Raw genomic sequence first — 72,089 nt, 5'->3', positions numbered from 1 at the left:
ACACATCAGGTCCGGCATATTTGATGAAGCGATGATCTTTTCGGTCGATCATATAATATTTGGAGGACGACGTGGACGCGCGTGTGTTGTACTTGTGCGGTTTTGATTTCGAGGTAAAAGTGAGTGAAATATTCGGGGCAACATAGACCTTGTGTGTCCACTAACTCCAAATAAGTATAAATAAACTAACCTGAGAAAAGACAAAAATGATCAATGCAGTCTTATGTTTATATTGTTATGAATATGACAATAGAAACCTCCAACATCACTGATTGTGAATGGATAGAATCCCCGTCATGCTTGGCTGATATTAGTAAATCATTGTCCGAACACTATTTATTTTAGTCACTCGCGACGGTGAAGAAATTAACTTTTCTCAATGATAGGATAGGGCTTTCGCTTCAATCGAAGCGGTTCGTTATTGTCATGGCTGACGTGGTGAAGGTTTGCTGGAGTATATTGTGGTTCATACTGTTCTTATTGGTATGGCCAATTAGTTTTTTCGCTGCAATGATGTTTGTGCTTATTGCTCCATGTGCGGCATGCGTGGAATCGTGTGGTGAAATAAGCGAATTTCTTCAAAAAGGAATCGGACTCGCATCCATGTGCGCTCGTAACTGCGTAAAAGGAGAAGGATTTTAATAATGTATCTGGGGACACATTACAAAGACGGACTGGTCATGAGATATATGCATACTGGGATCGTTTTAATTTGAATTGGAAAATGATTATACTGGTCTTGCGTTGATCCTCCAGTTCCATCCAGGCCAATATAATGTAACAAAACAAATACATGGCTGGTTTCATTTACGAATGTGGAATTCGAGTCCGTAATTTCAAATCAATCGTAAATCAATACTGGCCTATTTATGCGGTTTTGATATCCTGTTAGAATTTCTCATCACATTTAACATCATTTGTATACTGCTTGTCAACGATGATAATAGACATTTACTGCAAAAAGATTTGTCTTCTGTAATAAATGCTGGTTATTCATATTATTCTTTTCTCTCAACATGCAGGTCAGGTCTACGCTATGCAGTGGTCCATCTTATCAAATCAAGATATAGCCTTTTCCTAACTCGAATAATAATTGTGAATAAATTCAAATTTTGAATCTGCAGCTCGCGATATCTTTACAGTTATTGACTGGATTCTATTAGCATAACATATAGATTTCACCCTGCGCATGCTATAAATCTATTTCTTTATTTTCACCTGATCGCCCATATATGTTTGATCTATCGTGCATGCAGTCTCTTATTCATGTGTTCAACCGCGTGACTTTCCTATGAATAAACTTTGATTATATGCTATAATGATATTGTATGTTTGCAGGGGTATGAGTTCTGTCAATGTACGATTGAATTAGAGCAGTATATATACCTCGATCGTCGTTTTGATGCAACATATTGCAGGATTGCCAGATTGGCCCGTTTAATGCCAAATTTCACAAATTTGATCTGTTTTAGAGGCAGTTGGCGCAAAATTATGTTTGGTCCCTTGGCTCTTATCATTTGATGTCTGACTCTTGTTCGAAGCAGTCGACATGTACCATTAAAAAAAGCTATTTAAATAAATGTATTTCGGAAATAGAGACTGAAATGTGTTATTAGGATATTAGACAGTGCTTGGCGTATTTTATCAAACATTATCTGGCAACCCTTATCTCTCCAACACAGGATTCGTTCAATTCAGTTTTTTGTAGTATTTGTACCATAAGCTAGCTAGTACGGCCTACCTAGTGCACCATGAGCTAAATCAATTTATGATTGGCATCTGCAAAGTGGAAGGGCAGTTATGATAACGGCCGTAAGTACAACAGTACTGGGAAAGTTGTAGTGGATTTGGTGTCCTTCATCAGTACCAACAATATTCCCGATGATTGACAAAATTTCTATGGGTAATGTTGCAATGTTTTTGACGTTGTTAAAATTATCATGTATTCTTCACAACGTTATTAAACAATTTGGCTGTTTTTTACCCAGCTTGGCCCTTTTTCGACACTGTTTGGTTGCTTACTCAAAAGCTGTCAACGAGTCTGACAAACCCGACGTGTTATTGCTCAATATCAGAAATAACACTGACAATAACTTCAGCTGATAACTTTCTTACACCATTACTGTTGCTTTACCCATATACTCTCTCTGATGGTTAGGGAGAGAATAGTTGTTGTTGTTTTTAGTATTCACCTATATGCGTATGGCATCACGATACGGAACCACGAAAAACTCCAACACTTGGGAGGGATTCCGCAGTCGACCCCGTTCGAACTCGCAACAGCAACTCACTATTGTTGCAGCGGTGGAACGTATAGCATAACACCGCACTCGCCCCTTCCTGAGCAAAATTGATTACACTCACGTAGCACTAGGGTTGCATTTAAAGCAAAAATCAATTTAAAACAAACATGTTTAAAACAAATCCAGTATTTAAAACATGTTTTTTATTGTTTTTTTTGTTTTGTTTTTTGAAGCCATGACGTCACGAATATTCAATTGTGACGTCATAGTCTATTGACATTGACAATTGAAAATATAGGGTCAATATAGCTCCTTTGACGAAATATCTGTACTTTCAATGTTGAACCGACTATTTTGAGGGTTCCAAATCATCCCATATTTACAACTTAAAAGAAATACACAATTTTTTTTGAAATGTTTTTTTTTAAAGCACTGTTTAAAACATGTTTGATATACGGGTGGGATTATACACCCATGGCACACGAAATCAGAACCTCTCAGACTTATGCACATTTTAATCCAAATTATACACACACATAGGATGGGGTTGCCATATTTTTGTGGATCAAATTCTTGACACTCTTGAGCGTCCACTAGCGGATTTTACAATGAGGTGTGAACACATTGTCAGTCCAGCATTACGTCACACTAGCACACTATTGAATTGGGCCATCTCTAATGTTAGATCTGGTTATTGCTTGGATCTGCAACAGATTTCTTCACGGGCCGGATGAAACCATCTGCATGGTGGCCGTTATCCGGTCCGCCGGTTGTGTGTTTGACATCCCTCCTATACTGTTAGGTCGGTGCGGTTTTCTGGTTGTGTGTTGTAAAACCAGGTCGGAAACAACGTTTTTTCAGCCCCCTTCCGCCCTAGAAAGCACTAATCTTGGGCCCACCACATGGTAATCGATGCAGCTTCTTCCGGGCTTACTATCTATATCAGTGGTTCCCAAACGATGGGGGAATTCCCTACTGGTGGGGAATTTCGGGATTTCTGGTGGGGAATAGACTCACTTTTGAAAAAATCTTCAGTAATATTCTCCTTTATTAAATGTCGTTTTAAAATGCCGACCGAATATTTCATAGCTCATTTGCAATTCTGCGATTCATATTATCAGTGCCTCCAATTAGCGAGAATCGCCTGGATAGCAACACACGATCTCCAGAAATGTTTATATTCATTTGTACACCATCATCGGTCACGAAACGTAGTGATAGAAAAATTGTGATTCGTTGTAATAAGAGCTCGTATTGCTGAACAATGAACATGTATTCAAGGGAGATCGTGGACTCGCTAATTGATAGCACATCCGGACTCGTTACAAATGAAATTGCATATTTATGTTATTTCAAGTTCTTTTAGTATTGTGCGAAAGTATAGTTTACGGCGGCTTATATATGTATCGCACGCATGAGTTCGTCAACATCAGGAAGTTTATCTGACCAATGTATTATTCGGCATTTACGTATGTAAATTGATGCTACCCCGAAACATTTGGAAAATTTTCAAACCCCTCCTATTTTTCTGTTGCCTCCGCACCGGGGTAGATACATATATTTACGGAGGTGCGTTTACGGTTACCAGTTCACCAATGCGTTAATTATGTTGTATGCTGATTAGGCTTACCATATTTTGGAAACCTAAAAAGAGGACACTTTTTCAGAAATTTGAGTCTTGCAAAACCAGAGAAGAATTCTCAAAAACCGGTGAATTTTTCCCACTTTGTGATCGGCTAACTAAATAAAAAAAAAAAAGTTCTTTTTTCCGCCCAGAGCTAAAATCACCGTTTTTCATTCCGAAATACCCACCGGAGCGTCACTTCTGTCCTAATTTACGGCATATCACTCGCAATTTGCTCTAAATCTGACCTAAATTTTCAAAAAAGAGGACAAAATCTCAAAAAAGAGGACGAAAGGGCGTCCTCCGAGGACACTTTCAAAAAAGTCAAAAAAGAGGACAAATCCTCTTAAAAGAGGACGTATGGTAACCCTAATGCTGATCAATTCGGGGGATCTTAATAATCACCAAATGGCACGTACTATTTACTAAGCAAAATTTTATTGGAGATGGCACTTTAACGGGTAGATATGGATATAGGGATTTTAGGTGGGGAATGCAGGCTCAGAATAAATCGGATGTGGGGAATTGGGATAGAAAGGTTGGGAACCACTGATCTATATGCATCTGCTTATCAAAATTTGTGAACGAATTCTGTCAATAATATTGGTGCTTCCAAATATTACAATAAAATACACAAGTAGGTTGCACATCTGGGGGTTTCCAACCTTTTATGGCCGCGAGCTCATTTCCAATTTGAAAATGTTCCGTGGTCCAGCTCAAAAAATGATTGGCTGATTAATAAAAAAGTCAGCTTGCCCAGACTTACTCACGGCCTATTTTGGAAGGTGATGACGTCCAACATCTTCGTGATCCACAGAATGAAGGCAAACGACCTCCAGGTTTAGAACAACTGTCTTTGAATAAACTAAAGCATCCAAACGGTCTTAACCAACTCTAGGAATATACCGTTATCTTATAATTGCGATTACAATTAGACTTATTTTAGTAAATGATGGTTATTTTTATTTATTTTAATTGTATTTTTTGCTAGGGTGGTGGGTGGTCCGCATACTATAATCAATATACGTTTTATTAAATCGCGCGCAGCGTGGAGAAAAAATTCAAATAGCGTAAATCTGCTTAAAAATAATATTATTTATGTTGATTTACGAATTTTTTTTAGCCTTTAAAGCCTTCAAAATTCCGGTCATTTGGGCATATTTTAGAATTTTCTACCGGAAGCCGTTTTTACAGCGCAATTCCAGACATGTCCGGGAATTTCCGGGCGTATGGCACTTATAGGCACTTAGGATTTATGACCGCGACATCATTCTGACTTAGATTCTGTTTTTCGTGTGCTTCTTTTTCGGCTCTTTGGGTGTGAATACACACTCTCTTCGCTAAGAGTGCACACACTTCAATTTATTGAAGCTTGAAATCCAAAAATGTGGGACACGCAAACACAATCCACTACATCCCTATGAGATACATCCCCATAAGTTTTGGTGTGTTGAATTCATTTTCATCGATTGGAAAGGGTTGTGAAAGCACAATATTTGATACCTGGATATAACCTGATTTACATGGTGGAAATCTGATAAATACACATATTATTCCCACCCATGGATTCACAGTGCAGCATGAGCACACAGGACTACACCACCAAGACATGACACACCAAGACTTGTGAGGGTTTGGCCAACATGCGACTCCGCTATGTGTGGTGCCAAAATGAGCAGTGGTGGCAAAACCAGTGGTGGCTCATCCTACAGGACAACTTGGGCATTGCCTCACCTAAAATTATGTTCTATAACAATGATTCACTCTTTATAGACGCACAGCAATCAATATATACCGAAATCACGACGAAAATCGCATTTTTCTTATGCTTTTAATTGTAAATGCCAAAATAGCGAAGTCTCTGCGGAAATCGAATTATATTCTGTGGTTTCGCTATATGTAAATGCCTAGCCGGGGCATGCCCCGGTAGCGCTCATAACAAGCTTTCGTTGTCTGTTCTCTCAATGCCGCTCACAACAAAGAAACGGTGATTTACTCGCTCCCCATTCAACAAATTACCCAGCGAGTTGCCCCACCAGTGTGATGTAACAATGGTATCTATATCTGAACTCTGTGACCGTCCTATGCGTTGAGTCGACCTTTGCTGGTATATAGGTCGAGTTCGAAGGCGTTTCGCACCATGATGATTCTTGAAATTTGGATGTTATGTCGTGATGGTGGCATGTAACACTGCTCCAAGTTTCGGGGTTGCTACCAGAGGTGGTCAAAGTAATCAAGAAAGCTACTCAAGTAGAAGTAGAGGTACTTCCTGCAGAAGCAACCTAAAACTACTTGAAGTAGAAGTAGAATTGACTGACTTTAAATCTACTCAAGTAATAAGTAGTTGTGAAAACGATCGTAATTCGTTCGCATGGACTGTCGAAAGCGGCAAATCGAGCTATGCGGAAGGTGTGTAGAGAGCTTGATTCATATTGATGCATACCAGGAGGTGCCAATTTTTGACAGAATAAGCAGTCGTCCACATCATGGGATACAAATGATAGTATTGATATGGAAACTAATCCTTTGATATGGAAACTAATCCTTTGTTTACTCGAACACCCCGTTTTAGAGAATATCACGGCATGGCGCGCTGCCCCATATTATAAGGCCCCTAGTTCAGTCGAAGAGCAATACGGAGAAGTTGTGTCGGATACGGCTTTAACACTTTGCGCGATTAGTATACGTTAATTAAAAATATGGCAGATCGTAAAAATCCCATATAGTGTATTATAGCTTTATTTTCGGAAAATATAAGGCATTACTACACTTGCTTTTATTTTTCAACATGTATGTTCTCCTGACAAAAGAACTGAAACTATAATTAGAACTGAACGTGTAATACTCGTAATTGAAAGAAAAATACAAATACTACTTCTAAAAATCTGAAATATATATTTCATGTCTTTTGTCCAGAAAGTTTCAACGGCGGTCTGCTAAAACAGGTCTAACGTTGAAAAAAGTCAAATTCCACTTTTTCAGATTAGGACACTTCATGGGCTGCTAGGTATAATAGGTAATTGCTAGATTGCGAAGCGGTAGTTTCAAACGTTAGGGGGGGGGGGCATACTTACTGTGATGAAATATTTGATATAGGCGACAATTAATGCGGTGTGAACGGAATCACGCAACCCCGTATCTAAATTATATTCAGCGATACTTTCGTTAAAACATATTTGTCACTCCATATCTACTGTGCGAGAAGCGCAACGAAAATTCTGGGTATTACATGACTTTTATGAAAATTAAATGTTGGTACTACTTGAAAACAGCCCCGAAATTCCTTAGGCTATCTTTCTTATTGGGGGTTAAACTACTTCTATTTGACAAACTGAAAATAGCGAAAAGTATGTAAGTAGTTCACAAAATATTACCAAGTAGAAGTAGCGAAAAAAAGATATACTTGAATGAGTACCAGAAGTAGAGGAAAACTATTTGAGTACTTCAAAAGAGTAGAAGTGCTTCGTTATTGACCACCTCTGGTTGCTACTCAAGGATTAAGGTAGTAAATTTTTTTCCGAAGTCGAGTGTGTGCCGATCCGTGATGTATCGCAAACAGATTTTACTCCAAAGCCGGTATTGGTCACTATTGATTTTGAGGATATTCCATACCGAGATCGTCATGAAATTTGGCACGGTATGTCTTAATGTTAGTATCGAACGCTGTACCAAGTTTTAAATTTGTCACTGAACTATATGTGGGTGGCAATTTCGTTTCCTAAGTCGAGTGAGAGCTGACTCGGCATTTATCGCTAACAGATTTTACGCAAAAACCGGAATTGGTATAGGGATGCTCCATACTTAGACCTGTCATGAGCTTTTGCACGGTATATCTTGATTTTAGTATCGATGTGCGTCGATCTGACACTTAACTATCGCATTGCGAATTTCACGCCGGTGTTTGTCTGTGCTATTTTTAGCTGTGTTTCTCACCGAGATAGGTGATGATATTTCGATAGCTATTCCGTTTCCGATCTCGACTAACAGCTAATCACTTGATCAGCCAATACCTCAATATATTTTACGCAGAATTCGCTGTGGGTCTGTATTGATTTTGACGGTGTATATATACCGAAATGGGAGATGAGATTGCGTATTCTACATCTCGATGATGTCATAGTGTACAGTACTAAGTTTACGGCTTTCATTCTCGTAAGATATTTTCCAATATCGATCTCGCGCCAGTATAAGCCGTATATGTTGTGTCACAGTCTCCATTGCTAAGTGCGCGTGTATTGGGCACACATGGGGTGATTACTTCATGAATGTTTACCGATTGCGATTACGACTACTTCTGAATCTCGCGATTACGATTACAGCAAAATCTGAAAGTAGTCGATCACGATTACGATTACATTGTAAAAGTAATCACGATTACTCGCGATTACATTTATTTTCCTTCTTAGAATTTATCTTTGAACTGAACACATATTGTAAGACAATATCACGATTGCGATGAAGGGTCTCATGAGAGAACAACTTTCTTTTTAAATGAGACATCATGACGTCATTTGCTGTTTACGTTTACGTTAATACACCCATTGCTCAACTATATATAAGCTGACGATTTCACGCACCCAACGATTTCCATTCTACTCAGGGCAGAGGGCTCCAAGAGCACACAAAGTTATTTCGTAAATCAACATACATAATTACGGTAATAGAGTGTTCTAGAGAGATTTAATTACCTAACTTGAAAATTCTCTTCGCGCTTCGTGATTTATTGTCGCTGAATATTTTGATTTTGAAATGCATACTTCTCGGCCCCAAGAACAAATATTCATAATTGATAGAAATAGGCATTTCGGTGCCGGCCATTACCGTGCCACGACACACCCAAGACATATGCAGTTTCGGTCAACATGTGACTTCACGAAGTGTGCTATCAAAAAATAACCTTGGCCGAAACTTTGTGTATGTATTCATTGTCCATAACCGCGCTGGATGGGCGTGACAATGATCTTGTCTTGTTCCTAATCAGATTCCCACAATTTAAATGCCACCTGGGCCACCCACAGAGCAAAATGATGCGCCCCGTGAAGAAATGACAATTTGTGTGTGCGACTCAAAAACGATTTCTTTTAGTTTTCTTATAGTTTTCTTATAGTTTGCTATTGGGTGACTCCAATATATTTTGACTATGTAGCAGACAGAAAGTGCACGAATTGGGCCCGCCCGAAGATGCTATAAATATGAATAAAGTGTAAATTTTCGAAGACACCATGCACCTTCTCCAGCTCGACCGGTATATTCTGACCACGGGACTGAGAGAATATCAAAAAAAGGGATAGTAATATATACAATTACCAATATTATAGATTAAATTCAGTCATGAACTTGAAATATTTTTCGCACTTGGCGCGATTTAAAAACGAATACACAGCGAATCCACATCGTCTCAAAACGTGTCTTCCAGTTGTGGCAAAAAGCCAGATCGTAAAGGGGGGTCTGGGGAACTTCACTCTGTAGGAGCCCGAGACCAATTTTTCTGGTACGAAGTGCTGTCTCGGTCCTGATTCTAGCTGCAACCCAAGCTAGCATGATGTAGAAGCGGATGGCTATTGTGTCAGGTCGAGATGTTGTGTAAAGAAATGCGAAATAACAATTGGTGCCCGTTTGAAGTAGCGCCATATGATAGGGTTACCATACGTCCTCCTTTATGAGGATTTGTCCTCTTAAATGTATAGTGCCAACTTGTACTGAGATACCGTAAATCAGCACTGAAGTAACGCGCCGGCGGCTACTTCGGGAGCTGAGCCGGAAAGTTGACCTTCTTTTTAGTCAACCGACCACGAAGTGGGTAAAATTTACCATTTTTTCAAGATTTTCCTTCGGTATTATGAGAATAAGAAAGTTAACATAAAATTCTGCCTACAATGGAGATATTGCGGTAAATGACGACTCGGCTATTAGCAGCCGTTAATTTGTAGTGCTTCGATGTGGAAATCGTCAAGTTCAATTTTGACGCGTACAATATCTATTTCATATCTTTGTCCGCTGTACTTAAATAGGCCTAATATTCGTCAAGCAGCAACGGTCAAACTGCATTTAACTAAGCATAACCAAACATCAATACATACGGTACTATTTGAAACTAGGGCCAAGTTGTGTTTATTGTCCTGCTGCGAGGCATTAGCTTCTTAAAAGGCATGACGGGTGTTCTTATAATCACACAAATGCATGTACAATTCTACATCGAATATTATCTATTTACTACGTTTCGATAATTCGTTACGCAATGACGAGTAAAGCCAATACTTGAGACATAATGGGCAGTGGCATTTGAAAACCCGACGTTTCTGCCTTCAATAACCCGGTAATAATTGAAACATAACATGGTTGAGATATACTTTTGATCTGAACAAGTCACACCTCCGACGGGAATCGAACCCAGTTCGTCTGCGTGCTGGGCGCTTATCGTAACCACTACACCAGTGGTTCTCAACCTTTTTGTCTTCGCGGACCCCTTTCGGACCGTCACTGACCCCGCGGATCCCCACGAAGTTTTAGTTCAAATTTATCTCAATTATCGCGCAATCGTCATCTGTCTTGTCCAAATGATAACTTTATAGGATTAGTGATAAACAGCAACAAAATGACTTTACTTGAAAATAAGATCATACTATGTAGTAATTTGGTTGACTTCTATAACTTCAAAGCGAATTCTGCAACTGCATTTCTTGAAATACTTGGTTGTGTCTTGAAAATCCGCGCCTCACTTTGATATGAACAAGTGCCGAAAACCCATTTCCCAAACTAGGTGTCGACGAATGTGTTAATACCGCGTAACGCTTCCGACGACACATTTGGGTATGATCGCAACAAATATGGCACCAAAATTGACAAACAAATTTTTAAATGAACATATTATACGTCAAGCCTGGTCATTTCTATTTAGCACAGGGGCGGCCAACCCGTGGCCCGCGGGCCAATTATCGAAACTAGTTATATTATCAAAAATAAATTACCCAGGTAATTTATTGTGAACTTGCAAGGCCAACCAAAATTAGATTAGCCTGACCTCAAAATTTGGGATGTTGATAACTACCGACGTATCGGCGTATCCCGAGGCCAGACATTTTCGTAGATCCTGGTGTATGACTATAAAGTAGAATATTCCGCGTATTAGCTGATATTTTCTATATTGAAAAGTCCAAGTGCCGAATAATCGTTGAATTGCCAAATTAGTCCAACGGTAGGCAGAGGCGAGCCACAATTTATGCAAGTAACATTATTGTTGACCGAATTCATTCATTGACATTGACAAATTTTCGCGCTCCACGTGTCTAGGTCATGGATGCGCACTGAGTCTTCATGTTATAATTTTTATTGATTCTAATGCGTATTATTATAACTATCGTTTTCACCAGAACCCAATCGGGTAAATGTCATCGACATTCAAGTGGCCCACACAATGGTTCGTAAATCTCATGTGACCCTTTGAGCGAAAAGTTTAGCCACCCCTGGCTAGCAGCTTATCTTGAAGTTATTATGGAAAAATCAATATGTAGGCTTGTATCATAGGAGAATATGGATTTTTGTAAACATTTCGAAGTCACCATGATTGACCTTACGCATCCAACTTTTTCCCCGCAATCCCTAGCTAAAGCATCTCTAAACAGAAAACCGTTTGTATCAGTAGGATATTGGCAATTTAGCAATTAATATGAGTCTGCACAGTAGGATATTTCATCTCAGATGGTCATTCTGTTGATGCGAGCTCTGGAGTTTTACTGGTAATGAAGCGACACTGCCTCGTTATTTTCCGAATTAAAAAAAAATAAAAATTAGGTTATCAACTTTTTAGAGGCTTCGCAGACCCCCTGAAAATGCTTCGCGGACCCCCAGGAGTCCGCGGACCCCCGGTTGAGAACCACTGCACTACACTATCTCGTAACCACTACACTACCGTATTGTTCAAGAATGTTCACTGCATGTTCCGTTCATGTCATAGTCCTCGTACAAATAAGAAGTAATCGTTCTTTCACAAAGAAATCGATTAGATATGTGAAATAGTCGATTACGATTGCGATTACTTTAGATTTTTTTCAATGTAATCGATTGCGATTACGATTACTTGAAAATGCTGTAATCGTCGTAATCAATTACGATTACTAATCGCGATCACCCCATCCATGTCTGGTATTGACCGCGATCTGAAGCATCTGATCTGTGACCACTACGAAGTCATATTATCACGTCGGAATACACCATTATGACGTAATCTGGACTACAAACATCGCGTGCGTCCCTTGCCCCACCACCCGTTATTGTCAGGAGCCGCCACTGAATAAAACCATAGGGCGGGCCCCGCATAGCGGTACCCCAACATGATCACCACATGGAAAATCCCCTCCTCGCGTTGAAATGTATCAGTTCCACTGCGGCCACTGCCCCGATAACTAACTTCCTTACCTCCATCGGTATCAAAAGTGCACGCGCGTTCACGTCATCCAACTACTGGTAGACAAAAAAGTTCATCGCTCTATCAAATATGCGGGACCTGATTTGTGGAACAGTTTCTCGCCGGGTATCCGACAGTGATTGACCATGTCCAGATTGTCCACATTCAAGTCGAAATATTAACAATGTCTACTGAAAAATACTGTAGTTAATCCTCTAGTTTTGCGGACGACGACCTGACATACAGGGCCGTAACAGCACCTTGTCAGCCTCCCCCCAAAACGTTGGTCTTGGGCCCCCCATAGGGTGGTAAACCTAACTTACAGGGGCTTCGCCCCTCAGACCCCCCTCTGACTATATGCTGATTACATGGGGTAGACGTTGTTTCTTCATTGGGTGTCCGTTTCGTTAATCTGCCTTGCTTGCCTAATCGCGCGAAGCGCGAGAAATTTGTATAATTCACGACTGAATCGGTCAATATGACGCTGTTTATACATTTGATGTCCGTTTAGTGAGTCAGCTTTGCTTGCTTAATCGCGCGAAGCGCGAGAAATTTCTATAATTCATGACCGAATCGGTCAATATGATCGGTATTGCTTATATATTGCTATCAATTTCTATCCTCTCTCTGCTCCCGTAATTTGATTTACCGGTAGAGCTGAGTAAGGTGTGATTGAAAAGGTAGGACCCCTCAATATAATTGAACATCTCCGGGTGTATAGTGTATACCCGTTGGCAGGAACGAAACAGCACTTCGTCAGGCTCCCCAAAAAACTTGAGTCTTGGGCTCCCATATGGTGATAAACCGACTCCCCCCCAATCACGTTGTTCGCTTTTGCCACGAAATTACAGTTGTATTGTTGAGTTAGCCAGCGCTAAGCGCGAAAATTTTTGATAATTCATCATAAAATCAGTCAATAAGATCGGGAATTGCATATATATTGCTGTCAATTTATTGTCCTCTCTACTCACGTAATCAGATTTACCGGTAGAGCTGAGTGAGGTGTCTCTAAAACTGTAGAGCCCGTAAATAATAATTAAACATCTTCTGACGGGCGGACTCGTTGGTATGACTTCGTTACATGATGTTATTTCGTGACCTCCTGTCTGCTATATCAAAAAATATAGAATCGCCCAAACGTACTAAACCAGGGCCGGCCAACCCGTGGCCCGCGGGCCACATGTGGCCCGCAAGAAGGTTTTGAGTGGCCCGCGAGGTAATTTACGAAATTTCTAATATTCTAAAAAAATGGATTGCATATAGATTGTTAACTTGCAAGGCCAACCAAAAATTTGATCAGTCTGGCCGCAACACTTGAGATCTGATGACTAAAATATCAGTTCCGAAGCATTGGCAGATCCATGAGCCAGTCACATATTGGTAGATCTTCGTACACTCCAATAAAGCAGAATAATTTGCCATAGATTTTTTCAAAAGTAAATTTTTTTACACGCTTCGCGCATCATGTTGTCACACGATCTCTTGCTTTCAATATTGTTGCCCCTTTGTCAAAATGAAAGAACTCCTAATATATCAGATTGAGTCTAACTATATTCGCGATTACGAGACAAAGTGTCGTTCAACATATGCGACCTTGCGTTTGCGCTCGCAGAAAGACCGCCGACTATGAAACCTAGGCACAAAATGATTGACGCATGTTGGTCGAAGCTTTCGATATCGATATGTCCAGGCGCCGAATAGCCCAGTCCTCGCCAACTGAGCCCGCAATATGGTCAAGTGACAATGTTATTGACCTATGAACTCTAAAAAATTTTCGCGCTTCGCGCGGCTAGTGGCCCGCGCAGTAGTTCGTCATTGGAATGTGTCCCTTTGGCTGAAAAGGTTGGCCACCCCTGTACTAAACTAAAAGATCACACGATTTCAAATTGGTATTTCTTCACTGGTATCTAATTTTTCCCTGCGGGATAGTATTTGCCTTGTGAGGTTCAGATTTCCAAGACAGGAACATTCGGCGCCATAGTCATTTAGGCGCCCATGGACAAATAAACCTATATGTATTTCGTATATAGGCCTATAACGAAGTTTTCGGTCACCATAAGGGCAGTCCTTTTCGGCCAAGGTTTCTCGCTGCCGATCGTTCTGGCACACTTCTTGGAGTCCCATGTTACATCCCAGCAAACACAGAACCGTAAAAAAACCTTTCGGGATGGTTTCGAATGGTTATTTTAGGGTTTCGATTTTTATGTTTCAGAGGTATGTTTAAAATACGTAGGAAAAATGATCTTGAGGATCAAATTATTCTGTATGAATTCCAATTTGGTGGTAAGTATTCTGATGTGGGAAGCTATTTGGAACCTGTAGATACCGTTGCGTTTTGATAGAGTGCTGCCATCAGTATAAATTCGTGTTACTTGGTCGAAAACCCTATTTTCTGATTTACCGTCATCATTATATACAGTCTATATTCATTGTCTCGTGAGTCTCGTCTGTTTCGCTAGCTGAGCATGAATTCCAGTTTTATTCCGAGTAAATATAACTAAATAAGTCGAATGGGTGCACTTAACTGTACGTGGTTATCCGAGCGTGACTTCTAGATTATTCTGGAAATTTGAACCGCGCTTCGCGCTTCGTTCGCGGGATGACTGTTTCAGTGTTTCGGAATGTGGTTGTAGTTGTGTATGTTAAATTCTGGAAGCTGGAATTGCGACTGGTACCGGATGTGGGTAAAAACTAGCTGTACGGTACATAGTTGAGCGAGTAATATGCTATTTTGAAGGAATACCCTGTAGTTTATGACTCCGAGAGCTGTTTGACTTGCTGCAAACAGTTCGAAAATTACGTCTATTTCGGTGGCAGTAATAATAATAATACAAGCATTTTCAGCTATTTATAACATTATAATGTAGCATGTTATCAGGGACAATCACCGTACCGGACTGCATACTATATGGGTTGCTCAATGGCTTGGTCGTCTGCAGTTATCCACGTAAGTTTCCAAAATTATGCTTATATGAGTCATTTTCGTATCATATTATGATAACATACCGTAACATGTAGGAGATTATATGACACGGCCTACTGGGTATAATCTTAGCGCTGGCGACCAGCTGTACCAACTACTTTTTCACTGATTCCTAAAATACTAATTAAAATCTCGTCCGGGCACTGAAACCCCCTAAAATCTCCCACAAAGTTGGAAATTTTCATTTTACTGAACAATACGGGCGCCCGAGCTGAATGCCGATTAACATTTGGTACGCACGGTACCGATTGTGACGCCATGCCATTGAGCGTCTCGGCGAAGTCAAGCCGTGCTCCCGGTGAGGCCGTGACCCTCTGAGTATGTTGCTAGAGATTGATGTGATGCCAATATACGTCCTATTCGAGTAGTTTTAGTATTTCGCGTCGTAGCGCATTTACAAATTTGAGAATACAAATGATAGCACTGAAGCCAACGCATATTGTAGAATTTACTATCAACATCAACGTGTACTTATTTGAAGCTAGCTGACCAATTTACAAAACAATTATATAGTTCCATTCGGGTCTTGATGGTTCCTAAATTTTATTTGAATTGGCAATATTGGAACGTAGTTTTAGGTGTTGCAACCAATGTTCCCTGTAAGCTGCTCAAGTGTGCAATTGCGACATGCTGACACCGTATCTGGGCACAGAAAATTTAAGCTGCGCACAAAACATCAAAGTGATGACCTTTTTTTAGTCGCTACGCACTGTTGTCCAAGTTGAGTGCGTGCAGACTCTTGAAAAATTGGAGGGAACATTGGTTGCAGCTACTTTGAGTTGGTTGCATCGCATCAATCACTGTAAACGCGAATACGTCCTAAAATGCAAGTAGCCTACTTTCATATTTTTTGTCGCGCATATAAAAATTTGGACAAATAGAAATGAGAACACACCAGTTATTCTCTGCGATTAACCGACTGATTAACAAAACGGCTCATTCTCATAATTCATTCAGCTAAGTCCTAAACGGCATCCCAACCAAACCAAAAATGGCATAAACAGTGGTGTGTGATCTAAGTGGTTTTTGGCCGCCATGTTTTGATCGGCGTCGCAGATATCGCAAATGTATGATTAAAAACTGCCGAACATCCCAATTATAGGTACAATTTATCTATCTATGATGCACTATAAACACTGTTTCGTTAATTAGCCTGTTATGCGCAGAGAACAGCTAGTGTGTTATCGCACTGGTGTCTCATTCACATTAGAACTATGTTATAATATTGTCAGTTCCGATGAAATTTATGACCCACAAAGAGCCGAATGGATTCATCTGCTACGTGCAAGGAAGTACGCATCTATATCGAATTCCGCAGTGATATGCGTAGGTAGGCTGCATTTGTATAATCAAAATTCGTGGATGCGCGATGATGCGAAATGCAAAAACTACTCGACGTATTCAGGTCACATTGAATTATATGTCGCAAAATACTCTGACAATCATGGGGAACACAGCTCGACTTTGCCGAGACGCTTGTTGGCGTCACAGTCGAAAAGAGACTTTATTCAACTATTGTCTACGGGCGATACAATTGTTAGAAACAATGTAGATTCGGACATTGAGGGTTATTTTCGGGGGCTTCCAGTGGCCGGACCAAATTTTAATTTATATTTTTGAAATCAATGTGACAGTAGTCTTCGATTGAGACCGGTTAAGCAAAATTTTGAGCTCGAGTTGCCAGCGCTAAGATTACCACCTACTGCTTTCGATTTCAGAAACAGCAGCACTGATTTTTTTCGGAAGAGCAAGCAGATGTGTAAGAGCTGGCAAAATTGGTAAACTTCTTGACCGGAAAGTGAATTAAACTGTTCTACAAAAAGATTGTACCGCAGGTATGAGGCTGAATATTTCTAATACTTCTGAGACTTATGGCTAGCAAAACATGATATACAATTGCAGTTTAAAGTTCATCCAACGCAGAAGCAACTTCCCACTTGGCAGACCGGACTGTCACAATATCACACTGAGACGATCGCAAAAGTGGATTATTCCCTCGGTATGTCTAGAATTTTTAACCGGACTGACTTTGATAATTATAATGATATCAAAAACTCAATCTCAAACCAAGTATCAATGTTTGATTCGTGGATGTGAAGCAATAACTGCAACTGCTGTACCCAGAATCCCTCAATAGGGTTCTTTAGAGTAATGAGGTATCTTCAGTAACTTGAGACTATATTTTTATGCTTTGCGGGGATAGTTATGTGCACTAGATTCATTTTAATATTCTGAAAACAATGTGGGGGTCGAATATCCGCATTTTAGTTTCATGACCAAAAGTATTTAAGAACCCCTGTAGATACGATACCGCCATATTGTATATTTTGACTCGCGTCAAGTCAGGTTAATCGATTTTTGAAGGTGACTCTAGTCAAATCACTCGATTTTTGTATGTGACTCGAGTTGAGTCAAAATTCAAGTCAAGGTGCCTTTTCGTCGTATGAGGCATGATTATGTCATTGCATTTTGCTAGATGTCTGAAACAGATTGAGCGGTAATTGACTCTGAGCCAATGAACGAATATAGAGTTAAATATACGCGTAAGAAGACGCTGTATCGCTCACATATACGCAGAACTGTTAAACTGCGTAAGTTATTGCACAGCCTCAGTTTATAGAACTTCTAGAACTGGTAACTTTACCAGCCAAAATAGAGAATAGAGAAATAAATTGATAAGATGCAATACATTACCCTTTTACAAACAGATATGATACACCATGCGTTAGTACAACGACGAAGCCGTTTCTGCTAGTGCGGAATAGTGTTGTTGCACACAGGCGAATAGCTTATTTTGAAAAAAGCAATAATTTGAAACTGACATCAATTTCAGCATTCAACCGTCAGCCACGTGTTGCACATCTATCCGTAGGTTAGTTATCAATACCTATATCTATAGCTACTGTTCGGTCAACTCGAAAGTTACACAGCACATTGCATTGAAATAGCAGTGACGTAACGTTAGCAGTCTTCTCACAACTTTTCTGCAATCCTAGTTAAAACTCCAGACTCAAAGCAAGAGGCTTGGATGCATGATTATTAGGGCTGTTCAAAAATAACTTTTTTTCCTGAATCTTGCTGGTTACTTGATTAAATCGTTAGGTTGCCTTAAAAAACGACGCACACCAAATTTGAATTCATTCCGACAAATATTCGCGGGTTACGTAGAGTTTGAAAATTTTGGATTTGCCCAAAAACGCAAAAAAAAATTTTCTCAAATTTTTTTGCCAACCCCATGAAATTGTTGGGCTGTCTTCAAAAACTATGCAAAACAAATTTGACTCAATTCCAAGCCGTAGAAGCGGAGTTATTCCAGTTTTTCGGTGATAATTCTTGGATTATCCACCAATCAAGGATAATCCCAGAATTATCGAATAAAAACTGAAATAACTCCGCTTCTACGGCTTGGAATTGAGTCAAATTTGTTTTGCATAGTTTTTGAAGACAGCCCAACAATTTCATGGGGTTGGCAGAAAAATTTGAAAAAAAAAATTTTTTGCGTTTTTGGGCAAATCCAAAATTTTCATACTCTACGTAACCCGCGAATATTTGTCGGAATGAATTCAAATTTGGTATGCGTCGTTTTTTAAGGCAACCTAACGATTTAATCAAGTAACCAGCAAGATTCAGGAAAAAAAGTTATTTTTGAACAGCCCTAATGATTATGCATTTTTGTTTTACTTCTAATCCAATTCCTGGTTTTCCTTTAAAGGCGACTGTAGGCCTATTGTGTGAAACAAGCCAAGCTTGCTGTACGGTACAGACATTTGCTATTCTCATGTCCTTAATAAGAATGGACCATGATTTGGAACTTGATGCGATGTCCGAGTTTTCTCGAATTTAGTCATTTTAATCTAATTTGTATACAAACTGTAGCTATAATTCTAATTTAAATCTAATTTGCAGACAACTGCTGTGTAGCTATAATCCTTATTCTACTCCGATTCGGAAATATATCTAACTGTAATTCCAATCTAATCAGGAAAAGCTAAAATATTTCTAATTGTCCAAGTCTTTTTGTGAAGTCCTTGTCGGGTATGATCGTTGCACTTGAATAATTCTGTTTGTATATTATGATTTCAGATAGCTGGATTCAGCTCAGTTGGATGCGACACAATTGGCCAATCTGTCAGATCCATCATGAAAAAGGTCGCTACTACCCGTGTGTGGAGCAGTTACAGCCGTGTCGGAAAATCTGGGAAGGAGGCTTTTAACAAGCTCGCGTTGTACAAGATCATATATAGTGAGCAACATTTATGTTTACCTTCGAACCTATCTATATGTGTTCAGTAGCCTACCTTACACCCCATGTAAATGTTGAGCTAGCTCAGTGGTTCTCGAACTTTTTTGACAAGCTACCTTGACAATAGCTAAAATTTTCGCCACCACCCCTTTATCGTCATATCAAAAATATTAAAACGAGCAGCCAGAATATTAGCGACCCCAACACATTGTTTGGCGGCATGCAGGGTATTCTGGCTACACTATGTTACCAGCCTGAACTATCGCGTCTCCAGCAGGACTGTCGTGTGTGCGCAGCGTGTGCGAATGTTAGCCTGACCGCGGACTTTAGGCTGTTGATGACTAAAATATCAGTTCCGACATGTTGGCGTAGCCAGGAGCCATCTTTGTATATGACCATAAAGTAGAATATCTCGTAAAGGATTTATTTGTCTTGATATTTTTTTAGCGCTGCGCTCGATTTATTGCCAATCGATTTCTTGCTTTTAGTATTGGTGTCTCCTCCTGAAACGTCTTATTTACGGAATTGATATTAGCTATATTGGCAATTATGCGAGAACGTGTCGTCCGACATACGACTTCGCGTCTGCACTCGCGAAAAGATCGTCGGCGATGAAACCTTTGCACAAAGTGATAGACGCACTTTCACTGAACTCTTCAATATTGATACGTCCAAGCGTTGATTAATCATGTCCTGGCCAAATGAGCCCAGCAGTTTACAGCGTCGACCCACAATATATGCAACTAACAATGTTTTATTGACCTAATTCTTTCATTAACTTTAATAATATTTTCGCGCTTTGCGCGACTAGGACATGTTTTCATGACATAATTGTTAACGATTTTGATGTGTGGTAATATGAGTCCTTTTTTACCGTCACCTATAATCCGGTTCGTTCCTATCGAACGACTAAAAAAGCACATCAACATTCAAGTGGCCCACGCAATGGTTTGGAAATCTCATGTGGCCCGTTGGCCGAAAAGGTTGGCCACCCCTGATGTACGGTATCAATAAATTTTTGTCAATCATTATTCAATCGATTAACCAATTCAGTGTCATGGTTCAGTTATTCAAATGTAATACGATGTAATGTTATTCAACAGAATGTTATGTAATTTAACATTGCAAGTCTATTATGGTTAGTGCAGGGGTGGCCAATCGTTTTCAAAAGTCTATTATGGTTTGTGCAGGGGTGGCCAACCTTTTCAAATTTTTTCAAAGTTCACGAAACAATTAGGTCAATGAAATAATGTTAGTTACATATATTGTGGGCCGTCGCTGTATACCGCTGGGCTTATTTGACCAGGACATGATTAATCAACGCTTGGACATATCAATATCGAAGAGTTCAGTGAAAGCGCGTCTATCACTTTGTGCAAAGGTTTCATCGCCGACGATCTCTTCGCGAGTGCAGGCGCGAAGTCGGATGTCGGACGACACGTTCTCGCATTCCATTTTGCTGGGTACAAGACGGATTAATCGGTCATTTATCTTCAATCAAATAATATAAAGTTAAATATAAATGCAAAAGGCGTTTTATCACTCACACGTAGAACTGCTAATAGCATATGTGAGTAACTTTATAGCTACACGCTACGTTCTATTATCAGCCAAAATAATAGCTACACGCTACGTTCTATTATCAGCCGAAATAGAGGATCGAATACGAAGCCTCGAGAAGTTGCAATAAATTGATAAGGGACAATATACTACCCTTCCGTGAGAATAGGGACGCATAGACAATATTCGTTCGATTTAAATTATACAGGAGAGTTGGTAAAAGATAGCACCGCGCAATTTAACCACTGTGCTGTCTGAGAAACAAAGATACCTTGCTAACAGAATACTACTACGACGACAACGCAAGCATAAGCTGTGACCGTTTCGTTTGCGGTCAATTAAATTATGATGTAACAACAGGATCAGTGAAAGGTGCGATCAGTGAATGGCTGTTTGCTCTCACAAGTGATACCGGCATATCGCAAAAAATCCGAACGTACATAAGATATAGGGTGATTTAATTGACACCGTTTACTTGATTACTTGAAATTGACTCGTGAATTTTACTCCGAGTCACGAGTCAATCCATACATCTCGAGCGCCGAGTCGAGTCAAGTCATTTTTGCAAAGTGACTCGAGTCATCCCAACACTGCGTAGTACTAAGAACTATCTAAACAGGATAGAGCATGTCTTTAACATTCAATGTTGTTGTTTCTCTGTAGGGTTCTATGGGGAAAAAGGCAGAAAGCAGCGTCTTATCCTCGTCATCAGAAGATGAAGAAGACACATAATCAGTTGGCTTGATTATTTTTTCATTGGCTTCTTTGACATCGTTTCGTTCTGAATTATTTTCTTTGAGTTTCGTTGACACTGTTTTCTGTATGAATTATAAGTTCATCAAAGGCAATGTGTACTGTGATACGTGTATGTGTCCGCAGCCACCCTCAGGTATGCCTAAATATGGGAATACAGGGATGTTAGTATCTCAGGATGTTTTTCTGACCATCGATTGTACGTTCTAAAGCATTGTAGATACACAGTTTTATCTACGTTTTATTAACGAACCCGATTTGCGTGAAGAACGCGTTAAAACGCGTCGACACAAAAACCGACTTAAAACTATCCTGCTAGTCTTCAATATGAACCAAATAAAAACGTTTTTTTAACCTCAATGGGCTGTTTCGTGTTTGCTGGGATGGCCTAAAACTGTATATGTCTTGGTGCGTTGTGGCGCGGTGATGGCCAACGCCGATATGCCCATTTCTATAAATCTTGCATACTTTTCCTTGGGGGAAGAGTAGCCTACCCAATAATCATAACATTTGGCGAGTTGTAATCGCGAGGAGAGCGAAAAATTTTTGAAAAAGTTGCATAAAGTTTCAAAAGATACTCTATAATTTGTGCTAATTCACCAAAAAATTTGGGGGGGGGGGGTTTGGGGTGCAGCAGTTACATCTCTTTTTGTATTATCTTCATTCACTTTTCATTCAGTGTGCATTGTGCAAATGTGCCTGCCTTTTTTTACATCGCCTAGGTCAGGTGGGTGTCTGCGGTTTCGAAGACTAATCCAAGTCGTTTCGACACCTCCCTATCTTTCATTGTATCACAGTCTTGTGTTATATTGAAATGATGAAAACTTTAGCAATAAATTGCATTGAATTCAATAACAGAAATTACCCCCTCCCCTGGTGGTGATGGTAATTAACCACAGGTACGCCACTGTACTGTACAAAACAGCTGGAAGCGGTTTGCCTTGTGCTCTTCCTCAAAAACGAGAATGTGACGTCGACGAGTCAGCACAGCTTCAGAGCCGACTTAAACCGCCATGCATGCGGGCGTGGGGCTGATCAGTCTGTGGTAATCCTACCCGCGGGAGAAGCACACCCGAAGGAATCACTTTCACAGAGAATACTAGAGTACATTTTTCGTTCTCAATATATATCGGTACATGGCGCTAGAGACCAGGTTCTGCTTCAGATTCAACACAGGAAATAAAATACAACAGCCATTGTCGCTGAGTGAGTGGAGTTATATGCACTAGAGACTTGAGGGAGGGTATCTGTCTGATTTCTAGCAGGCTTTAGCTATGTTTGGCAGTGTTCTTTATGGTTGTGATCTGGTATAATTAGCATCGTCCGACGATCCATATCGCCAGGAATCATATATTTTCGTAACCACGTTACTGTACTGATATGTAAGGTGGCTCCGCCGGCACTAATCCAGGAAAATGACTTTCGTTACAGGCATCTTGTTGCAATAATAAGTTTTTCTTTTCGTTACGTGCAAGGGTGCAGCGTGCGTTAGATGCTGTGGCGATAATATAGCAGACATTTTCAAATGATACATGTTGATCCCCGATACTTTTAGCGAAAATAAAACTTATGTTAATGGAAGTGACATGTTATGGTTAGTTCAGCCTCTTTTCAGATCTAAATCTTGCTGCCTTTAAATCTAATGATATTGCAGCACTTTGTAGGAAATTGTGACTTCTACTTCTCCTCATAACTTTCTTAATTAGCTAGGCTACCCTGTCTCCGAATCCTGATTTGTACTAATTTTGACATTATGTTTTACTGCATAAGTCTGAAGTAGGAATCTATTGAATCTACTATTTTATCCAGTTATGGTGGAGATCATAAAGTTAGCTTATCTAGGAGAATGCTAATTGTCTGATCAAAAACTTATTCATGGCAACCTACTTCACTGGAGTAGAAGTTAACCAGACGACTCGGGTTAATCAGTGGATTAATCGCGCCAAATCTTATCCAACTATGCACCACAAATAACAGTTCTAATCTGACGATTAGCATTCTCCCAGATAAGCTAACTTTATGATCTCTGTCCTAAAAGTGCAAAATCGCAGTTTCAAGAGAGCGAAATATCCTACTGGATTGTCTGATCTTGATTTAGGCTACAATGTAGTGAATTCACGAAGATATTATATGTTTGGAGAAAAGCTAATATCCGAGACTGGGAACTTGATGAGTTGGTACAGCAATGGATCTTTTTAGAAAAATTCTATCATCAGCTGTTGTGTTTACTGAAACTTGTGATTTGAGCAGATTATCGCATATCAGCAGTTGAATATTAGGCTATCATTCTGAAGTTTTTACGGTTGCTATCTTCTTTAGACATCACTAGTTACTAACTTGTTTGAATCTGATGGGTGGGAGTAATTTATATACCGGTATGTAAAATTAGGAATTTCTCAAACGTCATTCAGATATCTTTTGTGGGTTATGTACAGTACACTATGCTACTATATAGTGATGATGAGGATTTTGTTGACAAACTGAAAAATATTGTGATCAATTTTTAGGAATGGGAATGGATCCGCATCAACATTTCTTGAAAATGGCACGATGGGGACAGGAGTCGCAGGATTCCGAAAAGCTAATTATGATTGTGACTTCTTGTTTTTTGCGTGGAAAGTTCCCGCCTAACTTTATTTTCTGCAATGTATCACACCATCACATAATTATGAACCCTTGTTCAATATTAATCTCTGCAATATTCTTGAATGCGGCTCACGTTCAAAAAAGTGATCTCGAAACAGCGTCACAGTGTCATATTTGGGAGACATTCAAAATCGTTAAAACAGTGGGTGTCATTATGGGCGTCTTCACACTGGAGTTTCCGAACCGATTCCGAAACAGTTACCGTAACTAACACTGTTCACACAGCCTATAATTTACCGAAATATTTACGAAAACAGTTTTGTTCATACTGAAGGTGGTTTTCGAAATACTTTCATTCACATTGAGCTCTCTTACGGTAAATATATCGTAAATTTGCTTCAGTGTGAACATGGTTTCCTAGTGTTACGAAACTACCGACTGGAGGTGTTACAGAGCGTTACAGCTACGACGTTGCGATTCGGGGTAGTGTAGTAGAGCCAAGTCGATATAATATACTGCCTTTTGGAAAGGATGGATAAAGGTAGAACAAGCTGTCTGTCTTTGAGAAGGTCACCCAACCAAGAGATGGCTTGATGTAGGGTGTAGGCACTACTAATCCCAGTAAAGATCTGATTCCATACACCGGTAAATACTTCTTGTATACTGCAGAGTGGTTTCTTGTAACGTATTGTAATTTTAAAATGGTGAGGGAAAGATGTAGAATAATATTTGAAAACTATCACGAAGCTCAAAAAATCAATTTGCGAAGAATTCAAAATCATTTCGAGGACGCGACTGAATCCCCCTCTCATGCACCACTGCTGAACATTATCATTGCTAGCCATTTTGTTGTATAAACAAAATAATAACCAAAATAATAATGACTAACGTCTAGTGTCATGATCACAGCTTACATCATCACCTGTCGTCCTTAAAAGACACCAGCAGTACCGGTACCGTCAGGACTCAGTACCAGTACCGTAACTCAATATGAACGGCGAGTTTTCGAAGAGCACGAAATGATTGACAGTTTGGTGAAATGAGTACAGTGCCACCCGCGTTCATATTGCACATATTTCGAAAATATTTACGGAGAATATTACGTTCACACCAGAGGCGTTACGTTCGTATTGAGTGATTTCGATAAATGTTTACCGGATAGAATGTTACCGAAACTCAGTATAAAGACACCCTATGTTGAGGATTTTGAAATTATGTGGCATTTAGGATAGGGAGTGTCTTCAGTGAGTGTGACAATTAGTGAATCATTCAAAAAGCAAGGTATTCAAAATAAAGTAAAAAATCATGGACTTGGCTATTGTAATTTATGGTATTATCTTTGCAACATTTGTAGTGGCACTGTCTCGTCTTGCTTCATAGGCCGTGCTATTATATGTAGAACATGCCTGAATATGTGTGTATGTGTAATTGTGCATCTAGTCAACGTACATCTAGAATTAAAATACACTCGAATGGATTTTTTATTAGGAACAATAGTGGTACCAGGTCGTTCTTAAAATGAATTTCAATAGCATACTCGTATTGAAATCAACCCAAATATTTTCCGCTGACATTCATCAGAGGTAATCGTCAGTCTACTACTGATGATAGCCTGACGAGTGTGAGCTGAAAATATTTGTGTTTATTTTGATATGTGTACATTATTTTATTGGATATTGAAGTTCTGTACCAATAGGAGTCTCTTCTTGGTCATTTATTTGAAGAAAATTAAAAATGTGTATTGCCATTTAATTTAGGGCTCTAGCTTGTACTGAAAATGTGTTTTGCCTAATGTATTCTGACAAGACCTACTCGACGCAAAGTTGCATATCTGCACGTTACTTAACGGCTGTAGGTATATTGTAGTGTTATCCATTTCATCTCACTTCCTGTACTCTTTTGATAGCCCGGGTGCCGTGAGCGCCTGAGCGTTTTGCTTCCTGGTATGTAATATCTCTTAGACCTCGATGAGTCATCTGATATCGGAAATTGATCAGGTTCTAACTGTATTGTATTTTAGCCTTAAGAGCCGCTACCCCTTGCCTAAGTACGCAATACCTTGCTGTTTTAATAATTATATGCGTGAAGACTATTTTCGTTCGTGACCATTTATGGGGAAGGAAGCTTAAATATTGTTATGGGTGAGACACATCCCATGTGTCAAGGCCGTCTTTTGAGCAAGGATTTTATAGACATTTTTGCTTTTCGTGTATTTATCTAACTTGAGAGGTCGGCAGTTTTCTTGTTCACTTGATACCCTAATGATCTTCACGATTTTTCTTCAGTATAGAAAGCTTATGATATCCACGCAGGTAAACTTGCTCAATTATTCATCAAGAAAAGATGTTTAAAATCATATTCCAGCGTGTCTTTTAAGAGATTGCAGGGGTTATTCACTGCCACCGTAGACGCGATTGGATTTGTCTGGATTTTGAAAGGCGCTAGGCAATCAATGATCATGCGACATTAATTGGGTTTTCGCAGTTGAAATTGAAGTCTTGAGTGCACTCATCTATGTAATACAGCCTCTAAATTAATTGTTACACTTGTCACCAGTTGTAAGTGTCAGGGTTTATGCCAAACTGGCTAAGTTTGTTGTTAGTATTTAAAATGTGTGCAATATCGAGATTTGTATAGGCGTACGCTTGTGCCGGTAGCAACAAATTGCTCATGCATCATCCGTCGCTGAATAATAAGCACATCCTTCATGATTAGGTGCCAGTATTAAGTAAACAGGGAGTGTAAAATTAGCTTTATTGGGCTTGGTAATGATCGACTATGATGGGTTAAATGTGACATAATACTGTACAATAAAAAAAGCTCCGCGGTAGAAAACTTTGTGCTGAGTAAAACATATCTATCAAAGCAATAGGATGGCATAGAGGTTGGATGTTTATTATGTAGCCAGTAAATTCGAAGTCAAGTCATATTTGGCTGTGATTATTCTGTACTCCTCAAATCTGCAGCAACCTCATATTGATCACACAGACAAAAACTTCCACCATTATGTTGAACTAAACATCCATGTGAAATATTGATTCAACGGATCCTGCTCGTGTGAATGTAGACAATTGGGAATACTTAACTCAATTAAAATAAATTGCATGTTAAAATCAGGGAATGTCAGTGCATGGGAGTTTGATGGGTATTGGATTTTCAGGCCACGCCAGGCTTGCTTTTTTTCTCTCCTGTGAGAAATTATTCTACACGTACCTTGGGGAAATGCATTGTGATTTGGATGTTTGCAGACATTTTATGTCTATTGTTCACAGTTTGGGTTGGCAGAGACTGATACAACACCAAGCAAGTAATCGATCTAAGGCTATGCAACTTGTACAGATGTACAGTGCAGAACTACCTTTTACATTAGGTTATAAAATTTCATTCTGTTAATTTAGCAATGTATTTTTTTTTTTTTTGTATTTCATTGTCTTATTTAGTATTCATAGCCAATAAACTGTGATATATTTTGTGAGTGAAAGCTTTAGCGACAATTTGCTCTAACCAACTGTCTCCGCTGTGTTCAGGGTGTTATTGTAGTGTAGTGAATCATGTCAGGGGAGGAACAGTTGAAACCCTTTGCAAGGAAGGGTGCTCTTCGTCAGAAGATACACAAGGTTAAAGGTCACGAATTTGCACCGAGATTTTTCAAGCAGTTCACCTTCTGTAGCCACTGCACTGACTTCATTTGGTGGGTACAATCGAATTCATCTGACTGTTTTCATTGGGGCAATTGTGCTGTAGTCATTCTTGAGATTTTTAGCTGTAATTATAGTGTAAGCTGAACCACATTTTAAAAATAGGAATGAATATGTAGCCCTAAGTTTGGTATATTTGGCCTCATGGCCTGGTATATTCCTTTATTTTTTTTTGAAATTTAGCTAATCAGTAGGCCTACACTTACACTGATATAATATATCTTGCTATTTTTATGGATCTAACTTTTTTGTTCAATCTCAGGTGCCTAATTTTTAGTTATCTTACAATTTGTTTTCTGTGATCAATTTGACGAACGTGATTTGCGTTTATATAACTTATTAGATTGACCATTAGTGCTTAATGAAATCGCCAATTGTAACTGCATTTCAATATATATTCCTGTAGCAATTTAATTAGAATAGTGTGTTGTCATGAAGAACCATTAAATTTCAACTCGACAAGGAGAGAAGAAAATTTGTCTCATAAAAATGACCAATAGGCTATCTAATAGATGCGAGCACTTGACCCACTCATCCTTTAATTTTGTTGACAATTATTCATACCAAATGATAACCAGCGGCCAGCACCATATAAATATAATACCCAGTCTTGTTCAGGGTATTATATTTGTCATCGCCAATCCTGTTAGCATCCAACTTTCACTGATACCTTTTCAAGTATGCTGTTACTGGACTGTTTTGTGTCTTCAACTACTGTCGTAGCTCACTAGCTTGTACAATGACTATTTTTGTTGCTGCAGATGCAATGACATTCCATAATGTCCTATTTGCATGGAATCACTTCTTGAGTAGAAGCTGAGGTATTGTTTTTTTATTGGAGCCTCTCTCATGGGAAATGCATTGATGGGCATAAAATTTGGAATTATTTGCTTGATTGCCTTCGAACCTCATGTTTATCTGCCTGCCTCCTTTCACTCATGACTAAGCATGAATACTTTCCACATATGTGAAATCATATTGGCTTACATTGTTCTTGCTTCAAATGTCATTGGTATGAATGGCAATTCTGATAGATTCCGAGTTTGTTAGTTTCATTATTGTTTCGTCAGATCAATACACCACAATATTTCAACACTATGGCAAGATAGGAGTTGAAACCAATAAGTGAATTCTAAGAATAAAAAAGACACATAAGGTCTGAGTGGGAAATACAGTATTGACCACATAAAATGTGCAAGCAAGATAAACATGCATTGGCATGAACATTCGGCAAAATTGATCCAATAAAGGTGATGTCAACACATGCAATTATTTACTTAGTAACTCCTGGTAGAATCTTTTGAGTCTCTCTTGAACATAGTTTCTGTATATTTCAGGGGTTTTGGCAAGCAGGGTTACCAGTGTCAAGGTAAGTCATTCTCTTTCTCTACACCAATTATAATGGATACGCTACTTATTGCCCAGACCTATGGTGATATGAAGACTTTCCATCCCGACTTTATTGTTAGCCACTGTAATTGTTTATGGCTTGGTTTCATTGGTAGCCCATAATTGCCTTGTCGATCTCAGGATTAGTTGATGTATTGGTATTTATACAAAGAGACAGTTTATTCAACAATAATTGCAGTAAATTTTGATGAGATCCTTAGAAGCTCCTGCACATCTGCAAAACTGGTTTACATTGAAATTGACAATTATGAGCTACATTTCACTTAAAACTCACCTTGCGCATTCAGTTTTGATGAGATAGTCCGAGTAATATATTTTGCATGTTACATCCTATATCAGACGTATTCAGCTTATAATCCACTGTATTTTAATGTCAGATTGGTATAATCTATAAGAATAGACTCGGTCGTTGTAGGTACTTAATTATAGATAACTGCAGGGGAAAACTAAAAATAGTATCACTTCCGATAGAACATACCGTGGTGTTGACTTAGATTGAGAACCGGGCAACCACATTGACATCTTCAAATTTTGTGATTATTGTTTGTAGCCTTTTGGTCTCAGCATACTAATTACAGTCCGTTTACTATGATCAATGTTGGTTTGTGTTATATTGGGACTTAGTTACGAATGATTGAACAAAGTCCATCTAAATTCACTTACCAACTGAAATTCCGACTTTAATTAGGCTTGTTGTACTGAAAATATGAAAGAATTGTTTAACCAAATTGTCAGTGTGGTGTAGGAATCTATGTAATGTACTAGAAATAAATTATATATTTAGAAACCAACCAAGCCCAATCTGTTTGTAAGCATCTACAAAGTCTGGTTGCTCAAAGCTTGATAAATGAGTGCGTTCAGAAATTTTATAAACAGTCTCGAATGGGAGTTGCTATAAAAGTTTCTCCACACTTCCGCAAATTCATTCAGGATGCTTTCGATGAGGCGTAGTCCGTGCTGTTCTATCGCATCCCAGCAAGATGAGCCCCTGGTTATCACTCTCATAAGCACAATATTTACATTTCCTGACATGAAATTGTGGTTGTATGATATACTACAATACAATATTTGATCAAGGCAGGAGCGTGTTAGGTTTGAAAATGCAAGTGAATTCCTCCTAGTCACACGTTTCTTACCACAATCATGTTTCACTATAATTTTCAGTGTGCAGATTTGTTGTGCATAAAAGATGCCACGGATTTGTTTCATTCGAATGCCCGGGAAAAGATGGAGGTCCTCATGCAGACGTGAGTCCATATGTACAGTCAGTATGCAACCATATCATTCTGGAATTATGTCGTTGAATGTGATGTAGGCATATACGCATGAGGGCTCTTCAAAAATGACTTTTTTTTCTCAAATCGCACTGGCTACTTGATAAAATTGTTATGTTACCTAATTTAAGCCTACACACCAAATTTGGTTCAATTCCAACCAGTAGCCGCATTGCTACAGAAAAAAGTTTTTATTTATTATATAAAAATATATAACGAAAAATTTGAAAATTTTCTGTTCACCCCATGAAAGTGTTAGGTTGTCTATAGAAACGATGTTCACCAAATTTGGTTGAATTCCAACCAGTACAAGCGGAGGTATTGCCGTCGAAAAATTTGGATTTGAATAAAATAGTATTTATGGTGGGCACCACTATAATAAAAGAATAATTAAAGAATTGGTCACCGTGAATCCTATTTTATTCATAATCCAAATTTTTCGACGGCGATAACTCCGCTTCCACTGGTTGGAATTGAACCAAATTTGGTGAACATCGTTTCTATAGACAACCTAACACTTTCATGGGGTGAACAGAAAATTTTCAAATTTTTTGTTATTTATTTTTATATAATAAATAGAAGCTTTCTTCTCCTGTAGCAATGCGGCTACTGGTTGGAATTGAACCAAATTTGGTGTCTAGGCTTAAATTAGGTAACCTAACAATTTTATCAAGTAGCCAGTGCGATTTGAGAAAAGAGTCATTTTTGAAGAGCCCTAAAACGCATTTGTTAACTACGATAAAATAGAATATGATATTCATAGGCTTAATTGAACTGTATGTATTAGGCTACATGCTTTTGCATTACATACCATCTTCTCTACACAACAATCCAATAATCTGAATGAATTCACCAGACTTGTTACCTTCTATCGCCCTGAAGGTACTCTCATCGATTACATAAAACTTATAGTCGGATTTTGGAACCTGGGTTTATGTTAGATAGGCAGTGATTTATAAAACACATTTGGATATTTGAGGTGAATGGCTCAACACAAATAAAATGAACGTTGGACATCAGTTACGGTATTTGTACTGTTCACACAAGTAGAGACCAACATAGTAATTCAAGAGAATATGTTCAACCAAGTTTCTATGAGAGTGTGGAACGATATACAGATTTGTCAATGTTTAAGCAGGATTGGTCTGTGCCTGTTTACTGTGAGATTTCATTGAAGCCCAGATTGAGTAAAATCGAAACAACGAAAATCAAAGTTAAATGTAGACTTAGTATAGTGTATATATCCACTAATACGTGCAAGGAGTGCCATTGCCACCTGGCGTTTCTTGCGGCACATGAGCACATCTTTTTCGAGATCACTTTGAACATAAAATTGTGATGGGCACCACACCATTACATAATTCGTTTGAGACTGCAATAGAACGTTACAAGATATTCTCCTAAATGTTTGGAGGAATGTTTGATTGTTTCATGCCGTACTGCATTATAAAACTTTGTCGTTTGTTCAGGTTTTTTTGACCGTATTATACCATCATGCAATTGTATAACGTCTTTTTCCCCAGGTTTCCTCTTCAAGTAAGGTGTGGTATTCTTATTTTTCTCACACTAGCTCGTGTAACTTCGTTAGTTTTAATTCTTCAGTAGCCTTGTTTGAATTTCGATCGCTATAATCAAACGAGACCAGTAATCATGCACACAGTTTGCCACCTAACCATAAACCATCCATTTCAAAGTTTAGTAATCTGCATGCTCTGTTATATATATCTTTTTTCCAGCCTTTGAATCATCCAAGACTGGTAAATGAAATGGTTTGACGCTAGAAGACTGGTCGTCATGAAATCACTTGAAACATCTGGTGTTTCTGTTATGATAATTTCTGTGTTGTGTCCTTTGACTTGATGCAAGTTGTATAGTCTCCCAGTGCTAAGAAATGCTTGGTATCTGGATGACATCGTACCTAATAGGTGTTTAGTTTAAGTCATTATCACTAATCCATAAAGTAAAAATGATAATCAGTCGTCGAAAATGTAATTCAGTGTAGGGTATTAGTGCAAGTGAATGTAATTCAAACATTGGGTGAGATTCGTTGACGTACATTGTCATTGTATTTTTTTTTTAAATTATTGTAAACGATGGAATTGTTTCTATAATATTGAATAACATCTTCCGGTAATTTTTTACAAGAAAATCCCGACTTTCTGAAACTTTCCCGAGTCATTACCCATTCCTGTGACCATTCAGTGTCTGGTTGTCTGTCTGACATTGGATTTTTTACACTTTCCAATCATCAATCATCATAATTCTGTCATTCATGAATCTACAATTACAAAATTCGATTCATATTGCGTTTTATTGTTCAATGTCGGAAACCGTTCTATTCATTGGTCCTATAATTCATATCATAAAGACCATTAAATTTATGTAGTACCCGGCTATTGATCATTTGATGAAAATAAAATTGGCTGGTGTCCTTAATATTGTATGTTCTGTCAGTTATTGTGTGCTGTGGGCTGTGGCGGAAGTGGCTCACCTCACTGAAGGGGCTTGTAACATGTGTTGACCTTAATGTTTGTAAGACTGATGTAATCTTGATGCTGGATTGGGTTTTTGTAGATATCAATTCCTTCGACCCTTTGTGAATGCTGCTCACAGATAGTCAATAATATACACCAGAAACGCTTGTTCCAATATCCAGATTTTATGACGCTCATTAGGAGCGAGTCTTCTACGGTAGGCCTATACATGTAAGTTTGGTCAGACAAAAATGATCAAAAATCCATTTTGATGCTCGCATATATATATAATTAGTTAATTACCATCACCTCGGTGTTTTTCTATCACGCTGCGACTATGCCATATTTTTTTCTATCTATAGCCTTCTCATTGTATGGATCATGCATATTCTCCTGGGGGAAATGTAAACAGTTTTCTGATTGTGCACAGGTTAATTAGTTCTTGTAGCTAATGATTTTTGACGACAGGATCAATTTCCTTGGATCAATTCTGGATCAATTTCCTTGGCATGAAAGAAACATTGTGAAGATTTAAACTGCGAATAATATTTAATCTGAGGTCAAACGCGGATCAACTTTGAAAAGCCTGTTATCAGCAGTTAGAAACCGAAATACAAAATCCGTGGAGTCAGATCAACGCTTCCTTGTTTCCTACTGTCTTATCTCGCCTGCAATTAACCGCATTAATGGTTTTCACGCTTTACTCACACCAGGCAAACAACATACGTATGCCCTTATACTATTATAGTATAGTAGTATTGCGAAATGGATGTGTCATATTTTCTAGTGGGCTCGTCCATGAAACAATAACTGGGATCGGAGACAAGCTTTTGCCTTCAAGAGAAGTTGATCTGTTTTCTACTGGAATAGCAATGATGCACATATTATGTGCATAGTTTTAAGTCTAAACCACTCCTGTTTCCATAAAAAAATCTGGCAGGATATGCCAGTAAAGCCAATTTCTGTTGGTGTGCTTGTTGGTGTATGCTCTGCGTTTCGATTTATGGTCTTGGAAGGAAAAAGGCCGTAAACTATTATTCATTACCACGCCCTATACACATTTAAGTTATATCAAGGCAAAGAATTACGTCGTCGATGTAATGCTGATGAGTGATGACTATTCTTTATTTTTAAAGAATCCAAGCTCCCAGCACAGATTCAAGGCGTCGACCTACACAAGTCCCACGTTCTGTGACCACTGCGGTTCACTCTTGTACGGTCTAGTTCGACAAGGAATGAAATGCTCCTGTGAGTTCTCTTTGCTTTCAATGCGTTGCCGAGATGCGGTAGTCACATTTCACATGCCCGTTCAAGCCTGCAATATGAACGTACACAAGAGATGCATCAAGTTTGTTCCTGCGCTCTGCGGGCGAGATCACACAGAGAAGAGAGGCCGAATTCTACTGAAGATCAACGTGAAGAATGGGCAGCTCAACGTAATCGGTGAGATGATACGTTGGTGTGCAATGTGCATACCAAGTACTTGAACAACTCTTTTTTTGAAATTTCTTCAATTTTGAGCTACACTACAACAAACAAGTTCAAAGTCACTTGATAGGGATTAAGGATCAGTTTTTTGTCATACCCGAAACACGAACCAATATTCAAATGTGAAATAACCAAGCGACATATTGTGTGATAAGTTACCAATAGAGCCATTGCAGCATTGGAAACCTAAATAGAATGGCTTCGCGGTATGTGGCAGTGAGAGTGTTTTCCACTAAGAATGGAAAATGGTATCCTGTTATATATAGTATTGTTCAGTTTTACGAGATGTTACTGCAATTCGATTGGTTTCATTATCCTAGTTAATGACAAACAGTTGTCATTAATCTGGGACACCACTTTCATCATTTTACCGGAACCCGCAAGTGTCATTGTCATTTGTCAACTCAATTAACATGAATGATTCTTAGTCCATGCATGACCTATTCTTAGCTCATCGAATCATGTGTCCAAGACAGTTTGTACTCGTGTTGATAAATTCCATGTTCCGTTCCCTATTTTTAATAAGGCCCGGTTGAAAACGGTGTTCAGTGACCTAAATTCAGCACTTTCAAAGAATGGTTGGAAAATGTAGTTAGATATTTTGAAAAATCCAAATATTCTCTTTTGTATAGTCAAGATCTAAAGTCTTGAAATTGTTTATTGAATTCTCAAATTGCCTAGATTTTGTAGACACTAAAATTTGATTCAATTTCCTATATTTTCTGTATTGTGTCGGTGGCTCTGATCCATACTCCATGGATACGTCCTGTCTGTGATTGAATTTAATGGATCGTGTCCAAAATGAAATGTTACGGCTATATAATTGTATAATTTGGTCTGTCAACATTCGATTTTTTCTCAATTGGCAAAGTCGGTTGACGTATTCTTACAATGAAGTCTAGTCCCATTCTTGGAGAACGTGTCACGTTTATGGTGTGTATTATACATTGTATTTTCTTGTGATGTCGTCCGAATGAAAATATACATTTCCATTGAACAGTATGTATCTTAGGTTATATGAAATTTTACCTTTGAAAACATAGATATTTTATAGTTGCTTCCACAGCAAGAAATGACAGATGTTGCTTTTCTGGGTATTCTGCTATTGTTTCATCCTGCATTTTGCCATTTATGATTCATCAAAATCCTGCGAATTATGAGCTCATAGCACCTCTGTCAATGCCGCATCACATATGTGACCTGTTTATTTGCGGATAGGCGTGATGACGCAGGACGCCTGTTTTGACATTGGTATTCTATTGCCAGGATTAAATATGTTGGCATGTTTAAATGTCATTGTGAGGGAAAGACAAATGGTAATAGTAAGACGCAGAAGCTGTTCGGTTAACAGGCCTGTCCCGTCTGCTAATGATAGATTTATTCCTAATAAAACGTTGGTGATCCCATCCATGCCAAATGCATAAAAATGATACAATGATTGCATTCACAGCAGTAAGATTTCTAGCAAGTCCCTATGAATAATCAATTGTAACATACATTCTACTCATGACTCTGACTAGGCGAATCTCTGTGGGTATCTGTTTTGCGAATTTAAAAGTTCCGGATTGGACACCTGTAGAATTGGAAGTGCCCCCATTCGCGTAGATACGCCCACTAATCCTGGCATGTCAAATCTTTAATTGCGTTCCATATAGTCTCTCATATATTATTTATGCGATATCGGAAAAGGTTCTATGCCCAAGTGAGTAATCCCTTGATAAAGTACTACGGCCCGCATTGTTCGTGACGGGGGAATTAGTCTATTATTTCGCAGCGTAATGCCGAGGCGACACGCAAAATCCTTGGTAATGAAATATGCGGCGTTTTATTTCCACGGAATTTGAGATAATATGACGCCCTACGCTCTCTGGAGTGTTTTCTTTTCTGCCACCGACCATAAAATCAATACCGGCTATAAAGTGCGCGCCTCCAGTGCAAAGGGATTATTGCAGATTCAGCCTTTAATTTTGGATTTCATTGCAACGGTGCACAGCGGTCGAGAAATTGGAGATTTAAAAAAAAAATCATTGTCATACAATTAGAATTTCCGCTGTTTTTTATTAGCTTGTTTAACACTACCAAATTTTGATATCTATGCTCACATTATCACACACACTTTGTTGTGTAATTGTAAGCCTAGGCTACTTCTACGAATCAGTGTTGTTTTAACACCCAGTTACATGGGATAAATATTTTCCATGTTTCGACAACTCTGACACCAGAATAATCCTCTGCGGTATGTTGAGTGCAAGCGAGGGCATCTCTGTCGTTCTGTGATGCACCGAGATGGTCAGAAATGTAGTACTCCTACTTTTTCAAAGTACTCAATCACATCTTGCCTACTTGTACTACCTCTAGTTGTTATGATTTAAACTACTTTAATGTCGCATTTCTGTCAAATAATACCGGATAATCACAATCAAGTTAGTGATAGTCTTTAACAGGACTTCGCAAGCTTCGCCTTGCAGAAACTACATTAGAACTACATACAAATGATTTATATCAAAACTACACCAATATATGAAGTTTCTAAGTGATATTACGTTAAGTTGCATACATGTATTGTAAATAAGTAAAGGGATAATATTGATAGTTGAGGTTTCGCCGGTCCGCATCATTTGTTTTCAAGTTCTACCGGTCCACGAGGTCAAAAAGTTTGAGAACCACTGGCCTGAAATACTGACTTTTTTACTTGCTTGAAAATCGTTCTCGAGTAGATATTTGTGAAATACTTCTTGTTATTTTACTACTATTTTACCACTTTGGACCACCTCTGGTGATACATTGATGTAATTTTAAATTAGTATAGTCCTTATGCTGTCTATGTTCATGGAAATGATCTGTTTCCGTAGTGCAAGCGGCGAAAAATTTGGCTCCGATGGATCCGAACGGCCTGTCGGACCCGTACGTAAAAATCAAACTCATACCGGTAGCGAAGAGCGACAGCAAGGGTTCGTCGAGCAAGCGGAAAACCACCATACGAGAGAAGGACCTCAACCCGCAATGGAACGAGACGCTTGTGATGTGAGTTACTCATGGTTTCTTAACCTCAGCATTGTCTAAAACTAAATATAGTAGCCTACCCGGTACAGTTCTTTTGAAATCTCTGTTAGTTGCTGTCTTGCTGATGATTACCCCTGACGAGTGTGGGCAAAAATACTTGCGATTATTTCTAATTCAATGAATGTATTTTTCAATTGTAGCATATCTTGAAGTTCTGTACCTCTCTCTAAGAGCCTCCTTAAATAGTAAATTGAGCAGAGGCCATCTTTTTGCCTCGATTGTTCACTTTTTAATGCCAGTTACATCATATCTAGGGTGACACGACTGTTGATATATAGACATGGATTTGTTTTAAAATCTATGGTAGTTGCTGACGATTAATCCCGACTTTGTTTCAGGAGATTACATTCGGGTTTATTTCAATAGGAATATATCATTCAATTATTTTAGTATAATTTAATTTTTTATTTTGCTATCATAATTATAATATTTTACCTTTCTAAGCAAGGACCCCCAGTTATTTTGGATTAAAAGACAGCCAAATTATCTGAGTAGCCTATCTCCCAGTCCGAAATACCTAATGACTAAAAGAATCATCCTAATCACTAGTTGGTATTTAGTGTCGGGCGGGGGGTGGCTTTGTGACATGTGCTGAGCATTGTAACGCGAATCAGAAAACAAGTACATAAATCTAAAATGAAATAAGAGTGGATATTATAAATAAAGAGAATGCGGTTTTATAGTTGTAGTCTCACCGTTGACCTTAAAACTAGTCCACGGACCGCCGTTCAAGAACCCCTACTCAAGACCATACTAAAAGTATAATCAGTGTTTGCATATCTGTTTTGCGTATTGCAGATCTACTGATTTGAGTTCAAATATGCAGCGTTGCCAGATGCGGCCATATTTACCGAATTGACACTTGTCCTCCTCTAGGTCTCTGCGTGACACCGACAAAGACAGACGCCTGCTGATCGAGGTGTGGGATTGGGATCTGGCGACAAGCAATGACTTTATGGGCTCCTTGTCCTTCGGAATATCTGGTAAATGGTTCCTCTGCACATTTAGAGATATTTCACTGATTTGTACACTGTATTGTAAAGATTGCGAAGCATGATTTAGTTAGGACCGGATGATTTAGTTAGGACCGCATAAAACAGCGTGTGCCCACATTTATTAGAATACATGCAACACGCTATCAGAAAAGCACACCCTCGACTCATTCCATAAAGCTCGATTCTGCACAGGCAAAGGCCATGAATTCCATTGGCAAACAATTGTCGGATAATTCTGTTAGTGTGAAAAATTAATTATTTAATTATGTTATCGCGTTGTCGGGAGAGGCCTCGGAGTGGACTTTTATCAAAATACGCCAACCTAGTTTGTGCCAACAGTAGGAGCTCGTGTACGATCTGAAAATAGTACATTTAAATAGTACACGATAGTTGATATACAATGTTCTTTCTAATTCTCTACTAGTTGCTGACGATTACCCCTGACGAGTGTCAGCCGAGAAGATTGGGGTCGTTTAAATATGAATATACTTTGCGTTCTCTCAATTCACAGTTGACCTTATGGCGTGAATTTGTAACCTGATTCGAGATTCCCTATGCGTTTGCAGAATTGATGAAAAATCCAGTCGACGGCTGGTTCAAGCTCCTGACTCAGCAGGAGGGAGAATTTTACAACGTTCCGATCATCGACGACGAGAATGAGGACGAAATCAAGAAAATAACCGAGCGCTTAGAGGTCGGTGCTTTATCGAGCTGTAGCATTTCTGTATGATGCCGTTACATAGAGAAAGAGCATGCCAAATAACATGTGTATGGGTGTTGAAGTGCTGAACACGGCTGTGTAGTTGACTCGCTTTACAACTGACTCCGTCTCTGGAAATTTCAAACATACCAACTCCTAATATTTGACTCATAGAAGTCATGCGCAAACCGCAACATTAATGTAAATTCACTTTGAAAATTATACGTTTATTACACCACAGTCAATGTTAGTCTTACCAAGTGAATTTCAAAACATTTTGCTTGCATAAATAAATTGACATTGTGATTTGAGTTTTAAGAAATCAAGAGTAACATTTGACAACGTCTGGTTCGATTATATAGTAGTTGCAGTTGGACACAGTGCCTTTTGTTATATCCTGATTCTAGCTACAGCGAATTCACATGTTTTGCCTCACAACGCGTGTTGTGAAGACCACAGTGCAGTAGTGATGCTTTCTCGCATTAGTTGGGATTATTTAGTTACATAATCTAATGAATTTTCTGCCTGAACAGGCTGTCTATAATCTCTCATCAGCATCAGAAGACGAGACCTATTACCTTGAGCAAACTTGGCTCCAAGTCGAGCCAGAATGTGTTTCCTCCGACTTCAAAGGGTGTTCAAAATTTTTGTGGCTCCGACTCCATTAAGAAAGTAGGCCTACTTAATGAACTCCCACACCGACGCCGCAGCATTAGCATTAGTCGATGATGATTCAGTGTTACCGAAAAATGACGGTGCCCTAAAGCACTGCGTTGTTCAGAATATCAATCGGCAAAAAGCAGAGGAGAAGCAGAAAGAGAGAGAGAAGAACGCGGCCAACAACCCGTCTACGGGAAACGTGAAAAGGATGGTGCCGGAAGACTTTACCTTCCTCAATGTGCTCGGACGGGGAAGCTTCGGAAAGGTATTGTAATTTTGAAAGTGGGCACCTCCCAATAACTAAGACCCCTCGACCAAATCTACTTTTTGAAATTGATCACATGAGTAGCCTACTTCTCAGACCTTTCATTTTTTGCTTCCACTTCAAGTAGTTTCAAAGTAAGTAAAACGCAGGGTTGTAACAGGTTGTAAGTCACAAGGTTCCGAGTCACAAGTCAATCTCACTTTTATAGTTTTGACTCAAGTCAGGTCGTGTCATTTACAATTCACCACCGAGTCAAGTCCAAGTCATGGAGTAGAGGGTCATGTCGAGTCATAGTGTTGTGACTCGAGTCCGCATTCAAAATATCGTAGTTTTCCTCAGTCCCAACAGTTTCTGGCGCTGTTTTCCAAGTATCAGGACAGATAGATGAAATACCGACAATGTGGTAACTTTACTATTCTTCGAAGTTACAATGAAATGTCTGTCTTGGTGCTCCCAGTCTCGAGTCATACGACTCGGTACGAGTCATGCACAATGGCTCGAGTACAAGTCGAGTCGATACGCATTTTACGCGTTTGAAAAAATGACTCGAGTCAAGTCGAGTCACCAAAAAGTCGTGACTCGAGTCGATTGTTGACTCGAGTCATTACAACTGGTAAAAAGTGTAAGTAAGTAAGTAAGAACTGTACACTGTTATGCAGAAGTAATCTAGAATCATAACCACTTATGCAGTTGCCGTCCCACTCTGGCATATACGCAAGGAACTGACACATGCATTGACGCAGGTGCTGCTAGCCGAGAAGAAAGGTACGGACGAGATCTTTGCGATCAAAGTTCTGAAGAAGGACGTCATCGTGCAAGATGACGACGTGGAGTGTACGATGATCGAAAAGAGGGTTCTGGCGCTCAGCAACAAGCCCCCGTTTCTGACCCAGCTACACTCGTGCTTTCAGACCGTGGTAAGTCTTACGGTTGATTGCGGGAGGTGTTCGGATGATGTGACCGAGTCCGATCTGGTATTGACTCTTTGAACTTAACTTGACTTGAAATCGGAATTAGCGTCGTAATACTTCATATGAATCCATCCAAGACCACAGTATTATCTCCTCGCGAGTGCTTATCAAATTTTGATTGCTCAATAACAAAACTGTATCACATTGTACATTGTGTGTCTTGATAGGATGAAAATATAACAATTATCGCAATTATTAAGTTTCATTGGCACGATGCTTTGTGTCATCGCTTCAGTTTATTGCCATTAGCGGTCGCAGCTTATACTTCCACTTTTTCAAGAGTACATAACATAGGCAATACTCGAGTGGTTATGTTTTTTTACTACTTCTACTTCTCTTCTACATATATTTTGGGCCAAACTACTGTTACACAGAAAATTATAACGGGATAGGCTTGCGTCTCTTTTAAGGGTTATATTGTCATGAGAACCACGTCAAATAGATCCTGTATCGCGGCAACTGAATCTATTTTCAAAGATTCTATCAATTTGCAGTGCCATTACTGATTTTGTGTTAGTTTTGGTGGTTAGCTTACTGATCTAGCGAAAGCTGCATCTCTTTTCTATTTGAAGTTGCGATGGCTATTGGGCGATCGAGCCCGTGTATCATGGTGAATGTAATATTTTCGAAAAATTGGACCTCTTTGTGGTGTCATTTGTGGTCATTGGTGATGCACCCTCCGATTAACCGTCAAAAGTACGCCAGCCACCAACTGAATCAACTTTTTGAAGCTACTTAATTCAGTACTTCACTGATCTCTATTTTATTTTGGAAATCACTAAGAGTACTTGTAAGCGAGTAGAAATTTACGGCGTTATTTCAACTTGAATACCAACTCAGACTGTTTCAACCAGTTCTGCCGGCTGTACGGTAATGCGATCTTCTGTCTTTCAGGACCGACTGTACTTTGTGATGGAATACATCAACGGCGGCGATCTGATGTATCACATTCAACAAGTGGGAAAATTCAAGGAACCGCAGGCCGCGTGAGTCATTTGCCGGAAGCGTATCCCGCGCAGGGCGTACGCGCAGTACTTGTAGAGGACGTCTTATCTTTGCGATTTCTATCTCGAAGCCGGGTGACCTCCGTGAAATCACTTACGCGCGCATCATTTATTCATTAGCTTACGTTAAAATTATCTGAGGCACCGTCTCCGTCTAAGGTCATGCTTTTTGCAGGTTTGAGGCTTTGAATTTGACGCGTTACCATCATTGTGTTCTTCCTTACGAAGTTTTTAGATTAATGAACCACCTGATATGTAAAGATATAGATTACACACATACATAATATGCAGTCGTGTCGCCATTGTTGATATGGGGCGTTCTTTCCAATTATCAACTAGTTGCTGACGATTAGCCCGGACGAGTGTCCGCCAAAAATGTTCGGTTTTTTTCAACATGAAGATACTGTATATTAAAGCTCTGTACCTCCGAGAAGCTCTTCAAATATGTATATTACATATTATACATTCTCGAAATGTGTTTTATTGATACGGGCAAGCGTGTTTCTCTGGAGTCATGTCCTTTGTTAGTGACGCTACATCGTCACCTGTGGATTCTATAGTTCTAAAGGATTCCAACCATGAGACTATTATAGTCACCTCCTAGATTTTGTCATGGGCTTCTCTAATTGAAATTATTATGTAAATCTTTGCTGAAAGCGAGCCAGGATTTTGTATATTTGTGGTTGACATGGAATTATTTTCAAAGTTCTCACAATAGCGCACTACCTTATTGAGTATTCCATTGCATTTGAATGGTGGTTAATAGTTGTTCACTGCAAATCTAATATCCCGTGGGTCTGAAACATTTTTGAACTTTCACTTGGAAGAAAATAGAATGTCCCTTCCTCGAATTCTCGGCGTCCGGACTCTGCGTGATTGATTGACGACGCGAGTTGACAGCTGCTCGCTAGAATTTAGTAGAATTCCCACCGGTGTGCTAATTCTGCTTGGCGTAATTTCCTGTCATATTAATCATCATTGCACCAGCTCCTAAATCAATTTCATGGCCGGCATTGTCGAGTGGGCGGCAGTTTTTATCCGGATTTTATTTTTCATCGATCTTGCCTCTCGGCGCGCCATGGGAATTGACGTTTGCGTGACTTGAGGTCATGGGTTGTGATTAATAAAGAAAGGTCTTTTCGGTCCTCGTTTAGATCCATTCCAATAGAATATTATCGGGTAGGCAGTCTAAATATATCTTAAGCACGTATGCATCTAAATTGCACCGCTGATCTTCTTCATTCATCTAACAATGGTCGCTATAAATACCTTGGTTTCATTTAATTGATTCTGACAAATTGTAAATCACATCCATGGGAAAGAATGCATGGATCGTAATTCCAACCAGTCCAGCGAATTACCGCAAAATTTCCCGTTCTCTTCCTGTTATTATATGCGGGCTGCAATCTGTTTTCATTTAATGTGTGGCTAACGGCTAGAAGAGCTAGAGCCATGTTGCTGTACGTTGTACATAGTGTGCATACATGCCAACGTGCATTGCTATGTTTTGCATGATGGTGACGGCACTCTGTTTTTGTTTTGAAATTTTGTACCTTTATTACTCTACCTGTATTTGGTAATCAATTCTTTGCAACATGATCACAAGTGTTTTGGAGAAATCACGTTGTTACTACAAAAAATTGACAACATTAAGGTTACCACTGTTTAGTATCTGATCGATGCCCAGGCAATACGTACAACAGATCTATTTTCGGGCCCACACTTAGTCAGTCTCTGGTGTAGAGTCACTAGGGACCTTATTACCTGTCCTTACCACTCCGATTGGAACAGTGCTAAGCTGCTCACACACTTTTGACTTTTGAACCATGTCGCTCTGCTCTCATAGTTGTGAGACTTTGAAATAGATTTGTGTAAAACTGCAAGTCACTGATGGATTCTCGTTACAGATTTTACGCCGCCGAGATCGCACTGGGGCTGTTCTACTTGCACGACAATGGAATTGTGTACAGGTACGGAAAATAGGCTCGAGGCTCACATAGAATGCAGTATGTATGTGATTGTCAGTGGACCTTTTTGGCACATTTATGACGATATACGCTTGGTGTACTGAGACTAGCCTTGGATTGACTTGCTCGTCATTCCTGTATGTGAGATTAATTAACATATGAATCATGCGGATGGGACATAACCTTTGTTGACGGGTTTTGGCAATATCGTTTTCCTATTAGGTGTAAGTATTGCAGTTAGAGTCTAGACTGGCCGTTTTCGCCGTTGTCGTCATTTTCATCGTGTCATATTACACGGCAAAAATATTGATTACCGGCATCGTTGCATGATTGACGTCTCGCGATACGAGGCTCAAATATGCGGTGACTATTTCAGAGATTTGAAATTGGACAATGTGATGCTGGACGCGGCCGGCCATATCAAGATCGCCGATTTCGGAATGTGCAAAGAAAACATCAAGGACGGCACCACCACTTGCACGTTCTGCGGTACTCCAGACTACATCGCGCCCGAGGTTAGAAACTCGATTTTGCTTCCATAACAGTGGTTTTTAACCTTTCCTAACCTGCGGAACACTTATGCTAGTCTGCCAGGGAGCCCCCGAGACTGTCTCAGATAACATGGATAGCGCGTTAAGAAAACTGGTGGATAACTTACATTGTGCCGGTAATAATATGATGTATATTGCAGATTATCGTATATCAGCCGTACGGAAAGTCTGTGGACTGGTGGGCTTACGGCGTGCTGCTGTACGAGATGTTGGCTGGCCAGCCTCCATTTGACGGGGAAGACGAAGACGAACTGTTCTCTTCAATTATGGAACACGTCGTTTCGTACCCGCGCTCCATGTCGAAAGAAGCAGTCGGAATATGCAAAGGCGTACGAACTTTCAAAATATTTTGCGAGATCTCCCTGTTCTGCTTGATATTTGATTTAAATTATGGGTTCTCAAACAGGGTCTGTGAAAGGCCAACCAAAGCCCAGTAATTAAATCCTAGATTTAAGGTTATACCGCCATACCGCCACATGTCGTGAGCAGGTAAATTTCAAACACTCTGAGAATCTGGCCTAGGAATCCATGCAGAAAACGAATTATATAATGAAGTAATGCAAGAAGGCAAAACCGTCTTGCTTACCTCTAAAATGTCCAAGTACTCGTTACTGTCCACCTATGGATATAGATAACTGCGATAATCTACAAGTAACGATTGCTCGTCCACTGTGAGATGTGATTCTATAGCCAACAAATAGTTGACGGTTGGCCATTGAAGGTATGTGGGACGCAGTTATGTTACGGCCTACTTGAAAGTATCGGAGTGGCTCTATGTAATCATTGACAGTTGTTTTGGGAAACGTACACAAACTGGAATCAAATTAAACTTCCTCGAACCGGTTTTTGTGTCAGCACACGGGCCAAGTTGCCTCGTGCATACAACGCGCTGCGCAGTCTCGTGCTATTGTAATCACGCATTGATCGACACATTGTAATCGCAAACAATGCAATCGGTGACATTAGGTCATGCGATAACGTTTGTGCGGCAGCCAGGAAGCGGCTTGTATCATCCTTCCTGTAGCGTGAATGCGCCACCGCTACTATTGTCATCTGCGCCGTGTCATAAGCTTTGTTTTCGGGATTAGCGCAGCGCTCGTGTGTGACATTCTGTTTGCGCGAAAATAAATGATTAATGATTACAGAGGTAATAAAGGGCGTGTCACGGCCCACGGAAGGATAAGTTGATTGATGAGATGAGGCTACAATGTTAAAGTGGTTGTCTCAGTTAATGCTGTATAGGTTACAAGTGAAGTCGTCACTTTGCGGCCCCAATCCTTACCCTAACCTGCCACTACCATAACCTTGAACTCCAAAGCTAACCTGACCCGTAACACTAACCCAAATACATTGATAAATATATAACAAGTGCCATACACTACAATTCACGCTTATATTTAGTAGAACATTCATGTTCGAATACATTAATACAATATTTATGCGCGGATTCACCAAATGCTGAATTTAACGAGTGCCGAATTCACTTGAGCACTGTAGACCTGCGCGTTTTTCCGAAAAAATTTGCTTCATTTTTCAAAACTGTAGGACACTACCTCAATGGGATGCGAAACCATCAAGTAATATATCGTTGGATTCAGAATTTCAACGCCTGACCAACTACGCCACAAAACTAGACGAGTGTAGGGCAACCGAGGGTGTATATGGTCAAGAAGACGCAAGATAACCTTGTAAAAATGTACAAGTTTTAGTTACTTCCTGATAGAGCCTTCAACGTATAGGCTACCTAGTGCAAATATGTACGACACGTCGTATTCACTCTGATAGAGATGTCTTCTTCCCAACAAGCCATGAGTACCGCCTTTGCTCAACTAATATGACCGACGCTATTAAAGCATGGTAGAGCGTTTCTCCATAAACACGCAGTTTGACACTCTCTGAATCCAACGACATATTACTTGTTGGTTTCGCATCCCATTGAGGTCGTGTTTTACAGTTTTAAAAAGTGAAGCAAAATTTTCCGGAAAAAACCGCTGGTGCCAGCTGGGTAAAAGTTAATCTTCGCAAAATGGAGTACGTGAGTGATTTGGGATACTGAATCATGTATTGGGCTTCGACTCGAGTATTCAAGTATCGCTCATTATGACTAGGGCGATTTTTTTAAACCTACAAAACGGAAGATTTTGACCTAAAAAATGTGACAATTTTTTATCTTAAAAATCTCAATTTTGACCTAACATATGCAAATTAGGTGTTTTCCCACATAATGCTAGAATTGTACTACTTATCTTCTTTCTGGTTTGAACTGACTGTCCTTACGAAGTATTTTGACTGGAAAACTGACAAATTTTTACATGGAAAAACTGTATTTTACCGAAATCTGGCACTATGAGGAATTCCGGTAGTTACATCACGTATTATGGTAGAAATAATTATAATTTGTAGCACAACGAAAGATACTTTCCTACGTTCCCGGATATAAAGTGTCCGTCTGTACTAAGTAGCTTGCCGAGAATAGATGAAGAACGTTCAGCAGCAGCAGTTGTTGGCCGACGCAGTCTTGCTTCAGTAAGGATATTGCGGTACGTTGAGCATAACACCATGCCAACCTACCTATTTGTTTCATTTGAATGTTTATGATTCACAATGAGCAGACAATGGGCCGTCTACAACGGTAGGCCTATAAAGTAGGCTCGAAGCTGTAAATTGTCAAATGATAAATTGTCAAATGATAAGTTCACCGACAGTGCAAAATCTACGATACAAACGAAATGCAGGTTGCCAAAAATTTTTGACTTTGTAACAATTTTGACAAATTTTTGACTTTTTTTGATATGTCAAAAAAATCGCCCCAATTACGACATATTAACAGTGCAAAGATGTCAAAGTTCAAATATCTACCGTTTATGATTCCACAAATAGAATATAATTCCTGTCCTCCATCACATTAAATAGCCTATGCTTTTGTATAAATTCGACCATACCGATTTCATCGGATCGGATCGGATACTTTTAGCAAGTAATCGAAGTTGGCTACTTAAGGAAATTATCAGGTGAATCTCTGTGAGCATGCATAATGATGAGCAACACTGCAAATAAGTGTAGTTTTCGAAAATATATTCAGTTCCCGTGATACACGAGCTATTTTGCCGATTTCACTCTCAAATTGACACAAGCATTTCGTAAAAATTGACAAGATGCGCGATGGTACGGCGTCCGGCTTCTTGATTGGTTGGCCGTGGGTTCAATACCCGGCCGGGTCAGACCAAAGACTTGGTCAGTAAAACTGTTCCCTGGAGCTTGGCACTCGGCATTTCCGGGATAACACAGAGTGGGTGGGCATGGGCTTCTAATCGTGTTCTCTTCCACGTGTGACATGTCAATTGGCCTGTAACCCCTGCTTTGTAGATGCGTGGTAATATCGCTATTGTTTTACAGCTACTGCAGAAGCATCCTAGCAAGAGACTCGGGTGCGGCGCGGACTGCAAACGCGAAATAATGGACCACGCGTTCTTCCGTATGACGAAATGGGATAAGCTAGCCGCGCTTGAAGTGCAACCACCGTTCAGGCCTAAAATTGTAAGTACGGATGTATGCTTGAGTCACAATCGTTGTTCGGGTGTGTAGTTACCTCAAGCCCATTCTGCACTCCTTCGGTTACAACCAAAGTTGGAGATAAAATGATTGCATTTGCAGATATTGTGTCGATGTTCACGCATTTCAAATCGGCTTGGGGGCAATATTTTCTACATACAGCGCAATAGTAATGTTGAATGGATTCTATTCTTGATAAACTTTACTACTGGTCTGTTGTAGATACTTCACCCGTAATGTTAGATCAGTGGTTCTGCTCCACCGATTGAGAACTATTGTGGGTTGAGCACGACTATACAGATTTTCCATATCCACTAGCGTCCAGCCCTGCTGGTTACTATCGATGACTTTTTATAGCAGAACCCGCTGAAAAGTAGGACATTTGTGATAGAACCGCCTGTCTTAGATCCAACCACCGAATTGATATCTATAGGTTGTTCATTTTTCAAATACAATTTATTATACTGCTTTACTTCACCGTACTCAGCTGTGCGCTCAATGATAATTGTATCCAGTACAAACTTCAGCTTTCCCATAATTATTCAATTTCTAAATGCTGTATTTTCATTATATTTTCGCCTTGCCCATCTTGCCTGCACGCACTCGCACACGACTCGTACTCGGTGGGGAACATTTGTGTGGCGCCTCGTCTCCAATCTGCATCGCAATTTGGAAACGCCCCCCCCTGCTGTGGATCGGATCTTGGATCATTCACACGTTTTGGATGCCGCTACTCCGAATGATGTGTTCGTCTCATCGCATGCTTGTCTTGTCGTGTGTCTGGCGCGCGGCGCAGTCTAAAAATTTGGCGGAGAATTTCGACAAGTATTTCACGCGGTCCAACGCCACTCTGACGCCCATCGATCCGGTGTTCATTAAGAATATGGATCAGGGAGAATTCGACGGGTTTAGTTTTGCTAACGACGACTTTGTGCCCAAGTCGCGAAAGGAACTGACTGCTTAAATTGGCGTGTTACTCGGGGAACTTTACAACGATTGTAATCATAATCAGTTTTTCAATGTTTCTCGATGTCATTCCGTTACTATAGAGATATTCGAAACACGGCGTCAACATTCGCTGCCTGGATTTCACATTCCTATACGCTTTCATTCCCTCCCAATGCAGTGCACAGCGATTATCATCCAGCCTGTTTCGTTGCACAGGGGCCTCGTTTTAGTAGTTGTAAGGCTGTATGGAAGTATTTTGAAATAATTTCGTGTGACGATTGCACCGAAAATTGTGTGGTTTAACAATTGTATTTTGCACCACATTCATTGGTTATTACGGCTCTGAATCGTTAGAGACCACCCTCAATTCGTACAAGAGCAAAAGAGCACATAGTTGCCGTAATTTCCTATACTTTGTGCGCAATCAAATGCTGTAATCCAAAAGTCGTATTTTAACTGTCAGATATACCAAACTCATGTATGATTCCTAGCAGGGACGCCTCAGAAATTAACGTTACTCAGGTAATTTTTTTGTGATTAAAGAATAGGAAAATTGAAATCGACGCTGTCACATGGGTGTTCTCGAGGCACAGTCCATTTATTTGTAGCGACTTGGAAATTTGAAACGCTATCGAGTGTTACAGGAACAAATGTTCCTTTTAATTTCGCTTTCTTCATTGACCAAGTGTACGAACAAACTCATCGCTTTGCGGATTTCGTTGGTGTTCAATTGATGTGGAATATTCAGCCTTTTTGCACTGATTGACTAGCTGGTTAATCAACTCAATCCCATGATGGCCATGTTTTTTCTACGTAAATCTTAAAATCTACTGCCAATGACTGCCCATGTCGGTCATAAATCATGATGAAATATGAAATTAGATGATGAAACGATCTAGAGCAGGGGCATGGTCGAATTTCGTACGTAATTATTTGCTAGAAAGAAGGATCGCTAAAATGGGCTTCTGACCATCCTAGATTTGTTTTGCCTTTATCTTGTAGAGGTGAGGCAGACCATGGCTGGGTAATGGTATACCAAACTATGAATTTCTCCCGCAATCTTGATAGCTATTATCAGAAATCAGCATAGATATCCACTACACATGATATTATGTAATTGAGGACATGAAATTGTACACTGCACTATACCGACATGACATTAACCAGAGTTTACGGCATCAATTTAGAGATTGAAAATTGATCACCCGACTTCTCACGGTATTAACCCTTTGGGCTGATGTGCTTTTCATTTTCATTTCTATAAGAAGCAACTTACCAGTCAATGAGATTCTTTACTTTTTCTTGCATTCCTTAATCTTGAGAGATATTTTACTAATTGTAGGTTAGAGCATTGTAACTAATCATGGTATATATATATTGTATATGTGTGTGTGTAACGGAAAGAAGTGCAACATGGGCTGCTTCAATAATGCAATTTTTATTTATACCGAACTGTAGACATGTGTGATCTGTTCCCGTGCTGCAAGGGGCCTATCTGGTGCTTAGTCCCAATCACCCATACTATCATAGAACATTGTACGCTGTAACTTGACATGGTGTACGAATGGAGAATAGCAGTACGCCAATCTATGTGAGGTGTTGATTTGAAATAAGTTGGCATCATTACTCTGTAACTCTTGTAATCGAAATGCCAAAATGTTATTGAAAGTTGTGACCGATCTGTCTCCAGCATACTAAACATTTGCATATCGGTTAGGGTGTGTTCTTGCAATTCAAAGCTTGTTTATGGGCGTGTGTGTAATCTTGTCTATACTTGGCACCCCGTTTCTCGTGCTACTGTTTAATGGCAGTTAGTGGATAATGTCTAGGCCTGTAGGGCCAGTGATTTGATTGCATTTTGGGAAACACCACTCAGTTCGATTCCTTAAATCAGTCATAAGGGACTTGTCCAAGTTAATGTATTCTGCCCCAGCCTAAACTAATCAGTATTATCCACAATGGCAATATTTGAAGATCCATGAGATGTTCTCATTCCGTAAGACTCTTTCAGCCAATGACTGTACTGCCCTCAAATGTCGCAACGATGCTCCTGTTTGCTCACATTTCGCTGGGTTTGGCAATCATGCAGACGAGGCCCGGTGGTGTTACGGTGCCCGCCCTTCCTTGAATGCAATACCACATCTGATACAAAGACAACTTTCTTCAAAGTTAACATTCCAGTAGCAGTAGAATTATCTCCATTGCCTTGTGACATCAATTTTTTAGTCATTTGCAAGCTGTCATGCTGTTAAAATCTGATTAATTTGACGGTTTCCGTCGCATTCATATTCGTGCAGAGATTAAATTTCGAATTTTCATTGAGGACTGCTAATTAAAACACCGATCACCAGCAATCATTTTATGTCAACCTCACTAACTGTTCCATTTCCGAACGCCTTCGGGTCAGACTGGCCTGATGCTTATGTTGTTTAAGACGTGTGATTTGATTATGCGTAGTGATTGAATAATCCTTAAATCCACGTTCCCGTCTTAATTTTCTCGTCGATTCTGCCTTCTTTTTTGACTTGCTGTGTATTTTGTGCGGCCGATTGCATATCTAATCCTCCAGATATCAACAAGATCGTATTACCGTGTTGCAAAGCCGCCCGATTTCACCTCATTTGTATTCGTGTATTCATCAACCCGCGTAAATAGAGTGTGTATTAAGTGCACGTTTTCGTGTGTTGATCATTTTGGATCTGCAGTAAAACCGATCCTTCTTCGTGTGTTTCTTGTCATTCTCGCGTGTCATGGTGCCTCAGACGTGCGTGGTAAAGACGGGTGCGCACTGCGCATGATAAGTGGCGTGGCAGCTGGTTTTGGTTGTGTGGTATCGCCATAGTGTCCTATATGGTGTCGATACAAGCAAATCTCACGCCTCAGTGAAATTGTATAATGTCACATTTTCCATTTGGCTACAGGCAATTTGACGGTCATTTTTGACCGGCTTGCCGAGCATTAAATTTGGTAAAACGGGTATCAATCGAAAGCTGACTCTGCGCTGATTACGAAAATATAAATTTTATTCCGGTCGGACGGTCTGGCTCTTTTTCTCTTGAGCTACTCTCTCGTTTCGCCAGACAGCATTGTTGCGTCCCAATGCCAATCTCCATAACAATGAAAAATTCGAGGCTGATTATGGGAGTTCCAGGGCCACGAGCGGAATAAAATTTATATTTTCGTAATCAGTGCAGAGTCAGCTTTCGATTGATACCCGTTTTACCAAATTTAATGCACGGCAAGCCGGTCAAAAATGACCGTCAAATTGCCTGTAGCCAAATCAAAATTTGTGACGTGATACAATTTCACTGAGGCGTGAGATTTGCTTGTGTCGGCACATTATAGGACACTATGGTATCACTCTGTTGCTATGGGGTATGAAGCGTAATTGACTGCTAAATACGCCATTTCTCTGGTGAGTGTTCAGTGTTATTATAGCAGTTGGGTAGCCGCCGGCCCACGTTGAAATTGTAGGGACCGTGGCGGTGTCTTGGCTGTCCTGAACTTGTTCTTGGTAAGCACGAGACCGGATCCAGGGAGTTGCAATCAGGTATCCGCATATTCGCCACGGGAGGCGGAATATCTTCGCTCGGTCAAGCTTACAACATACCTACATGTGCTCTCGTTTTCATTCCGTTTTTATGCATTCAGAGCAATCCCAAGGATTTTGCAAATTTCGATGAGTCTTTTACTTCGAAAGATGTGACGCTGACCCCTTGTGATGAAATATTCACGAGGAGCATAAACCAAAGCGTTTTCGATGGATTCAGTTTCGTCAATGCTGAGTTTGACTTGAAATAGACGAGAATACCGTTGATATATTTAGATATAGGCATACGAATCAATCTGATCTACAGACCAAGCGATATGGAGTCATATTATGCTTTGGGAGGTCGAGCTGCGATAGTAGAAGTTTACGGTAACGTGGTGGCACTTGATTCCCGGGTTCTTTATACCATAGTGTGGACTGCTGATGTTTATAGACGCTTCGCCAATCCATTACTGCTCGGAACGCGCAGCGTATTGTTGGGACCGTACGACTATAATTAATATGTAAGAGTAAGACAACCGATTCGTCTTCTGAAACTCAACATTTACACTTCAATTGTTTCCGTCTTTTCCGAGACATTGAAGCTGTCTCATCGTGATTATCTATCTATTTATAGCATAACCTATTTTTTGTATTTATTGTCGAATTTTTCTGTGTAATGGTGACATAATGAATATGATGTAGGCCTATAGGCCTACTCGACGACTTCGATACATTCCGACCGTCGGGTTGAATTCTTTCTGTTTTCTTTGCCGCGCAGAAGATTTGTCTGAAATGAAAACTTGTATATGTAAGCTATAATCTAGTTTCTATCCAGGCATAAAGTTATATGGAACATGTTTCACTTCTGCAATAAAACCTTGCGGAACAGGATATCATTGGGTTGTAGTTAGTGTTGAATATACGTGTCCTTCGCAGCAGTGTGTTCCGGCAGATCGAGTTGCCATTTGCTTTACGAATCTATAGAGCAGGCTACGTAACCAATGGAAGCTACCTCGAGTCCAGTTTCGGCAAGTTTCCATGTATCGGAGGTTTAGCTAGGCTCCTCATGTCTGACTATAGAATGTAAACGTTTACATTCTATACAGCCATAAACCAAACTTTACGCTGATTGGTCGAGAGACAACGGCGCAGCAACGGAGGACGCTGCATTTACCTAAGCCTAATTGGCACTGCGATGTATTCCTATAGCCGTGTGGACTGTATAAAAACGGCAAAATTACAGTTAAATGTCTATTTCTTCATCAATAAAGGAATTAGGAAAGGAAATATACTCAAATATAATGCCGAAACCCTTCTGTGTTTACAAATGCAGTGCCACCAATGGCAATGAATTGAGGAAGAACATATAGTTTTCTTCATTCATTTTCTTCCAACGGAAAGTACAGAAAGGCTTGGACACTGCAGAGTAAGAAGGCAGGAATTCAAGCCTACTTCGAAAAGCTTCATTTGCTCCTACCACTACCATGGCGTGTCATGAACTGTCTTCCTCTAACGTTGTGGATGCTGCACATACAAATCCTACATTGTCATCTGGTGATCCTGATTTAGAATCCTCATCGTTTAACCTTCAAATGGAATCTTAAAAGCCATCACCTGAATCTTAGGGTTAGAAGTAGCAATTTTCGTAGGGTTTTGACTGCTTTGAGAGGAACAAGATAGCAGGTACTCCAAATCTACCATCTCTTTTCAAATCATTTCAAGGACTGTGCAGTATGAACAGGGATTCAATATTGTGGCGGATATAGCACGAAAAAAGGGCTATTCAAGACTACTATGTAGCATCACTCATGTGAATGTAGCAAAGATTGATCTTGTTCTTTTTCCATGTGGGTCCTTCACCTGATAGAGTGATTCTACCTGAGCAGACCGTATCGGCAGTTGGTGTGCTTGAGGTAAAGTGCCCCTGGAGATATCGTAACAACAGTCGCGATGAACTCATGAGATTCGAACTTGGGCAGATATCACAGAAAAAGATTTCTTATTTGACTGCTGCTGGATAATTACAAGTAAATCACTCTTATACTGGCATCAAATTCAGGCCCAAATGTATGTGACAAATATTGACTGGGCACATTTTGTTGTTTGGACTACAAAAGATATGCGGATTTGCAAAGTATCAAGAGACCCTGACTGGGAACAAAACATTCCCAAACTCCAGGAATTTCATCTGGATGTGATGTTCAGCCAAGTACTCGAAGTCATAATTCGAACTCGCAGTTCTCTATTCTTTATTGCCAAAAAAATTCTATTTATTATTCGGAACGTAAGTGGACTAACATATCTCTATCTTCAACAGAACTAGTTCCTGAATAGGTATAATCCACAACATTGGAGGAAGAAAGTTGACACGGCATGGAGTTCAGGGTCCACCTTTTTGCAGTGCGCGTATCTTGTGCTTCACCACGGAAATTGTGACCGGGAATCGCACCTCTCTTTAGGCGTGATTTTCTAAACTGTATTGTTGAATCTGATGCACTATAGCAGCAAAATCCTCCTTGCAAAAGTAGTAGGAGCAAATGAAGCTTGTGGAATTAGCTTGAAGTCATGCCTATAATTACTCTTCATTGCCAATCCTTCCTGTCCTTTGCGTTGGAAGTAAAGGAATGGAAGGATCTGTTCTTCCCCAGTTCATTGCCATTGGTGGCACTGCATTTATAAACACAGCAGTATTTCGGCATTATATTTTAGTAGGTGTTACTGAATATTTTATTTATTTTCCTAATTCTATCATTGATGAAGAAATATACATTTCACAGTAATCTTGTCGTTTTTATACAGTCTACACGGCTATACAAATACATCGAAGTGCCAATATAGGCTTAGGTAAATGCAGCGTCCTCCGTTGCTGCGCCGTTTCTATGGCCATTGTCTCTCGACCAATCAGCGTAAAGTTCCGTTTACGGCCTCTCACGGTTCATACACTTTGTAAGATACAACATCATTATGGTACATCGCCCATATCTGTACATCACGTGACTTATATCTTTCTTCTCGCTACCACGTGACTTACCATTTATCAGCTCGTGCATTTCAATTACAAACTAGACTCATATGCGATATCGTACTGTATATTCCATGCAGGGCCGTAACTGCCGCACCCCAAACCCCCCAATTGAGGGGGGGCCGAGCTCGAAGGCGGCCCGAAATTATTTCGTGAATTTGCATAAATTATAGAGTATTTTTTGAAAATTTAAGCAATTTTATCAAAAATTTTTCGCGCTGCGCGCGATTTCAAGTTGCCAAGTATCTTGAATACTGGATGCTCTTCCCACAAGAAAAAATACGCAAGATTTATAGAAATGGCCATATCAGCGTTGACCATTACCTCCCCACGACGCACCAAGACATATAAAGTTTTAGACCATGTAACATGCGACTCCAAAAAGTGTACCAGAACGATCGGCAGCGAGAAAACCTTGGCCGAAAATTATGCTGACCGAAAACTTCGTTATATATACAAAATACATGTGGGTTTAATAGTCCATAGGCGTCTAAATAACTGGCACCTAAATGTTCCTGTCTTGGCAATCTGAACGTCACAAGACAAATATACCACCCCGCAGGGAAAAATTATATGCCAGTGAAGAAATACTAATTTGAAATCGTGTGATCTTTTAGTTTAGTACGTTTGGGCGATTGTATATTTTTGATATAGCAGACAGGAGGTCACGAAATAACATCATGTAACGAAGTCATACCAATGGGTCCACCTGCCCGAAGATGTTTAATTATTATTTACGGGCTCTACATTTTCCAAGACAACACCTGACTCAGCTCTACCGGTAAATCTGATTACGTGAGCAACTGAGCATAGAGGACAAGAAATTGATAGCAATATATATGCAATTCCCGATCTTATTGACCGATTTTATCATGAATTATCAAAAATTTTCGCGCTTTGCGCTGGCTTACTAAGCAGTACACATCTGTAATTTCGTGAACAAAGTGGTGGCGGCCTGGTGGGTCGGTTTGTCACCCTATCGGAGCCCAAGACTCCAGTTTTTGGGGCCTGACGAAGTGCTTTTTCTTTCCTGCCAACGGGTATACAATACACCCGGATATATTTATTTATTATTGAGGGGTCCTACCCTTTCAAGCACACCTCACTCTGCTCTATCGGTAAATTTGATTACGTGAGCAGAGAAAGGATAAAAATGGATAGCAATATATATGCAATTCCCGATCATATTGCCCGATTCAGTCATGAATTATAGAAATTTTTATGTTTATGCGATAATAACTGACTGACGAAACGGACACCCAATATCCATGATAAGCAGCGGTAAACAACGGACAGACTGAGGGGGGTCTGGGGGGCGATGCCACCCAGAAGTTAGGTTTATCACCCTATGGGGGGCCCAGGACCAACGTTTTTTTTTTTTGGGGGGGGGGGGGGGGGCTGACGAAGTGCTGTTACGGCCCTGATTCCATGCATATTCGACCAATATATCTATCTGAGGCAATACTATCGTTGCATTCACGTTGAAGGGTTCAGATAAGGGACTAACGCAGGGACGTGCGTCTACTACGAAAAGAGCTAAGTATATCTACCCAGCCACACATTACGTGGGACTCAGGTTACAACTCTAGCAGGTTATCATACGACATATCTGGTAATCAGTAATCAGGGATACACAGCAATCTATATGTGTGTGCATTGTGCAAGTGAAGTGGTCAAGATCTAAAGTTTGCTTGGTCTGCTGTCAGCAGTTAAATGGTTAATATGGTAATACACAAGCGTAATAGATGATGAAGAAGTTCGCGACAGAGTAGAAAGAAAGGTGTCAACTTTAAAAAGAAACTTGAAACTCCGTTTTTTTCGGTCCCCTTCCGCTCAGTTGGAAAGTATATGAACATCCGTACAGAGGCGCCAAAGAGCATACAGTGAAAATCGTGCTTTCCGCAAATCACGTGTTTCTCACGTCTGCCTGACTTTGCCTGATGTCAAGCACGACGTATAACTTGGCGTTACATCAACTGTTAACGGAACGCCGTGATTCTTAAGATTGTGTTGATGGGAAATACTAGGTCCTCGTCAAGGAAAGCTTTGAACGCTGTCCCCGAAGCGGGAAGAAGATTTGAGTCGTGGTTGCCTATTCACACGAAGCCAATTGACGTTTTTGGGTTGTGTGGTTTCATCGGATATTTCCTCTACTTGTTTTACGAGAAGTAAGTCCTTCGATCTGACTATAAATACTTCGGTGTTTTGATTGGTATTGCTAATGATGTAACATCAGGTAACATTGATTAAAAAGCGCCGAGTTCTCTTCACAATCACAAGTCATCCAGAGCAATTCATTGCGTTACACGACAAACTCCTTCTGATAGCTGATATGTAGGCAGCTCTTCGTTTTACGATCGTGACAAGCCAGTGTTCCCCATGACACATAAAAATATTTACCTTGAACACGTCAAAATTAGTAATTTAAATGTACAGGTAGGACCAATCAGCGATTCATTTGTCCTATATTTTGCATGTTTTTATACCTGACGCATTCGTGGTGATGTTTCCCAATGGGATCGCTTTCGATATTCATATGATGGCTCTCTAACATGAGAATTAATCCAGCTCTTTGATGTTTTAGCCCACTAGTGGAAAAATATTTCGAATGTTGGCCTGTCCCGTGAAATCATCCTTGTTGTATCTTAATTTGTGCATCTCATTAACTGGCTTTTGTCATGTATAGACCTATATATGGCGAATCAGTTTGAGATATTAGCGGGCATGTATGTACTGTACCGCAACTTAGCATAATCGATATACTTTCTCTTCAGCGATTTCAAGTTAGTGAATAAGGATCCCAAGCCGCCAAAATATACCCTTGATAATCCACCGCCAACGAGACTCGAAGAATTACAGCAGCAATACAAGGACGGGACTTTGTTTAAAAGCAATTGGCAAAATATCCTGAAGGTGAGATTGATGAGTGGCCATTGTAGTACCAGTCTTTAATTGTCTGTGATGAGAGTTTTCCTTTGTCATATCATGATGATGACATCTGGGTGAGTTCCTGAGACGATTGCTTCTTGAATACTCCTTGAACTATTCCGCTAGCTGCATGGTTACCAAATAGGATGCTCAACGCCATGCATAGACGTCTGAACACTTGAAAATCATTAAACAATTGTCAATTCCATTGATCCCGAAACTGATTCGGAGCTTCAAAGTATCATTAATCTAATATTAATCTTCGTTCAGAAAAACCAGAATGGGGCGGAGACAGAGAGATCCGACTCAAAATAAGGTACGAGGCCCCGGGAAGAAATCCAAACGGCAGCAGGACATGGTAATGCCGACGAAATGGAAAGGTGACCTTCGAAAGTGTCCACTGCCCACATATTGAATTTTGCAAAACTCCAATTTTGAAATCAACAGATGAACTGAACGAAGGCAAATCATTGTCGAGTCGTGCGAAAAGGCGAAAGAAGCTACGGGAGGTTGCGCAAAAAGTTGCTACTGAGAAAAAGGAAGATGTCAAAGGTGAGCAATTTAATAGGTAATTGTTTCTTCCTATCTAGCCTGGCGTACATCCCAACATTCGGCTGTTTGTAGCACCTTGGTGATGTTCAGTGGATGCGATTATGTTGGCTGTGCTAATGTCACTGGCATGCCCTTCATTGGCGAGAAGCAACTATCAATGATAAGAGAGACGCAAGCTTGAAATAAGTGGCTTCACCAAATAACCTTACTGATCTTCCTCCCGCGTGATTTGCTGAAAATATGTACGTTTGTCACCTGTATACCCTTGAGTACACGTTGAACAACATGAAATCCTGTTCGGTAACTTTCTCTCATAAATATGCTATGTAATTGCCATGTTTAATTTATGATGCCGCCAATGTATTCGAGGAGCGGACACCGGTTTGCTAATCTATCCGCCTTCGTTATTTCAGTCGACCTCGTGGACGGAAGTGACAATGAGAATGAAGTGATTGACACCGGCGGTTTAAAACTGTTATCTGATGACAGTGATGATAGTGCAATGGTAAGAAAATATTTTCAAATTTCTAGTAATCAAAACCATTTTTTCATAATTTCTATAGCTAAATTGTGTGACAAATTGGGTACTTTATTGATTGGAATTTGAGAATGATTTCAATGTAAACATAGTCCGTGCCACTTGGAAGGAATTCCGTTCACAATACGACTATAGTCAGAAACCCTTTGAATCGGTTTTCCATTTCTGCTCTCGCAGGAAGATGACTTTGAAGACGTGTTGAGCAGCGACGGAGAAGACAGAGCCGCCATCAAACAACAAGTACTAGGTAATGCGAGCGATTTAACTTGCAATCTCGCGCAATGCAGCTGCCTATTCCGCAAAGTGGTCTGTCGTTTTGCTAGAGATTCGTAGACCTGATTGCTGTGGCGCCAGTCATGTTCTTGCCGAGTCACCGTAGGTGGGAAAAGAGCAGGGCATTGATGAAAATTACTACTCCATTACAAATAGAAATACCGATTTCTGTGACGTGAGAAAACTACTAGGGAACCGAAACGGGAAGATGCATCTGTGCGACGATGCAAAACAAAACAACTATGACGATACTGGATATAGGTGGTTTTGGAAAATCTATCATTTTACCGTGATAGAGGAGCTATTTCTCCCGGTGGTTATAGAAAATTTCACCTGCAAAGATGATGTAAACCGAACTGCCTTCTACTCAGTAAATGCCCAAGCATGAAAAAGAGGTCGTTTTGCCTCAGAACCTATTGAAAAGAAGCAGAAGTAGTCTGATGTCTCGAGTACTTCCAAAAAGTAGAAGTTCTTAGCTACTGGAATTGTGCAATTGAAGTAGTCTGGAATCATGGCCACTTGATTTATTAGTGACAGCCGACCGAACCTACTTACTGGGATACTCCGAGCAAGTAAAAGTAATTTGTTCCTGACCGCTACTGATTTGGCTTTCAGATGAAATGGTGAACGAGGAAGATTTAGACGACAGCGAAGATGATGAAGACGACGGCAATGAACCCGGTGACAAATTGCTTGCGATCGAAAAGAAAACGAGAAGTCTCCAGAAAAAGAGAGCCGCCATTGATAAGTGAGGCAATAGTTTTGTGTTTCGGGATGGCGGAGCGATCCCTTCCATTTTGTTTCTCGTTGCCCGCGTTACCCGATAATTTAAATTTTTTCCTGTATGCATCGTCACTCATGATTCTCGCTAGATCCCAAATAGAGTCTTTGTGCCTCTAATCTGCCCCCTCCCAATGACTCCTGACGGATGCCACAACAACACCGGTGCAATCTCTGAACAAATTCAGCTACTGCCACACGGGGGCCACTCCACTCGGATGTTATGACAATTTAACTCGTCATAGTTGCCGACACGATGCTACTGAAGTACAATAATGACATATTTTGTGACTGAGTCAACTGGATAGTTGTTATGTTTCAGGGCCGTCAAAGACGACGACATCCAGACTAACATTCAGGAATCCGAGTCCTTCGTGCTGCCGAGTGGTCAGGAAATTGAAAAGAATGATATCCTTTTTGTTTCCTCTATAATGAATGGTGTGTTTTGTAAAAACTTCATCTTTTATCCGCATCGTGATTTACCTGGCAGTGAGAATTCAAGCGTTGGTCTCGTTTTTGTCATGTTTCCTTAATTGCGATGCTCACCAGTGCCATCCGGCGGTTTGGAAGTTGTCCAGCAACGTATCAAAGATATTATCGCTATTCTATCTGACTTCGCAAAGAAGAGAGATCCGGACAGGTTTGATTTTTATTTTATTCGTGACAGAGAGAAACTTTCACCAAACTCTGGCTGTCTTCCTGATGGTATATTGTTACCAATTTTGCTTTTTTGTCACTGGGTTTGGTCGATGATGAGAAATTTCCGTTGTCATATCATCGTGATGACATCTGGGTGAGTTACTGAGACCAAACCACCTGGCTCTAGTTAGACCGTTATAGTAGCTAAGGCATCCCCCAGCTTGAGATAGCGACGTGTAACCATTATTCTGATGCTCCTTTACACCAAATTTTTTGTGTGGCACCTCAAAAATCGTGTGGTGTATGAAATTAGAATGCTGATTTGTTCGATCGATTCAAGTTGGTATCGCTCTGGGTACAGGAATACTTCTTACTTCGAGTTGCTTTATAGTGATGAGTTTATAAGTAATAGTTCTCTGTCGCTATACAGCGAATAGCACATACAATTGTCCTATGCGAGGGACTATTTCAAACCCATTTACCGTGGTTCTAATTTGCTAAATGTGTACTGTTGCGCGATAATTTAACCAATTCAAATTGTTAAAATCGCATTGTTTCTTTGACCGGGAAGCTCATTGACGGTTACGCGTGAATTTTTGCAGGAAACGTAAAGACTACGTCAAGGTGTTGTGCAAAGATCTCTGCACTTACTACAGTTACAACGAGTTCCTGATGGCAAAGTTCATGGACATGTTTCCGTTGAACGAAGTGAGATTTTTGACGGGATGATTGCGACCCCGGTTTGATGCAACTGCCGTTTCGCTTTTCGCAGTTGATTGAATTTCTCGAAGCTAACGAGGTGCAAAGACCAATAACGATACGCACTAACACGTTGAAGGCGAGAAGAAGAGATCTCGCGCAGGTACGGAGATTTGCCGGCTCATTTCGTGTCGCAAGTCTCGATTAAGATCGAATGGCAGTAAGGTGGAACTCTCAAATACAATAGTGGTCGCAGGCCAATGTCTTACCTGGTTAACACTGCAGACTGCAGCATCACAAATAGTAGTATTCAGTCTCCTGCCAAACGCTCCGTATTCGGTGATATGAAAGTCTGATTGGAAGTAAGGCCTGGTTGACACTCCTGACACTACTAGCACAGCATTGAAATAAGACACGGAGGGTGGTAGCAACTTTTGGTGATGCGTGGAAATGATATACGATTATATTATGTGGTCCCCCCCTACAACGATTTATTATATTGTGGTTTCAGGCGCTTATCGGCCGGGGCGTTAACTTGGATCCCATTGGCAAGTGGACAAAAGTCGGGCTGGTTGTGTATGACGCGACTGTACCTATCGGTGAGTTGATCTTCGTGATGTTTAGTGTGTCTCTGTATTTGATTTGGGTCGATTTCAGGTGCGACCCCGGAGTATCTGGCCGGTCACTACATCTTGCAAGGCGCGTCCAGCCTTTTGCCCGTCATAGCGTTGGCGCCGCAGCCTGGGGAGAAAATTCTAGACATGTGTGCGGCTCCTGGCGGTAAAACTTCTTATATCGGTGAGTTGCTGTCAGTCAGGGTTGGTGTTGGCTTGGGTCAAGTTACGGCTAATGTCAGGTCAGGGCTACGATTGGGGCGAGACAAAATCGAGAACAAGGTGATTTAAAAGCTGAAATAGGTGCAATATATTCGATTACAAATAAAGCTCTCGTGTTTCGGCTGGTATAATGTGGAGTGATTATCTAAACAATTGTTCTCCAATGTAAATTGTATCTCGGCCGCAAGAGGCTTGTAAGCAGGGTTGCTGTTAGTGTGGATTAAAAACTAAGGACACCCGAAAACTCGACGTAGTTCAACTGTGACATTTGTAAACTAATGACAGAAGATAATTGTTCAACGCTTTTGCGCACTCATATCTTCACAGCCTTTTTGGTACGCTGAAAATGAGGGCACAAGCCGTAAGGACAAATCTAACAAGTAACGATGATGTAGTTACATCTGACATCGTCCTTGTCTTCGAAGGACTTGAAAAATTCACTATAGCTCCTTGACTCGAAGCAATAGAAGCCCATCCCTAGTTACTATTGAGGGTAAGTTTGTGTCAGGCTTGGATAGTTGGTGTTCCAACCGATTGTATGTTTCCAAGTTCTATAGTATTCCAGATCCTGTCCCCGCCTGTTTGGGTGTAGCTTCGACCGACACACTAATCTCAATATCAAAATTTGCAACCTCGCAGCCCAGCTGATGAAGAACACAGGCTTCATATTCGCGAACGACATCAACAAGGACAGAATCCGCGCTGTGGTTGGCAACTTGCACCGGATGGGCGTCAGCAACTCCGTCATCTCCAATTACGACGCGCGCTCTTTCCCGACGGTATGTGGGTGCTGGCATCGTAACGACCGGTCTTTTCAACTGCCGATTCTCCGTTTCAAATCAGATCATGGGAAGTTTTTCTCGTGTGTTGCTGGACGCGCCTTGCAGCGGAACGGGCGTCATTTCGAAGGATCCCTCGGTCAAGGCGGGCAAGAGCGAAGAAGACATCCAGAGATGTTCAAAACTGCAGGTACCGGCGGTCTGCGATTGTCGCTTGAACGACTGAAGTTTTTATTTACGAACTTGACTGCACTTTTGTTGGCTCACTTATTTTGGTACGACCGCGCTGACAAACAGACATTTTCTATGAATTTCAGGAACTTCAGGAATGGCTAATCGTGGATTGCAGGATTGTTCACAAATAACCCTTTTCTTCAAATTTCACTGGCCATTTGTTGAAATTGTTCGGTTGGCTATAAGATGCTGTATACCAAATTTAACTCAATTCCAAGATGTTGAAGCGAAGCTATTTGAGTCACGAAATTTTGAATCGAATCCAAAATTTTGAACATTGATAGTGAACACAACTTAACAATTTCGTGGGGTTGCTTGTAAAATTGAAAAAAAATTCACCTCACATTAGCTTCGGTTCTACAGGTTGGGATTGAGCCGAATTTAATCCAAAGTTTAGCAATGTCGATATAAAAACATTTTGTACATTTGACATGACCGTTTTTTTTCATTGGTATTGCGTCCGATAACGCACCGTTTGTCACTTTTTATAATGTTGTGAATGGCGGGCATTTGATGAGTCTCGCTGACATCCGTCGTAAGTCGATGGTAATAAATCTCTTCAACGACGACAAATAATGCTTGCAGTGACCAGAGAGACCAGAGTAACTGGTCGACTACATAATACAACAATTTGTTATGGACATCATTGTTGGGTCGCGAATGGTGCATTGCAATCACAGGCAAAATAAGAAATGGAATGATGTATTTTTTGTGACGTTGACTTGCCAGTATATAACTGTACAATCTGTATTTTGAATTATCCTGTTACGACCATCACGAATCATTCGCTTGCATAACAGAAAGAACTGATTCTGTCGGCCATCGATTCTGTCAATGCGCAAGCCGAGAAAGGCGGTTATATTGTCTACTGCACGTGTTCAATTCTGGTAAGTGAATTTTAATGAAATATTTATCTGTGTCTTCATCAAAAACGGTGACGGTTTTCAGGTAGAGGAAAACGAAGCCGTCGTGGAGTACGCATTAAAAAGGCGAAATGTCAAACTTGTGGAGACGGGTCTCGAAATCGGATCGGACGGATTCTCCAGGTGGGTGTCCACGCGGCGTCTCGGGGCCGGCACACTATCTTATCCGTGCCGAGAAGTGTTCCCGATACTGAGCAATGCTACCCAAAAAATGTCAAAATTCACGGTGTCATGTGTGATCATCAACTGTGTTCTCTACGAAACTTGATACGCACGTTATAGTTGGTTTACGGCTGAGTGTTATGGTGTAATTGAAGCAATCGTAGGTTTTGGACGTTTGCCTACTCGAGCAGTTCTACTTACTAAAGCGTTTTCTTGGAAAAACTGCTTACTTTTTGTACATTAGTTTTTGTTTTGCATCGATTTAACAAGTACAATTGTCGTATAAAGTGGGCGAAATAGCCCCGAATCGCTGAAATTAAATGTATGTTTGAACTTCAACAGTGTTATCGGTGTAGGAATAGGTGTTAGGCTTCATAGGAGCAATCATAACTCTAATTCCCGACCTTGACCCCTAACCTAACACTGTTTTAGCGAAGACATATATATGCAGGGATGCCGTCGGTGACTTTGATATAAAACTGTATATCAACACGTTCGCCCAACCTTTTGGTAAGATGACGACTAAAAAGAAGTTTATCGCTTTTGTCCAGTCCTAGGCACGACGTCAGTGCCGAATATTAGGAAACATCCTATAAATGAGGTAGGAATGGCGAACCTTGTTAACGTGTGGCCAATAACCGATGTATCAACAACTGCCAATTACAAAGTTTTGTGGAGAGCACAGTTCACCAATATGTAAAACACAGTAATTTTTTATGGTCACTAGGAACACATCTCGACGCAGATGAGGAAGTGTGCTTAATCCTAGTTTCTTGCTTTAAAGATAGGCATTCTCGATGATGATGATTTTCCACCGTCCTATCACGATGAGGACCACCTATGGTTTCCTGAGAGATTGCCACGATTGCTTTGAATCTTTTCGGAACTAATAACACAGGCCGCTCGTTAATTGTCGTTCGTCGCCGTTTTCCAGATTCAGAAACTTTCGGTTTCACCCGTCGATGAAACTGACGAAGCGAGTCTACCCGCACACGCACAACATGGACGGTTTTTACATTGCAAAACTAAAGAAATTCTCAAATACAATCCCGGTATTCAAAGAAGAGGCAAGCACGGAGAATTTAGCTGATGAGGAAGATGTGGGTGAGTAGCATTGACATGAGAATGTAGTTCGTATCGGGGCGACTAATCAGATAGCGAAAGGATGGAGCGTCAGGCTTCTTGATCGGTAGGTCATGGGTTCAATACCCAGCCCACGTTAGGTCAAAGACCTGATTTGGAAGACTGGTATCCATGACGACCCCGGTTGGCGCTTGGCATTGTCGGGATAGCATGGAGGAGTGGAGCAAGACTTGGAAAGCCTCGCAAGCCTATATATGCACCTTCCTTGTCCAGCGGCATATCCACATCATGTACTCATGGTATGCCTATGCACAGATCGTGTGTACTGTGTATGTACATCATGAGTCTGTGTATATGCCTCGAAAACATCGACAAAAATATATGAATCATTTAGATTGTCTAACCACCTGACAAGCTTAAGCACAGCAATACAGCCCTGTCCCATCCTTGATGAGGCTTGAAAACGTCCTGTGATTGACTGATTGACACAGCTCACCAATATGTGAAACAGTAATTTTTGATGGCCATGGCCACGGGGAACACATCTCGTCGCAGATGATAAAGTATGCTAGATCCTAGTTTCTGCTTTGGCGGTAGGCATTCTCGATGATGATGATTTTCCACCGTCCTATCACGATGAGGACTACCTATGGTTTCCTGAGAGATTGCCACGATTGCTTCGTTTTGTAACTAATAACGCTTACAATCCCGGGAGCAATCCATGATCATTTCCACCAATCGTTATCGTCCAAGGTATTTTTTCGATAACTTGGCATCTACAAACGCTTCAGAAGTTACTGCGTTACCAAATCAATTAATCCCCGATTTCTGTGTTACTGCGTAACCCTTAGCAGTATCGTTGTCCGCACTAATACATAAGAAAGCACAACGTTGGAAGTTGATAGAGAAATGCTGTCACCCTAATTTGGTTTGAAACATTGAACCGCTCCTTTAGAAAATGCCGATAAGAAACGACCGGTATCGGCGACCAAACCCGAAGCGCTCACGATGAAGCGTTTGAAAAGACATCAAAAGTCGAAACAAAAGCCCGGCGCGTATGTCAGACCGCTCGCCGGCATTAAAGAGAAAAAAAGGAGCACCGCAAAGTATATCGATTCGAAGAAACAAGGCGGCGGAAAGAAAGTCGCGGATAAAGACGGAGGTGTCAAGAAGTCTTCTGCGAACAAGAAGAAAGGAATCGTCAAGGCGAATAAAAGTTTGTGACCAATTTCGCTCATTCAACAGCCAACAACCCAACTTATATTATTGCTAGCTAGTGACCAGAGGGGGTCAGTAACGAAGTAATTCCACTATTTTAAAGTACTCATTAGGGTTTTGGCTGTATTCCGTACTTACTCAAGCAGTTCTACTTGAGTTTTATCGGCAAAGTTACTTTTTGTGGTTGGTGTTTCGTTTCACGTCACGTTACCTAGTGAAATTGTCATATAAACTGGTCGAAATGGCCCCTGAACCTGCCGTGTTATTAGTCATTTTGTGTTGGTTGCGAAGATGCGTTTCGCAATTTACGAAGTAGTAATTTCGGATCAACTGCTAAAAGTTGTGTCATGTTCTTGATCTTGTTTGAACAATAGCTCATACGACGAGGTTGCAGTATGAAATCAGTATATTATACAGCAGAATAACTTGAAGGCAGCGACACGATCCAGAGTGCAGTTTACCGGAAAACGTAGAGAACATAACACAAAGGGTATATATACAAGAACGACACCCGAGGAAATAATGATTGGCGGTAATAACTAATCCTAGAAAAAATGAGAGAAGAACTATACCAACGTAAAATGCACGAACATAACCGGTTTCGTGATTCCTCGACCTGTTCCAGATCTACATTTTGTACTAGAGTACTTTTCATAACTTCGTGTTCTGCTTCAAATGCAGTAGTATTGACACGCCTTAGAAATCGATGTTATGTACTTTAGTAGAAATTTGTGGCTCTACTTCGCTTCAGCACCAGTTCAACGTACAATTTTGCTTACAGGCGATGGTGTGGCGTCTAATAAGAGAAAGTCTGAACCTCGGACAGCGAGCAAAGCGAAAAAACCCAAGACCGAGCCGTCGACTAATACACAAACTGAATCTGACACTGTAAAGCCCGCGGACCCACCAAAAAAAACTGTCAAAAAATTGGTTACGGCTAAACGAAAGCCACCCGCGAAAGTCGTTGATAAGCCCAATGTGACATTGACCGAAAAGGTGAGGGTTGTACGGACTGAACCAGAGCCTTCAGCCACGAGGAAAAAGAAAAGGATGACCATGCAGGAAATAATCGAGGCACGGCGTAATTTACTCGACGAGTAGCACCGGGTAGGGTCGGTGGATGATCTACCGATTCCGGTTACATATTTTTCATTAAAATTATGTATCGTAAGGCATGCGAGTGGTTGTTTACTTCCGGAAGTTGAGGCGGTGGGTTATGTACAGATCGTATGAATCCTTGCTGACCGGATATGTGAGATAGTATCCTGATTTCTTCGTAATTGCGCGGATGCTGCTGGGTACATAGTTATTACTAGGGCCATTTTTATATGACCTTGAAAAATTACCAATATTTTTTGAAAAATATGACTCGTGTGGAAATCTTGTGTTATAACATGCGAACAACGTCACTCACGGAACAACAGAGTATAACAGGGGTCACCAACCCGGTGCCCGCGAGCCCAGCATTCTAAAAATCGGTGGAGTAGCAGCATTTACCAATATTTGTCGGATTATTACCAGTGAGCTTTTAAATATATAGATTGATTGATTCAGCTATTCTTGTTTAAAACACACTAACATGTAGCTTGCATATATAAACACTTGAAAATATCTTCAATTACAATTAGTAATATATAGATTACGTGATAGAATCACCAGAAATTCAAGATAAGGCGCATTGCCTATTGCCGCAATACAATGGTATTTGTCCTGGTGAGTAGAAGTATAGCTAACCAAAGTATTATAGGGTTAGCTGGCTGACTACTTAACCCGGAGTCCTGTACTGTATCCTGGTGAGATCTTCTTAAGACGCAGATAGACGCAAGACATACGAATATATTTCAGACGTTGTTACAAGTAGGTGTAGCAAATGAATCTCATCTCGAGTCAACTAAACATGCGCTTATATAGACTCGTGATCATTGCAATCGGAAGTCTTATTCGTTTCCTAATATGGCGTGGAAAACACAATGTTGGATATTATCATATGGTCCCGCAAGCAGGTGTATCACAGCTGTATCAGCGGTATAAATTGCAACAGTTTGACAGCGGTTGCCTCTGATCGAATGAGATCTGCTTGCGGTTAGTATAGGTTCATGTAGGTTTGGAGGTTGTCAGTTACGAGATATACACATTTCATGGTTGGGGGATCTCCTATACTATAAAGGCGAAATAACGGAATGCCGTCCACGGTCTTCTTGAAATGGTGGGGGGGAGGGGGTTACGTTACGATAGCTCGACGACCAGGACAATGCCAAAGTAGTAAACAATATTACTATTCGGAGTCAGATAGCCGTAAAGTACTAGCAGATTTTCAATATATGTATTTGCATACCCATTACGTATTGCATCTTTTTGCACAGCTTGTTTCTGTTACACTCAGCGCAGTTTAATATACCATGTTTCTAACTTTCTGTAATCGTTGCTGCTGTCCGGTATAATGAGATCTTGTCATTTCTGGATGCTGAACAGTTGGAGACTGAAATTGTATCACTGCAAAATGACCCACATCTCAGTCTGCAGCAAACGTTTGGTGCATTGCTGATACGGAAAAGTACAGCGTTGTATGCGCAGCAGCTATGAAGGTTGCAAGCGTCTATGGTTCAACTTATCGTTGTGAATCAGCCTTTTCGGGCATGAACTTCATCAAAAGCAAACACAAAACATGCTCAATCAATGCATATCTGGAACACTCACTCTGACTTGCACTGTCAAGTTACATAACAGAGTACAGCGCACTAGTTGATATTATACAATGCCAGGCATCCCACTGACTGCTATAGAAACAGATAACATGATGTCCAGTCCTGCCCAGTGCTATGAATATCAAAGCGAAAATTCAGTGTGGTACGGGTAAACGGCGGGAGTAAATAGTAGCCCGCCGCTTCAATCATTGCGCAAAAGTAGCCCTCGGTTGCAAAAAGGTTGGTGACCCCTGGAGTAAAACATACGCAACATAGCAGTAGTACACATCCATTTTCATTTTACACCATTGTTGTAGACTTGTAGTACAGTTTCATATAGTGTGGAATGTTGGAGTCTTTGAAGTTGCGATTTGGACGTAAAGGGACTTTAGTAAGGAAAATGAGCGCTGGGTTGACAGTTTTGGATAAAGCGCTGCTGAAATGTCTTGTCGTTATAGCTCCATAATTTGTTTCACATCGTTTTTGTTCAATCGCTACTTAATGTAAGTTTTGAGCTCAAGCGGATCTTTTCCGAAATCAAGGGCATTTAGATCATCATGGGCCTCTTGAGTATTATGTCTGAAATATTGTTGTAGTGGAGGCATATTTCTGTTAACTGACTAGTCAACTTTTCATCGTTGATTGAATTTTGACGCTCTTTACGGTAACTCCTTCACCATCCTATGCAATGACTATTTCTTTCACTTGTGGAAGTCTCTCGGCATAATATTAAGCTGTATTCAACCAGCTACCCCAACGAGTAACTACCTTATAGTTTCTTAATGCTTAATTGCTTCACCGCATAAATTGGTACTTTTTACTTGAAGTATACAACGATATGACTTTATAACTCAGAAATATGACTATATGACTTCATAACTTTCTTAATCCACCTCATAGGGATGCGGTTTCTGCGTTAAAATTGATTTCACGACTTACTGATGCATAGAAAAAAATATGACTGTAAATGACCCTAGTTATTACGTCTATTAGGGTTGAGTGAAAAAACTTCTATTTTGAATCGAAAAAAGGGGATTCTTGAATCTCAATTAATGACCAAAAATTTCAATAAAAATGGACTTCTGGGAATTGCCCCTTTTTCAGCCGGCAACTCCTAGTTTCTGAGAGCGAGGGGTAAAATTGGCCGTTTCGGAAACCACTGGTCAGTGGTCATAGAGTCATGAAAGACAGCTCAAAAGCTGCCAAAACATCTTGGTTCTGTCCGCCTTGAGAATAAAGTTTTCCCCGTAGGGAATGCAAAACGAGCTGCAGCCAAGAAAAGCAAGTAAATTTGATGTGGGTAAACGACGGAAGAAACGACATATTCAGTTGTGTTAAGGCTGCGGGGAGCCCATCCTGGTGGCGTGAGGTGCCTTTTGCAATGCAATTACTATATATAAAAATATTAATATTGTAGGGCTCTGGCCCCTTCTCTCTCATGTCTGTATATCACGTGACTTATATCTTTCTTCTCGCTATCACGTGACTTACCATTTATCAGCTCGTGCATTTCAATTACAAAACTAGACTCATCTGCGATATCCTATACTGTATATTCCATACATATTCGACCAATATATCTATCTGAGGCAATACTGTCGTTGGATTCACGTTGAAGTTGTCAGATCAAGGACTAACGCAGAGACGTGTGTCTACTACCCTGAGCTAAGTATATCTACCCAGCCACACATTACGTGGGACTCAGGTTACGACTAGGGCTGGGCAAAATGATTCGAGTACTCGAATCTGAATCGAGTAGTAATTTTAATGATTCGAGTCGAGTAGTAAAAG

The 72,089-nt window shown here is 40.3% G+C and overlaps 2 protein-coding genes and 2 long non-coding RNA genes across 8 annotated transcripts; 3 read left to right on the top strand and 1 right to left on the bottom strand.

Annotated features, from left to right (window-relative positions):
* Positions 1–14,683: 14,683 nt before the first annotated feature.
* On the top strand, positions 14,684–21,905 carry LOC145441805 (uncharacterized). Of its 2 annotated transcripts, XR_013915897.1 has the most exons (6): positions 14,684–15,218; positions 16,487–16,584; positions 16,973–17,089; positions 17,157–17,253; positions 19,338–19,497; positions 21,721–21,905. It is a non-coding gene; the product is annotated as an uncharacterized LOC145441805 (long non-coding RNA). The 2 variants fall into 2 exon arrangements; XR_013915896.1 differs by lacking the exon at positions 16,487–16,584 and having other exon boundaries at positions 14,688–15,218.
* On the bottom strand, positions 19,936–21,721 carry LOC145441806 (uncharacterized). Its single transcript, XR_013915898.1, has 2 exons — positions 21,124–21,721; positions 19,936–21,090 (listed from the first exon to the last, which is right to left on the bottom strand). It is a non-coding gene; the product is annotated as an uncharacterized LOC145441806 (long non-coding RNA).
* A 5,971-nt stretch (positions 21,906–27,876) lies between the features above and the next one.
* On the top strand, positions 27,877–53,839 carry LOC145441836 (protein kinase C beta type-like). 4 transcript variants are annotated; one of them, XM_080319785.1, is made up of 17 exons: positions 27,877–28,087; positions 29,432–29,463; positions 30,669–30,751; positions 32,302–32,319; positions 34,389–34,500; positions 34,567–34,695; positions 37,593–37,764; positions 38,680–38,786; positions 39,365–39,492; positions 40,280–40,423; positions 41,167–41,340; positions 42,289–42,380; positions 44,306–44,368; positions 44,742–44,880; positions 45,057–45,245; positions 48,313–48,453; positions 53,068–53,839. In XM_080319785.1, the coding sequence occupies exons 1-17, from the start codon at positions 27,948–27,950 to the stop codon at positions 53,215–53,217; spliced, it is 2,013 nt and encodes a 670-aa protein (XP_080175911.1). In that variant the 5' UTR covers positions 27,877–27,947; the 3' UTR covers positions 53,218–53,839. The 4 variants fall into 4 exon arrangements, with proteins under 4 accessions (XP_080175911.1, XP_080175912.1, XP_080175909.1 ...); XM_080319783.1 differs by lacking the exon at positions 53,068–53,839 and adding an exon at positions 49,265–52,142 and having other exon boundaries at positions 27,884–28,087; XM_080319786.1 differs by lacking the exon at positions 32,302–32,319 and having other exon boundaries at positions 27,881–28,087.
* Positions 53,840–57,869: 4,030 nt separating this feature from the next.
* Positions 57,870–68,789, top strand: LOC145441804 (uncharacterized). Its single transcript, XM_080319745.1, has 20 exons — positions 57,870–58,138; positions 58,745–58,883; positions 59,169–59,278; positions 59,346–59,450; positions 59,864–59,955; positions 60,166–60,235; positions 60,877–61,009; positions 61,364–61,449; positions 61,588–61,681; positions 62,283–62,388; positions 62,453–62,542; positions 62,891–62,978; positions 63,037–63,177; positions 63,855–63,994; positions 64,059–64,184; positions 65,029–65,115; positions 65,177–65,274; positions 66,248–66,417; positions 67,352–67,612; positions 68,396–68,789. Exons 3-20 carry the CDS (start codon positions 59,179–59,181, stop codon positions 68,713–68,715), a joined length of 2,307 nt encoding a protein of 768 aa, XP_080175871.1. The 5' UTR covers positions 57,870–58,138; positions 58,745–58,883; positions 59,169–59,178; the 3' UTR covers positions 68,716–68,789.
* The last annotated feature ends 3,300 nt before the right edge of the window (positions 68,790–72,089 follow it).

Source organism: Botryllus schlosseri, chromosome 6, assembly GCF_051294905.1.
Source record: "Botryllus schlosseri isolate E-star chromosome 6, Bs_hap1, whole genome shotgun sequence".
Lineage (NCBI taxonomy): Eukaryota > Metazoa > Chordata > Ascidiacea > Stolidobranchia > Styelidae > Botryllus > Botryllus schlosseri.
Note: the sequence above shows the minus strand (reverse complement) of the source record. Positions and strands in the feature narration are given on the sequence as shown.

Coding starts and splice junctions, on each gene's coding strand:
- LOC145441836 (XM_080319783.1), top strand. CDS start 27,948: ATGTCAGGGGAGGAACAGTTGAAACCCTTTGCAAGGAAGGGTGCTCTT. Junction 38,787..39,364: donor CTTGTCCTTCGGAATATCTG/GTAAATGGTTCC, acceptor ATGCGTTTGCAG/AATTGATGAAAAATCCAGTC. Junction 40,424..41,166: donor GACGGGGAAGCTTCGGAAAG/GTATTGTAATTT, acceptor GCATTGACGCAG/GTGCTGCTAGCCGAGAAGAA.
- LOC145441804 (XM_080319745.1), top strand. CDS start 59,179: ATGGGGCGGAGACAGAGAGATCCGACTCAAAATAAGGTACGAGGCCCC. Junction 61,010..61,363: donor AAGAGAGCCGCCATTGATAA/GTGAGGCAATAG, acceptor GTTATGTTTCAG/GGCCGTCAAAGACGACGACA. Junction 62,543..62,890: donor GAAGAAGAGATCTCGCGCAG/GTACGGAGATTT, acceptor TTGTGGTTTCAG/GCGCTTATCGGCCGGGGCGT.